Source organism: Garra rufa, chromosome 3 (genome assembly GCF_049309525.1).
Source record: "Garra rufa chromosome 3, GarRuf1.0, whole genome shotgun sequence".
NCBI classification, from domain to species: Eukaryota; Metazoa; Chordata; class Actinopteri; order Cypriniformes; family Cyprinidae; genus Garra; species Garra rufa.
The window spans coordinates 44123197-44195285 of NC_133363.1; the positions used below are offsets into that span (position 1 = coordinate 44123197).

At 36.2% G+C, this 72089-nt stretch overlaps 1 protein-coding gene across 1 annotated transcript; it reads right to left on the reverse strand.

Moving 5' to 3' along the window:
• Positions 1–3862: 3862 nt before the first annotated feature.
• On the reverse strand, positions 3863–56227 carry dok4 (docking protein 4). Its single transcript, XM_073837134.1, has 9 exons — positions 55982–56227; positions 25851–26162; positions 14682–14789; positions 14108–14222; positions 13770–13889; positions 12150–12339; positions 11596–11734; positions 10469–10586; positions 3863–7631 (listed from the first exon to the last, which is right to left on the reverse strand). The coding sequence occupies exons 2-9, from the start codon at positions 25914–25916 to the stop codon at positions 7489–7491; spliced, it is 999 nt and encodes a 332-aa protein (XP_073693235.1). The 5' UTR covers positions 25917–26162; positions 55982–56227; the 3' UTR covers positions 3863–7488.
• Between the last annotated feature and the right edge of the window lie 15862 nt (positions 56228–72089).

The following is a 72089-nucleotide window of genomic DNA, read 5'->3' on the forward strand; positions in this document are numbered from 1 at the left end:
ACTTGATTGTATGTTTAGGACAGATTGTGTAAATTATTGTGAACGTAGTCGCTCGGTGAAGGCTTTAAGACCTGGAAGAATCCTTTGCCGGCTGGTCACTACTTCACAGCGAACGGGACTCGCGCTGATAATACAGTCCGCGCTTAGTTTTCGGCAAATTAGTTTTGCCAAATGCAAAAAAAAATGTGATTATTGAGCATAAGCCCAACATCCAGCAAGCCAAGGGAAGACGTCTTTCACGTTTTGTGTATTCATAAACCCGGATCTCATTATTGAAGCTCAAATTCAAGCACCAAAAGCATGCGATTTCTGTTTAAAAATATGCTTTTTCATTCATCCAGACTATATGGCCGCATAACATTTTAGTTTACTTTAGTTTATTACATCACTTGTGCAGCCAGTCACAATTCACAATGGTACCATTTACTCGGGATGATGATTTGTGTGTGTGCCATTTTTGTATGACAAATAATTTTTAGGGTAATTGTACATAAATAGTTTTAGCAAAACAAATATGATTATTTTAAGAACCTTTTTTACATGTATATACTTTACTGCAGGCGTTGCAATGACGAACGCTATGTAGTACAATAGTTTAGCGTTTATTATTTAATTTTCATAATTCATTAAACACCGCATGTTCTAAAATGCCTTCAACTGTAAACACTCTTGCTCTTAAGCCTAATACACACTGAAACAAATAATTTACGGCATCTGGGTGTACTGTAAGTCACTATTCTCTGCATTAGCACTGTTTTGAACTTACTGTTTGAATGCATTCTCGTTTACTAAATCTTTTGACGTACGAGTTGATCGGTTCAAAATGTAATTAACTGATTCTTTTCATTTTAAGGCATTATTTTCGTTATCATCTACTTATTTACAATCTTAGTCAATAATTAATTATTATTGCACTACTCTTGTTGTGCCGAAAAAACACCCTGCTGTGAAAAGCACCTGCGTGAATGACACCGGTACACTAAAGGCTATATGCATACCGACCCACTTCAAGCACTGCTGAGATCGAATAAATCTGTAGTTAGGTTTTTTTCTGATGACTGTTGTTACAGCTAACAGAACAACATATCCCGGGCATATTGTATCCCTGTTGTGAACATTCTGGGAGTTTTGTTGATCTTCCTCTGGTAGCTGTGGCTGCTGTGACCATAGACTAAAACAGGTAGCGCGGACACAAAAATGGCGGCGATAAAGCACAGTGACGTCACATGGTCCCTATGAATAGTCTTTGTGGGTACTCACGTCACTGATAATGTTACGGAGTACATCAGATGACCACTTCTCCCCTCTCTCAATTTGGTGCACTAGTCATGGACTTTTACTGAGGGATGGTCAATCATTTAGATTTAATGTACACTGGATGTAACTGGTCGACTGATTTATCTGAAAGATTGGTCGGATATCTAACTTCCTACTGCATTATCAACACAAGGAAGACACAAGTTTAATAAAATACATTTTATTAACAAAAGATAGGCAAGAGTAATCAACAGTTACTAAATGACAACCACAAATGTAAAAGAAATAAAGTGCACAGGATGCATAAAATGCAAGTGATTAAGTTGGGTGTTGCTAATGCAGAGTTATTTTCCCTTATGAAAAGTTAAACTGAAACTAATAAGGTGAAGAACCTTATTATGCCTCAAACAAATAAATGAAAGATTAGAAAATCATATTCTGATGATAAACAATGATAAAAATCCACTACGAGCTCTTTGCATTTTCATCACGATCATGCAATCAGATTAATATTTGGCGTGCATTTCCTGAAATGTAATTATACTCACAGGGAATGACAGAAATTTTGTTACATTTTAAATGAGTAATGATGAGTACTTACTAAAGTGCTTAAGTGCAATAAATTGTTTCCTGTTCTGTGTTTGTTACTTCACACAAATGAAACTTCAATTATTTGTTAAAATGGAGGGCTTCTCAGTTGCGTATTTGTTGGTACGATTAGTATGGCAGTTGCTGAATTGAAGGGCTACACCTGATTTTCATGTAGCTTCTTACAACACGAACATCTAAACATGCTATTAGCATCTTTCCTTGTAAAAACATACAGCAAAGAGTCAGCCAGTGGATTTAAATACATCATGATTCCTGACACTGAATGTAAACTATCATAATAACCACTTATTCCATGCTTAAATGATATTGCAAAAATTATGTTTTGCACAATGCTTGGTAGGAACAACACAGTGTAATTGAAAAGTACAAGAGCCAGAATCATCAAAATCCTCTTTCTCTCATCAGGGGTGACTGCAACTGAATGCGACAGAGCCTTCTGTGATCCCACAAAGCAAAACACAACCAGTGGATAAGGTAAAAAAAACATTATTACATTTAGAAGAAATGCAAGTTCCATATCCACTTTAAGTGCAATAATCACATCAATCACCAAAAATCCACACAGTGTTGCCCAAACAAACAAGCATATCAGAACCAAATTCCTACACGAATGATGAAGTCGGTACCAAACAGGGTATTTGATCATTACGTATCTTTCCACCGATATACAGACCATGAAGCCGATGTTAACTATTATGCTCAGGATATAAACATGAAATACTAAAAAAAATACATTCTTTTGTACATTCAGTGAACAAAAATTCAAAACAGGCTTGACACAAATCTGGATGATATCACAAACAAATACATTTATGATGAATAAAGGGACACCGTGGTTCGACCGAAGCAGACAACACATTCCATAGAGTGCCAGACACATGACAACAAACTCAATGGAGAAAAGAATCCAGATAACCACAATATCAGATGAAGATGCACAGATAGCTGCCTTCACAGATGTCCAGTTAAATTTCTCCAGTAATCTATCTAAATAGTTTTCTTCCATGTTCATTGAGGCCATATGCTGTGAACTGGGTTTAGAATGTTCAAATCTGGTTTGGATTCAAAATTCAAATAGATTTATTCATGCATGCTTTATGTTGTAATGTAAGCTCATATATAACATATTGCATAAAAAAAATACTTTTACTAAATACTAGTACTTTTTTACAGGTTTTCTTAGAGAGTATAAATGTAATGTATTCACATTATTACAGCGTTTTATCTGGAAGTTATTACCTAATAATACCACCAAAAAACAAGAAAAGAATGAATGAACAGTGAATCACTTGGCAATTCAATATCTAACATTTATTATCATCCTATGCACATTAAAACACACATAAGCATACCTTAGCTATATGTTGTGATTTAGATTTTTGTCCGTCCGTTCAGTTTTCGTGTTACTCCTCGACCTGAAACACATGATAAGAATTTGCTTCATTGCTATTAGAATATAACACTAATAAGCACTAGAAAATACCTGAAATATTACAAGTTGTTGAATATGAATGGCTCTCTTCAATAATCAGTTCAATAAATTTAAAAATCCTGCTTTAAAAATCAAACCGTAAACATCTACTTGACAAATCTGCAATAGAATAGAATGAAAATAATATATTTTATGCATTTAACTTTACTAAAAAATATATAAAAATAAAGGTTAGATAATTTTCCAAACACAGACACAAACATCTAATATATGAACAAAGGAAAGTTTTACCTGAGTCAGAAGCTGTTGGCTGATTATGGCTGGCAGTAACTGATGAAGAAACAACATTACAGAGAAAGGGAGGAGTTCTTAATGCTTAATTTCATCCATCCTCCATGGGTTCTGCATTTTAGTTAATATGGGAGAGTACTAAGTGTAATAGTCGGCTATAATGTCCTGAAATGCAATTATGATAACTCTAGATTACAAAAAAGAATAATGGTAAGTGGCTGGTAAAATGGTTAACTTGGCTGTGTATGGAATTAGTATTTCAATACATAAATTACTTCTGTACAGTTTAAGACAAAGCAACAAAAGAAATCTTTAGGCTACATCTTAATTAAAAGGATCATTATTACATGCGATTTTATAAAAAAAACGTTTTATTGAAAAAAACTGCAAAATATTTTACCACAAATATTACAGAACACACGTCATTTAGCAATTAAAACTCATGCAAAGGGTTCCTATTCATGGTAACATGCTCAGAGGCCGATCTGAACTGCTGAAGAACTGGCAAAGCCCCCAAAACAGCATGTTTTACAGATAATACAGAGCAGTGTTTGTGTTTACTAAAACAACTTTTCAGCACTTCTTCATTCGTGACTATTATTTGAGTCTTCATGGTATAGACATGTCTGCACATATCGTATGTCAGCATTACCTTTCACTGCAGTGCAGCTGTCTTGTAAAGAGATGAAAAACATCCTCTGATAATTCAAACTGAGTGTTCTGTTAAGCACAATGTCAATAAGTGATACTTTCAGATCTAGAATTTCTCCAGGGACTTGCTGGCTGTTTATGTACAAATATATAACTCATTTTAGAGCGATTACATGAATGTTGAATTACTGTATTTCTTAGATCTCTTGCAAACCAATGAGTTGAGGATGGGGGAGAATAACAAATCACAGGGAATGATGTACTTTTTTGTGTGTATTACTGGTGCATGGTATTATTAGATGTTTAACTTGCAACAGCCTATAAAAATCCTGTTATTTATGTATCTTTTTAATGGATAGCACTGCAAAGCAATTGACAAAAACAAATGTGCAAACTGCAAAACGGGGACATAGAGGGAAATATCACTCCATAAATTACTATTCAAAAGTTTAGGGTTGGTGAGATTTAAGGTCTACAATTTAAATAGTATTTCTGTTTTCTATTTGGAGTTTCTGAAATGTAATTTATATTTATGTGATGGCAAAGCTGAATTTTTAGCTTCGCTGTCACATTAGGTCAGTTTAATAATTCCCCACTGAATATGAGTAATAGTTGATTAAAAACAGAAATATTCTGACCCCTAAACTTTTGAATTGTAGTGTACATTCATTTATGTGGCCATATTTCGGCTACATCACTGAGTGATTGAAAATTAGAAAAAAAAGAGTAAAGTTTAAATGAAAGATGCTTATCTTTGAAATGCTGTTTTTCACTCATTGCAAGGAAACCTGAAAAAAAAAACACTTTCTTTTTATCAATCATGACAATCAGATCAGCTCAAGCCCTTTTAATGATATATACACAAGGTGAGTTAATAAATCTCTGCAGTAAATGACTACGCACAGTTGAAGTCAAAAGTTTACATACACCTTGCAGAATCTATCTGCAAAATGTTAATTATTTTACCAAACTACGAGGGATCATACAAAATGCATGTTATTTTTTATTTAGTACTGACCTGAGTAAAATATTTCACATTAAAGATGTTTACATATAGTCCACAAGAGAAAATAATAGCTGAATTTATAAAAAATGACACTTGATTCTTAATACGGTGTTGTTACCTGAATTATCCACAGCTGTATTTTTTTTTGTTTGTTTAGTGATAGTTGTTCATGAGTCCATTGTTTGTCCTGAACAGTTAAACTGCCCGTTGTTCTTCGGACAAAATCTTTTGGTTTTTCAGCATTTTTGTGTATTTAAACCCATTCCAACATTGACCATACAATTTTGAGATCCATCTTTTCACACTGAGGACAACTGAGGGACTCATATGCAACGATTACAGAAGGTTCAAACTCTTACTGATTCTGCAGAAAACGTAATTATCACTAAACAATAACAACAATAACAAAAAGCTGTGGATCATTCAGATAACAACAGTATTAACAGTCAAGCGTATGTAAACTTCTGAACAGGGTCATTTTTTATAAATTCAACTATTACTTTCTCTTGTGGACTATATGTAAACATCTTTTATGTGAAATATCTTATTCAGGTTAGTACTTAATAAAAAATAACATGCATTTTGTATGATTTCTCTTATTTTTGTTAAATTATTAACATTTTGCAGATTCTGCAAGGTGTATGTAAACTTTTGGCATCAACTATATGTATAAAGTGAATGAAGCATCAAGTAGTCAAACCTTCAGGACTGTAGCTCAAATCGAAAGTACAACCAAATTAATTCTGTGCGAGACATATTAGAGTGTTTTTTTTTATTTTTGGCCTTTATGACTCTTGTATTTATATGGATAGTAGAGAAAGTACAGGGAGTGATGAACAAACAATTACGGTCCCCTTGGAAACGGTTAACCAGCAGGACTGTCTTGGTTAACCAGCTTTACCATGCTGGTCGATCAGACTGATCAAAGTACAATGAACAACCCAGCTTATTATGCACATGTGCACTAACTGTTCATACAGGGTCTTAAATTGACAGTTACAGCATGAAAAAGAAAACAAAAGAAAACAAAAATAAAAACAGGAACAGTGTAGCTGATTGAAAACACGATACAGCCACATAATATTAATGTCTGCTGAGAAATAAAAGCAATAACGATACCCTTAATTTCATGGAAATTACTGGAAATAGTTGACAAGCATGAAAAACAAGAAACATGTCTCGTGTGAGGCCTACCACCTTATTTAAGATGTTTTTCTCCTCTTTTACAGTGCTAGTATAAACCCTTTTACATACAGAATTGCTGAGCTGCTAAAGGAAACTTACTACTATACACTGCAGTTTGTCTTGTGCTTTGTTGGTAAACTTCAATAAATAAATAAATAATTCCTTAAACCACCTCAGCTGGGTATATTCATAATCTTTGTCTCCATCTCTGACCCTCATGACATCTTCCAGACAAAATGGTGGATCAGTCTCTCTGAAAAGATCAACAAGAACACACAAGTGAGTCACAAGTAACCCTCACCTCAGTTCAAATGGCTTTCTTCATTACATGACACAAAGACTGGACAGACAGTCTTATACATCAAAACTGTCCATTTAAGTCACTATAAAGAAAGGGAAAAGGAGAAACAAAACACACGATCATCAGAAAGTGCTCCTGGTTCCTCAAAGTCCTCTGGGCTTGGGAAGTCTGACAGACATGCCAATCAAATTATGATTAAAGCATCTGATCAAAACACGCTTTGGATTACTCGTACTGAAGAGCAGAAGTACTTAAGATGAAACTCTGACGGCCCTTCCTCCAGGCCGCTGTGGTTTGTTGGACACCCTCTTGTGTTGGGGCTTCTACAGGAGTCTGTTTACCTGTTTACCTTAGGGGACATGCATAGGGTTGAAGAGCGTGCATGAGATTAGACTTAGAATAAGAGATACTATTGAGAAGAACCTACAAGTCTCTACTTCCACAGAAACCCAGCAAGAGTGACCATATTGCACTGTAAAGGCGACTGAGCCAGTTTCAACATCTCTCATTTCTGTTTTAAGGGTCTGTGAGCCCCGCTCCAATCGAAGCGCTTCAAGCTTCACAGTGCATTCCCTCTTTCCACAGAAAGTGCCCTCAGCGTCGCTGGCAAGGCTCAGGGGGAACTGAGGCAGCATGGCAGCATGGATCTTCTCTTGCTGAAGAAGAGCTGATGGAAAAACTTAGGGCAGAGTGCAGTGTGGAGGGAGGTCAAGAGGTGAAAAACTGGAAGGTTTCATCGCTGCTCAAGAGCGCTCACTCGCTGGGGTATGTAGGGTAGTGTGTCGGGGGTTGGGGGCAGCTGTGGCCCACAGGAAGCGTGGAGCGTCGTTCTGGAGGAAGGCGTTTAGAGAAGAGGTCAGTGTCCACTCCTGGTTGAGTATCACCGTAGATGTCACCTGAATGAGGATCAGAGGTGGTAATGGTAGAGATGTAACGGTAACGTCAATATCGTGGTATTGAGATAGTAAAACTTGATATCATTGTGGACACATAACGATATGAAACAATAGGTCTTCCAGGCAAAAAAGTGTAGTTTTTTTAATATATTTAAACTTCTTATTCTAACATAAAAGGTTTTAAAGCTGTGTTTTAGGCCATTATGCTTTGGCACAGTATCTGTCAAGCCAACTAAAACTGAAAGCAAAATAAGGCTAAATCCCTTCATCAAGTCTGTTTTCACTGCGTTTCAAAGCAAAGTGCGCGCTTCGTTCAGGTGAGAAGCTCGTAATTCTGTGTTTTCCGTGCCTCTGAACGGCTCAGTTCACAGTGAATGTAGTGAACTCGTTTGTTGCATGTGCTGTGAGTTTACCGCGCATTTGGGAATGCAACGGCCAACAGATGATTACAGCATTTCGCATGTTTTTGTAAGCCTGTTTTTACTGAAACTAGACTTTTCTGTGGAAAAAAAACTCTACTGCTGTTTAGGTCAAAATGAAATCTTAAAAGTGCAGTATGAAATGTTGACAGCTAGCAGTTTAAAATACGTAACATTACTGAAGTCCAAATTCAAAATATCGCTTTTAAGTGTAAAAGTTAGGAAAGTAAGTAATTGTAATCTCCCTGCTATTTGCTACTGTAAAGCGAAAAATAATCTACTTAAGAAATATTCATTTTAATAAATAAATAAATAAATACATTTATTTTACAGAGCAATTGTTTTACAACATATGGCTTTTACTCTCCTAAAACACCAGTGTGAATGTACAGTATACCACAAATAAAAAAAGGTCCCCTTTAAAGTTCAGGTACAAGTCAATGCATCTACTTTTTTCTCATTTATGTTTTTTTTTAGTTAAAAACATGGGTTGGAGCTGTTAATTTTGAACTCTCAAAGTGCATTAGATAGAATAATTGAACTTTAAAATGTAGAAAAAAAATACTTTTTTCCAAGTCTTCATCTGTTTTTTTGTTTTTTTAAAATAGCGCAATAAATTGTATCGTCGACTTCATATCAAGATATGTATCGTATCGTGAGATTTTGATATCGATACATCCCTGGTTATTGGGAAGGTCTAAATAGCACAGTCTGTTTAACATTGCACACACAATCAGTAACAGGCTGTTTCTGTTGTTTAAAGCAAGAATAAAGTGATTTCTGGGATACTATAAATATTTTTTTCTTCTAGTAACACCAAAAATTGTAAAACGGTCATCAGAAGTTTTTGATTTCAGTATTTTTTTAATGTAATTTTTTCCCCTGTGTTGGCAATGCCGTATTTTCAGCAACAATCAGTCCAGTCTTTAGTGTCACATGATCGTTCATAAATCATTCTTATATGTGACCCTGGACCACAAAACCAGTCTTAAGTCGCTGGGGTATATTTGTAGCAATAGCCAAAAATACATTGTATGAGTCAAAATTATTGATTTTTCTTTTATGTCAAAAATCATTAGGAAATTAAGTAAAGATCATGTTACATTAAGATTTTTTGTAAAATTCCTACTGTAAACCTATCAAAATGTAATTTTTGATTAGTAATATGCATTGTTAAGATCCTAATTTGGACAACTTTAAAGGTGATTTTCTCAGTATTTAGATTTTTTTGCACCCGGAGATTTTTAGATTTTCAAATAGATCTCGGCCAAATATTGTCCTATCCTAACAAACTATACATCAATAGAAAGCTTATTTATTGAGCTTTCATATGATGTATATATCTCAGTTTTGTAAAATTTAACCTTATGACTGGTTTTGTGGTCCAGGGTCACATATGCTGATTTGATACTCAAGAAACATTTATTTTGATCAATTTTGAAAAACAGTTGACTGGCTCAATATTGTTGAAGAAACTGTGATACATGTTTTTTAGGATTATTTCACAAATAAAAATAAGATTTTTTAAAAATAGAAATCTTTTTAAACATTATAAATGTCTTTATTGTCACTTTTGATCAATTTAATGCATTTTTGCTGAATAAATGTATTAAAGTGCCCAATAAATCAAAATTAAAGTTTTTTAGCTTTTAGTATGAATATGTCAGCCTTAAGGTTTTCTATAAGCTAGTGTTTCAAAACAATGACAAAATTCGGATTTACAAGATAAGCATTGAAAACTTACAGTCTCTAACTTCCGCTAATGTGGATTAATGATTTCGATAACATCATCCTGCACTTCAGCTTCTCATCAAACTTTCTGTCCAATCAAATGCTCTCTAGAAACCAAAGCGTCCCGCCCTCTATACTATAAATAGACACTGAAGATGCAGCTGAAATTGGTCACTTGTTCACAGAATTTGTATTTTCTGTATGGTGAATGGCACATAGTGCACTATATAAGAGATCGGAAATGATTCACACAGTGTAAATATGCTTTCCATTGGGGTGAACAAAGTCTGGTTTCACTCAAACCACTGCAGTCGACCATAAAATGTATCCGACTAAATTGAATTCTACACAGAATGGTAAATTTTATAATAGTATGGATGAAATTGTGGCTTTCATACACTGTCAAATGCGGCTTTACTGAGCTCAGTGACATCCAAGTTGTAACAAAAATGAAACCCTATTGGCTATTAAAAAAAGGGAGCGGGACTGATTGATCTTGTTTCAGTTGAAATTACGTAAACATACACAATGAACGCTGCAGGTTTCAAAGCACTTGCAGCAACAACAACAGTTTTTGCAGCTATGTTTTTACTATGTGGCACAGGCTCCTATATTGTGAATACTGTAACTGGTTAATATGGCAAGTGAATTAAATACACCACACTTAAACACACAGTTCAAACTCACCATTGGCAGTGTCCACCCCAGCCTGTGATCCGGTGATGTGGTGCCAGAAAGCACTTCGTGGTAAGATTGCTGTCGGGGTGCAGGGGTAGGACGTCCCTTCTGAACCCTTAGATAAAAGCTGAGAGAAATGGGAAAAGAGAAAAGGGAGAGAATTTCAATTAGGTTGATAACACAAAATTACTGCTTTGGTTATGGTGTTTTGTAGGGTTACGACGATAAATCAAAGCGATTCGTGGATGGTTTCTGTTTCCCAAATGCATCGTAATTCTCTCTGGAATCAATTCTGAGCTTAGTTTTTAACAGCAGATGATGCTCTAATCTAGTTTTTAACCGGACACTCAAAGCTCAGAATCGATTCGAGAGAAAATCGCGATGCATTCGGAAAATTGTAGGATCATTTCTTTTTCCAGCCCTAGTGTTCTGAACTTTGTATAACAAAGAAATTCAGTTAATTTTCACTGCAATCTCCCCAGCTTTGTGGTTAGTAAGATTCTTTTTTTCTTTTTCAAATATGTATATTCAGGATGCATTAAATCGTTAAAAATGGATTGTTAGGGGAGTTTTACATAGCTACAAGTAATTTCTATTTTAAATAAATGCTGTTTAATTGAACTATTGATTTATTATAGAATCCAACAACAAAAAATACTGTTTCAAAAAAAATATTAAGCAGCACAGCTGTTTTCAACTGTGATAATATGAAATGTTACTTTCTGTTAAATGTTACTTAAAGGATCACGCAACACTGAAGACTAAAGTAATGGCTCCTGATAATTCAGCTTTGCCACCACATGAATAAATTACATTTTAAAATATATTATAATAGAAAACAGTTGTTTTAAATTGTAACAAATAAATAAAGGATATAAAAATACGAACTGTAGTGTATATTATCAGCATAAAAACTGCATAAAAAGCTGAACTGATTTGAGACTGTTGCAAAAATGTCTTTTGCACAAAGGAATTCACAAGGTCAGTGTTGCAAAATTGCTTATTATAGCGACCTAGAAAAAGAGCAGAGTATTTTTTGGTGAAATGCCTTAGTTTTTAAATGTGTCAGAATTTGTCTATTTTCTGTTTCAAATGAGTGTCCTCAGGCTTTTGAACCCAGCGCATGCTTTGGTTACCTTGCTGTTTTTTTCCATTTCCATTAGGACTCGCTTATGCTGCTCAGCTATAGCTAGAGTTGAAGAATGAACCCTTTGGTAGATCTGCTCTCCTTCCCGTGTCTGGAAAGTGTACAGGCCCTCACCGCTGTCACACATCCTAGCAAAAACAAAAACAAGATAGCAATACACAATTAAACAGAGCAAACATGATGAACTGCAAAGATGGTGTTAGATTATAATAGTCACTAGGGGGCAGTGTTACATCAGACTCGAACTTTTCTCTAAAACGCTCTCATCATCTCTCTCAAAGGGCATCCAGCTGGCGATGTGAATCTTCTTTTATTATTTGATCAAAGCAGTGAGGGAGATGAGAACACCTAATCTGCCACTGAACTCCTTGTAATCCACTCAATAAATCCTTTTAGGAGGTCCACAGATCAATGGCTCCCTCCTCTGCTTCCATGTTTCTCCTACATATACATGACCACACTAAACTCAAAAATATACACTCCACAAGATCTTGTGAAATGTCACATTAGCTTTAAATTAATGATATCTTAAACACGTTTTACCTGCCAGCCTCAAAGGTGAAGCGCGTAGCATCCCGTCCGTAGCGTCTAAGTGAGCAAAGCGGCCATGTTACTAGTTTGGTTCGAGGGTTGTGAATATCCCACAGGTAGATGTTTTCATGCGTGATCTGCATCATACACTCGCCGTAGATGTCAAGATTGGGGCAGGGCAACAGGAACACGTTGAAGCGTTCTGTAAACGGAAAAAAAGAGAGAAGAACTAGTTATTTGGTTAATAGTTTGGTTACAAGTTGCTTTATCATATATAGTAAAAAAAATATATGGTGAAAAACTAAATAGTTTAGTGTCACATTATATATAATTGTACTGTAAAATACTGTCAAATTTATTGTTTTTTCAGGTAAAAACAATGAATTACAGTATACACTACCAGTCAAAAGATTTTTAATGTTTTTTTTTTAAATTAAATTTAAATTTAATCTTCTCCTCACCAAGCCTGAATTTATTTGATCTAAAGTACAGCAAAAACATTTTTGCTATTTAAAATAACTCTTTTCTATTTGAATATATTTTAAAATGTAATTTATTCCTGTAATCAAAGCTACACTTTCAGCATCATTACTCCAGTCAGAAATCAATATGCTGATTAGCTGTTCAAGAAATATTTTTATTATAATTATTAATATTAATTAAAAATACTTTTTTTTAGGATTCTTTAATGAATAGAAAGATTCAAAGATCAGCATTTATCTGAAATACAAAACATTTTTTGGGGGGAAAGAAATTATAGAAATTAATACTTTTAATTAGCAAGGATGCTTTAAATTGATCAAAAGTGATGATAAAGACATTTATAATGTTACAAAATATTTTTACTCATCAAAGAAACCTAAAAAAACTATTCAGCTGTTTTTAACAATAATAATAATAAAATGTTTTTTTTGAGCAGGAAATCAGAATATTAGAATGATTTCTGAAGGATCGTGTGAGTGGAGTAATGATGGTAAAAATCAGCTTTGAAATCACAGGAATAAATGACACTTTAAAATATATTTGAATAGATAACAGTTATTTTAAATAGTGAAAATATTTCAAAATGTTACAGTTTTTGCTGTACTTTAGATTAAATAAATGCAGGCTTGGTGAGCAGAAGAGACTTCAAAAAACATTTAAGTCTTACTGTTCAAAAATCTTTGACTGGTAGTGTATATATTATATATATACACACTATAATAAAAAAAATTCACAATACATACATATGTATTTGTATCATTATATATACATAATAAAAATACACAGTATCACTTGTATGATTATGATGCTATTTGTGTTTATTTTCAGGTAAAAAGCAGATTTTGGATGTTCAAGCTGATCAGTACATTATATCACTTAATATATTTAACTGTTATAAGTAGTTAAATATAACAACCTCAGTTTTTCATTACATAATAGCTGAAAAATTGTCACCATATTTTAAAGCGAATTTCTAGCAACCACAGCTGCAGTTTTTTTATGTAAATTAAACAGGATATTTTTTGGACAGAGTAGATTAAAAGTGAAGTGTACAACAATTCTAAAGCCATATTTTCCATATACAACAACCTACAGGGATCCAGCTCATTAGTAAGCAACAGCACAAATGGCTTTAGTCTCTTACTGTACCTGTGTGTTCACACTGAACTCCAGCAGCCAGGAGGTCTGGTTCCCCAAGACTGATGTCATTAAGACGTGTCCCCAGGCACTCAATAGACAAGGTCTTAAACCACTCTTCAGCCTCCAGCTCTGTGAGAACAGAAAGATTCAATGATGTCAGTGAATGAACACATTCATTCAATGAAAATGTTCTATGAATAAAACATACATTAGGAGATGAGGTTTGTCATCGTCATCAGACCAAATGGTATAGACCCAAGTGCTAATATCAAGAATGAAATCCGCTTTAAGGGAAGCATTCTCTTCAGCCTCTGCAGCAAAACAAGCCTTAGTAAAAGACGATGTACCTGATTCACAGGTGAAGGTTCGAGAGGTGTCATCTGTAAAGACAATGGCCACGGCTTGCCGCTTTGTGTCACGAGGCAATCTTGTGATGTTCTTCACATTACTAATCTCTGTCACCTGTGTGGAAACAGAAAAACCAATGCAAACTCAGAAATAGAGACAGAGCCTAGTTATTCAGACATTTGCATCATTTGGAAAGGCACTTGTGCTCTTTTAATCATCTAATTTATCTCTCACCGTCTATAGCGGGTTGTGGGAGCAGCAGAGTGCAGTAAAGAAAAGCAAATGAGACTGATAAACACACAGAAACCGGAGGCCCGTGAGTCAGCAAAGTTAGAGCAAACCGTGAGAGTCTGTGCGTGGATACTTTCATTCAAGAAATTATCTGTTTACACACTGCCGGTCTCGTAATCTCGCCCGCCAGCTCTCGCAGTATGAATGCGCTCTACGTGGCTGTTAGGATAATTGGAGAACTGAAGTGACACTTGAATGTTTTCCTTGAATGTTTCATTTCTCCCGTGACATTTTCAAGGCATAGATTAGACCTCAACTGAACTGTTGCAGTGAGAAGTGTACCTTGGGACAGGCTCTGATGTAGGCTGACTTCTCATCAGGGTATTTTTCCAGTCTGCGAGGTCCTTTACTGGACGACTTCTTAAAAACCAGCCAGCAGCGCCGATAGATCTGAAACACACATGCGCATGATCACAAAAAGTCTGAAAATAACACTCACTATGTGCAAAAGACAAGTAGAAACTGGCCTTGTAAATCAATAGGTTAACTGTCATGTAGGAGTCGCAGTATGGCATAAAATAGGAATGAACTGATTTTAACATATCCTTATTTGTGACCCTGGAACACAAAACCAGTCTTAAGTAATGGGTACATTTGTAGAAATATTATATATTTTTTCTTTTATGCCAAAAATCATTAGGATATTAAGTAATGATGATGTTCCATGAAGACATTTTTTAAATTTCCTACCGTAAATATATCTAAACTTTATTTTTAATTAGTAATATGCATTGCTAAGAACTATATTTGGACAACTTTAAAGGTGATTTTTCTCAATATTTAGATTTTTTTGCACCTTCAGATTCCAGATTTTCAAATAGTTGTATCTCAGGTAAACCATACATCAATGGAAAGCTTATTATTCAGATGATGTATAAATCTCAATATAAAAAATATTACCCTTGTGACTGATTTTGTGGTCCAAGATCACATATTTATTAATATACATATATCATTTTATAATGGCAGAGACACAAAGAAATTAATATAATAATTAATACTGACACTGCTAATATCAAAATCATTTTATCTAAATAAGTAAATTAAAATCTAAAATCTAAATTAAGTAAATTTAAGCATCAAAGCATAATGTACAGAATGAAAATGGATATTCCTTAATATCCATTAAATGATCAGTGTTGTATAATATTAAATGTCAGCCAGTTAGATAAAGGCAAACATAAACTAATACAGATACAGTACTGTTTAAAATGTTGGTAAGTTGCATATTTAAAATAAAATAAAATAAAAATTAAATACCAGTCAAAAGTTTTTGAACAGTCAGATTTTTAAGAACTCTCTTGTGCTCACCAAGCCTGCATTTATTTGATCCAAAGTAGAGCAAAAACAATTTTTATTTAACATTTAAAACAACTGTTTTCTATTTGAATAGATTTTAAAATGTAAATTTATTCCTGTGATTTGAAAGCTGAATTTTTAGCATCATTACTTCAGTCACATGATCCTTCAGAAATCATGCTAATATTCTGATCTGCTGCTCAAAAAACATTATTATGTTGAAAACAGCTCAGTAGAATTTTTTTCAGGTTTCTTTGATGAATAGAAAGTTCATAAGAACAACATTTATCTGAAATAGAAATCTTTTGTAACATTATAAATGTATTAAATATTAATAATAATAATAATAATAATAATAATAAAATGTTTATTAAACAGCAAATCAGCATATTAAAATGATTTCTGAAGGATCATGTGACACTGAAGACTGGAGAGAATTGATGTTGAAAATTTAGCTTTGATCACAGCAATAAACTATATGATAAAATGTATTCAAATAGAAAGCAGTTATCTTATATAGTAAAAATATTTCAAAATGTCACTGTTTTTGCTTTGGATTAAATAAATGCAGGCTTGGTGAGCAGATGAGACTTAAAAAAAAACATTAAAAATCAATGTTATCAATATAATACAACAAGTGGCAGGACATTCTTAAATGTTTATTCTGGTTAAACCACCGAAACAAAGATTTGATTTTGTCATTGATTTGTAATTTTTGTGTTAGGTTGTGCTGCGCTGAGAGACTAGATAATGTGATGCCGTGTGTGGCACAGTGACCTATGCTTTATTGCAAATATACAAGGGTAAAAAAGAAAAATACCGGCTACATTTCTTTCCAAAGCTACAACAAGTCATTCTGCTGGATAAATGTGCTATTTACACGATATGAAAGCTTCTAATTAAACCTACAGCAGTTGTGATCTGTCTTTATCTTTTGTAAACACTCTCTCCCTCAATCGACCCCGCTGCCATAAAAGCTATTTTCTGTTTATACCTCTGATGTCCTTCAACGACAAATCCTACAGTTGCCACGGTAACCCCCTTCCATTTAGGCAAGTGCTCCAACCAGCCCAAGGCCAGTCCCACTCTCTATCATCAGTGGAAATTGTTCCTGAGCAACATTATTTCTATATCATCTATTCAGCAACCATTATAACCTTTATCAGAACAGCCTCATGTATACAGGTCCAGCAGTTCGGCTTTACACTTTCCTTTGTGTTGGAAGTGCTGGAAGATAACAGGAACGGCAATCGAAAAACCAAACATTTGAACTACATCGAGTTAACAAGGAAAAGGTGTATTTTTCTTACGGCAAAAGCAAGCTTAAGGGGGAAAAAAGGAAAAACTGTTTGTCTTTTTTGTCTCAACAACCCATTAGAGCGAATTAAAGTCAACGTGTTTTGACTCTGATCCAATTCCCTGGTGTTTAGACACCGTTTTTAAATAAAGTTGCATTCTGAGTCACACAGTCATAAACATTGCATTAGTCATCAGGCTTGTATAATGACAAGCCTGCATTGCACCTCAAATATGGCAGAGAGGCTTAACAAGCGAATCCACGCGCTTCTAACCATATTGTCCAAGAATGAACATATCAAAGGGGATTTGTACTAAAAGGAGTCCAAAGATAAAATCTTACCTTTGAAAGTTTCATGCGACTTACAGCGTGTCCAGTTTCCTGCCGAGATGATTGATAGAAAGCTGAACTGAGCTGATGAGCTTTTGTTTTTATCATCTAAGCTGACCTTAATGTCGTTGCCACTCAAATGCTTGGACCCCTCTTATGGAGAAATGGAGAAAGTTAGCTGCATGCTTTTCCATTCACAGCAGGTAAAAGATTGATCCCTTGTTTGCATCATATTGTCCCCTGAGGTTCCACTAATCCTCTGTAAACAGACTGTGCAACAGCATCAGCAGAGAGCGACTGAGTGTGTGTGTGTGTGTGTGTGGGTGAGACGTGCCCTTTTTCACTGCTGCTTTACTGTTTGTATATCTGTCTGAGCAACTTTAATACACAAGCGCAGATGCATATACACACACACAAACCAAATACTGTGTAATAAAGTACAGTGGTAACCATCATTTCCATTAAAATACTGTGGTTTCTACAGTTATATTAACAACATTTAACTTGGTATTAGCCACCACTGTCACCAAAAAGAAATTAAAAGAAAGTGAACCATTTTTACACCACGGTTCAAAAATTGGTCTATAAGAATGTTCATAAATTAATACTTTAATTCAGCAAGTATGTACTAAAATTATGAATACAGGGGTCGGTCATAGAAAGAACAGCATTTTTAAATGAAAATATTTTGTAGCATTATTAAACATTTTCAACACACTGCAAAAAATGGTTTTCTTACTTAGATTTTTTTGTCTTGTTTCCAGCCAAAATATCTAAACATTCTAAAATCAAGAAGGATTTTCTAGATGTGTAAAAATTATTGTCTTGTTTTCAGAAATTTTCTGTTTAAAATAAGATTTTCTTTGGTACCCCATTGGCAGATTATTTAAGACTTAATTTTGATTTTTTTTTTTTTCTCTTTTGGCTGGAAACAAGACAAAAAAAAATCTAAGAAAAACATTTTTTGCAGTTCAAAAATATATCACTTTTCCACAAAAATACTAAGCAGCAGAACTGTTACAATAATAATGAGAAGAAATGGTTCTTGAGCAGTAAATCAGCATATTAGAATGATTTCTGAAGGATCGTGTGACTGGAGTAATGATGCTAAAAATTCAGCTTTGAAATCACAGGAATAAATTACACTTAAAATATATTTAAATAGAAAATGAAGAATCATATATCAAAAGTAACAGTAAAGACTGCTGTTCCTGAACTTTCTCTTCATAGAATCCTTAAAGAAAATGGTAACTGTTTCCACAAAAATGTTAAGTAGCACAACTGTTTTTAACATTTATAATAAGAAATGTTTCTTAAGAAACCAAAACAGCTTATTAAAATGATATCTGAAGGGTCATGTTACACTGAAGACTGGAGTAATGATGCTGAAAATTCAGCTTTGACATCACAGAAAAAAATGACATTGTAAAGTATATTAAAATTCACTTTTCTAATTTATATTTCACAATATTACTGTTTTACTGTATTTTTGATCATATGGTGACCATAAGAGGTTAAAATGCAGTTTATACAATACTAGTCAAAAGTTTTTGAACAGTAAGATTTTAAATGTTTTTTAAAAATCACAGGAATAAAGTGCATTTTAAAATATATTCAAATAGAAAACAGTTATTTTAAATAGTACAAATATTTCCAAATTTTACTGTTTTTGCTGTACTTTGGAGGCTTGGCGAGCAGAAGAGACTTCTTTAAAAAACATTAAAAATCAAAAACTTTTGACTGGTAGTGTACAAAGTTTGTATGACTGTACTTATTTGTTGCAAATGCAATTCCAGTCCTGCTTTGGCTCTTTTGGATCTATTACTTTTAGATCTAATGTCAGAGGAAATACTAACAAACAGCCATGGTAATTGACATATTGCTTTTAGCTGCTGCATGAAAGCAATAAAACTCTCAAGCATACCACATTACTGAATATCGACACGACTACAATAACAGTGCGATTTTAAAATGTTATTTGGCTTAATTATGCTTTACAGCGGTAACAGAAACTTAAGTAAACATGGTATTTTTTGGCAGAATCCATGGTAACCATGCTAATTTTGTTTCAGGGTCAAACTTCTCACACTATATTGGTCTTATATGAAAACACGCTGAAACCCTCAAACCTCACCATGGAGAATAAATCATCATGGCAGTCAAAGCAAATGTGTAACAAACATGGGGGAATAATGCATGGAGGAATCCACAACACTTATCTCAAGTGCATACTGTAGCTTAATATAAGAAAAGAGGAAAGGAAGAAGAGAAGGAAACAATAACAGCTTATGGAGGCACAGGGAAAATTCAGAGTTTGAACAGAAGCAGTTAGTTATTGCAAGATAAAACAGAGGCAGAATGTGCCAACATTTCACAAGATAATAAGCCTATAATGAGTCTGTTTGCCCCTGGTATGAATCCATTTCTGCATTTTTGTCAGCTGTTCATCTCTCATCTGCTCTTCCTCTGAGATCTGACAGAACTCAGCTTGGCATCCTAGGATGGTCAAAGGAATAATGACACCATTGTAACAACAGTTGCTATGCTTAAAGCTAAAATTAAACCACTTCCCCTCAGGCAAGACTAAATTTAAAATGGCAGCTTCCTGACTGTGTCCACTGTGTCCATCGACCAACACTCTCCCCATCTAATGTCTGGGGTTGTTTCATAATTGCGATGCCTGGTGTTGGGCCGCTTACGGTTGCAAATGCACTCAAAGGGGCTGGCAGTGGCTGAGGAGCAATTAGGGTAATTCCAGCATGGCAGCGAGGCCGGCGGTACGGGGCTGCCGGAACCAGAGCAGAATGCTAAACAGCGCTCTGATTAGTCTGATTGGGGCTCTTGGTCCCTAAGTGGACCGCAGAGATAGACAGTGAGAAAGGGAGGGAGAGATAGAGAGGCATACAGTCTGGCTAATTAGCATCCCTAGAGGTGCACAGGGAGCTTGGCGAGGGAGGTGAAGAAGAGATCGTAAAGAGGAAGCGAGGGGGAAGGGACATCGAGACAGTGGTCCGGAACGGTGTGACGAAAGGCTGACGAGACTCGCCCAGCTGCTTGATGGCAACATGTATGAAGGCAAAGAAAGCAGGTGGCAACACAGCGTACAATTAACCGTGATGCAACAACAATAGAATTCTATCTGATAAGTCGATAATTACATTTTCATGCATGCATTTGACAAATGCTTTTATCCATAGTGACTTGCATTGTATTCAGGGTGTGTTTTATTAACTGGGAAACACACCAAGACCTTGGCCTCGTTAGCACTATGTTCTACTGTTTGAGCTACAGGAATGTCTATATAAAATGTGACCCTGGACCACAAAACCAGTCTTAAGTAGCACGGGTTTATTTATAGCAATAGCCAAAAATACATTGTATGTGTCACAATTATCAATTTTTTTTTAATGGCAAAAATCATTAGGATATTAAGTAATGACATTTTTGTAAATTTCCTACCATAAATATATCAAAACTTAATTTTTAATTAGTAATATGCAGTACTAAGAATTTCATTCGGACAACTTTAAAAGCGATTTTCTCAATATTTTGAATCTTTTGCACCCTCAGATTACAGATTTTCAAATATTTGTATCTCAGCCAAAAAGCTTATTTATTCAGCTTCCAGATGATGTATAAATCTCAATCTCCAAAATGTACCCTTACGCACTGATATAAAAAAATATCTTAGTATTTTTGTCTTGTTTAGTAAAAATATCTAAAGATTCTTAAATTATCATTCATTTACTAGATAAGCAAAATTACATATTTAGGCTTGTTTTAGGCAAAATGTACTTAATTTAGTTTCCCCCTCCCCCCCGGAAACAATTAAAATGATCTGCCAGTGGGGTAAGTAAAATATTCTCAAAACAAGAGTATTTTACTTACCCCACTGGCAGATAATTTTATTTATTTTAAGCAAACTGCACTTAATTTAGGTTTTTCCCCTGGAAACAAGACTAAATATATTATGTCATTATGCTTATCTAGTAAATGAATTTTAATTTTCTTTTTGAACAATTGCTTCAATTTAATATATTTTTAATGTAATTTATTCCTGTCTTTATTTATTCCAGTCTTCAGTGTCTGCTTAATATTTTTGTCAAACTATACAAAGCATTAGAATGACATCAGTAAGTAAGTACTAACAAGATTTTCATTTTTTGTGTAAACTATCACTTTAAAAATGCATGGATGTGAGTGAGTGCACTTTATTAAATGTATTAAAGGGATAGTTCACCCAAACATGATTATTACTCACCTACCCATGATTTAAAAATAAATACGATGAGTTATATAAAAAAATGTCCGGGTTCTTCAAAGTTTTATATTTTGAAGCCAAATAAAGTATGTGGCATTCCAACAGATGATGTAGGACGTAGGCAGGTAACTTTGGAAATGTAATAGGTTTTTTTTGCCTCAACATTTTTTCTAAACTGGTAATCATTTAAAGTAGGCAGGGTTAACCTTACAGTAGTACACAACACTGATTACTGTCAATTTTTTTAAATCCCTCATCACATGAAGATTATAATAATTTAACTTTAAAGCACAGCCACCACAAAATCAGACTTTAGCACCTCTTTTTACTTTGAGATCATTCTAAGATTAAATACCTGATTTAAAATCATAAGATATAGTTTAATAGCTATGACACTGTTTTTGAAATCCAATCTTTGCACAGCTATGACAGGAAACCCTGGCATCTACAAAATGCCATAGAAAAAAAACAGTCATTCTTGAAAAATAAAGCATATATGTGACCCTGGACAAAACCAGTCATAAGGATAAATTTTACAAAAATGAGATGTATACATCATATGAAAGCTCAATAAATAAGCTTTCTATTGATGTATGGTTTGTTAGGATAGGACAATATTTGGCAATAGATACATCTATTTGAAAATCTGGAATCTGATGGTTTAAAAAATCAAAATACTGAGAAAATCACCTTTAAAGTTCTCCCAATTAAGTTCTTAATGCATATTACTAATCAAAAATTACATTTTGATATATTAATAGCAGGAATTTTACAAAAAATCTTCACGGAACATGATCTTTTCTTAATTTCCTAATGATTTTTGGCATAAAATAAAAATCTATAATTTTGACCCATACAATGTATTTTTGGCTATTGCTACAAACATACCCCAGCGACTTAAGACTGGTTTTGTGGTCCAGGGTCACATATGTAAACCCAAATAGGATGAACGAGTGGAAATATTCAGATGTAACTCCTCTTTGTAATCGTTAACATTTTCATAACTGTAATTTATTTACACATTTTTTTTTTTTCATTAACTGTAACAGATTACGGTAACATTTATTTTGTAATTAAATTACATAATTCCATTACATGTAACTAGTTACATGCAAGTCCTCAAACCTTGAACGTAAGCGTAGCATGAGCTCTTGTGAGAATATGCTAGTCTCGCAAGAACCATGTTTTGTTTACAGCAAACGAAAACCAGTGTCGTCTTGACTTTTATCAAAACTTACTTTTTTCTTTACAGATCCTCGTTTTTTTTACTTCTAATTCATGACTGGTGTTTTGTTTTGCTCTCTCCATCACCACGTTCACCTAAGTCCTACGTAATACGCTGGAACATGACTTTCTCATGAACACATGTACAGCAGTTAGCAGAAGCTAGAGATTCCAGTTTCTAAAGTTTAAAATATATATATTCTTCTTACAAAAATGCATCAATTCACTTCAGAAGGCCTTTGTTAACCTTGTGGAGCCATGTGGAGCACTTTTTATGATGAATGGATGCACTTTATTTTGCTTCAAAAATTTCAACACCCATTCACTGCCATTATAAAGCTTGGAAGAGCCGGGAAATTTTTAATATAACTCTGATTGCATTTGTCTGAAAGAAGAAAGTCATATACACCAAGGATAGTGTGAAGGTGAACTATCCCTTTAATGCATATGTGTACAGAATCCAGAAGCATCAGAGAGAAAGCTATACAACCAAAGTCAAATAGGACTAAGAACTCACTGACCAAACCCCTTCTTTAACAAACACAGCAACGACTAAATAAACCTGGGTGGTCAAAGTCCCACAAGATATTTACCATCCGCAGTCAATACAACTCTCAGATGGACAATACAGTGAAAATACTGTAATGTGGGAGCTTTTAGCCAATAAAAATGGATTAGTTAGAACACAATCTTTCCTCCAATCTGTGAAGGCTAGTTCCTCTACAGCCAGAAAAAAGCAAGAGAGAGAGAGAGAAGGATAGGGCTTTGTCACAGTTCAGACACAAATGCAAATGCCGCCACGCACTCACTGCTGCTGCCAAATGAGAGCAGAGGCAGCAGCATGGATGTAAATAGTATTAGCTGTGCATAAGCAGGGATTTACGATATTGTGCTTGCATTACGTGCACTAGCATAATATTAAATAGACGAAGAAAATTGACTTACAATTAGGGAAGCCATTTGTTAAACAATGACAGAGGAACGACGCCCGTTTTGAGTTTGCACAGCACAGGAGAGCAAAATTGAGAGACAAAGACAAGCACACATACTGACACAAGATGTGTACGGGTGGATGGAACAAGAAGAAAGAGAAATGAGAGAATCAAGAGAGAGGAGGAATAAAGGGTAACAAAAAAAAAGAAGGAAAACGGGAGAAAATATAAACTCCTCTTAGATTATTTAGCACTGCGTTCCCCAGGGGGACCATGTGTCACAACCCCGCTGCTGCCACGGTAACCACAATCCTGCTGACTGCATAATTCAGCCATCGACCTGTGCATGAGCTCGAGAGGCACTCAGAAAGTCACTAGACACGGTAATGCTGGAACTTCTTAGACATTTTGAAACATCAATGCAGCCGGGGGATCCAGATTGATTTCAGCAGTGAAATAGTTTAAAAGCATATGCTTGTAATCATAAAAGCATATGCGGAGCAGGAAAACACGTAATGGAAAGTGATTGTAATGCAAATAAAGCAAAGACAAACACGCTAATGAAAAATGACAAGAATAATGACAAAGAAAATAAAGAAAAGAATACGTTTTTTTTTTTTTTTTACAAAGGCAAAAAAAACCAAACATATTTAAGTATAATTGGGACAGCAGAGGAGATGCTTTCAGACCCGGTGAGACTGGAGCTCCTGTCAGAGGAAGATTGTAAAGCTGTAATGAGGTCTCTGGGCCAGAGATGAGGTTAAATTAGTAGTATGAATGTAGTCCCCCCACGTCCCGCACCATTATTGCTTCAGGAGCCTCTTCCAAGGGAACAATTTGCTCGATCTCTTCAAAAACATACAATTATCCAGTAAAACGGAGGCAATATGTTGTGTAAGATGTCTAGTCTGATCTGGATGAAATGTTAAACAACATGAAGAATACTTGGACGTTCTTCTGATGCCACATAAAGCAATGCTGTCAATTATCTCGTAAAGTTAATGCTAACCAGCACAAACTGATATAATGCTTGGCTTCAGTATTATTAACTATAATACTATTTAAAGGATTAGTTTACTTCCAGAATAACATTTTTCTGATAATTTACTCATCTCAATGTCATCCAAGATGTTCACATCTTTCTGTCTTCAGTCACGAAGAAGTTATGGTTTTTGAGGAAAAAAAGTCCATATAGTGGACTTCAATGGGGGCCAATGGGTTGAAGGTCCAAATTGCAGTTCAGTGGAATAAGGGTGTTATCTAGATCGGTTGATCTAGAAATGATTGGTCATTTTCTAAAATAAATAAACATTTATATACTTTGTAACCACAAATCCTGTTATTGCGATAGTTCTGCGATGCACATCTGTGACTTTACGCATTACATAATCACATTGGAAAGTTCAAGTACAGTTAGTTCTTCGTCTGTGCACTCCGGTTCAAAAAGGTTTCTCATTTTCTCCTCCAACTTGTCCGACATTGTTGTTTTACCTTTTTTTGTTTGACTTTCTTTTCATGTTTCACTTTGTAAACACTGGGTCGGTACTTCAGCCTAAGCCACGTGTGACCTTATTCCTTAGCTGGGATCGTGTAGAGGCCTGCACCGAAACTGCAGTTTGGCCCTTTAACCCACTGAAGTCCACTATATTGAGAAAAATCCTGGAATGTTTTCCTCAAAAACCTTAATTTCTTTTCGACTGAAGAAAGACAGACATGAACATCTTGGATGACAATGGGGTGAGTAAATTATCAGGACATTTTTTTTTTCTGGAAGTGAACTAATCCTTTGAAATTAATTTACTAAATGCCACAAGATTCAGACTATGCTAAAAATGTTATGCCACTTAAATTTGAATGCCATACTTAGGGGAAAAAAAGGTTGTGAACTAAAATAACATAACCTAAAAATAAAATAACCTAAACTAGAATATAAATATAAAAATGACCATTAACAAAATTAAATAAAAAATGACCAACGGAAAACTATGAAAAGTTGGAAAAAAATAAAAACCAAAAGCACGAACTGTAGTCTCAATGATAATACAGGTTAACCAGCATCAGACCAAGCCGCCCATCAAGTGCACTAAAAGCTACCAATTACTACTCACCCCCAGTTTCCTGCTCCGCATACGGACATAGCCCTGCTTGACAATGTCATTGAAGTTGGAGGCCATCTCTGAGGAACCTGGGAACTTCTAGAATGAATAGAGGCTCGCATCCAGCCCTTCGGTTTCCCCCTTCACACAGTCCAACCAACTCCTTCCCTCCTTTCTTCGTTCACTTCTTCGCTTGTCTTCCAGTCTTCTTTGATCTCGTCTGCGCTGCAACTTTTGTGGAATTTCACATCCAGAAGATCATGTAGATCCTCAGACCAGGTTCACCAACAGGATTCTTGGTATCTCCTCAATCCTGCATGATCACTAAGAAAAAGAGAAAAAGGGCATATATTTCATTCATATATGAGAATGGCGATTGCTTGTTGGGTAATAAATCATTAATCAATGCATCTTGGGTGAAATGTACCCACCCTTCCATGAGAATACACTTTCAATTTTTTTCTGGACATTTTACTGTAAAATTCCACTCCTGAACTTGAGCAAGTGAGAGTTAAATAAACACTGAAGTTCTATATGACATATTTCTACCCAGCGGCTGCTTCAAATGTCATAATGGCCTAAATTAAAATCCACACTGACTGCAAACATTATTTCCGCACTAAATAGCTCAAGCCTCATTTTGTGCAGAATGAGAAAGATTAAACATGAGAGTAGCAGACTTTAAACTGTTAGGATAGACATTCCTTAAAGTAAAAGGAGTTTGCATTAAATGAAATTCATGATGCAATGTTGTTTAGATTGCATTAATTGTATGAGCAAACAGCTGAAGGAGTTTTCAAAATATAATTCTTGTTTTTCCCAGAGGAAAGAAACTCATACAGGTTTGGAACAAACAGAGAGATTGAATTATGACTGGATTTAAATTTTTTGGTGAACCATCCCAAAACATTAGGCTGAGAAATCTTACCCACACATGCAATCTTGTAAACCCACAATTTAAAAGCAAAACAAAGAAGAACCGCTGACTTATAAGAAGTAATAAAGGCATAATGTGCTAAACACACAGTTAGAGATGAAAAGTTTCTTGGCTTCTAAGTATTCATAATAATCCTCTGAGCTCCGGCCCTCAGGCCAAAGAACTGGGACATGGTTGTAAGTGCAAAACTAACAGCATCATCAGCATGCTCTGGAACAACACCCCAACGTGGCACACTTCCCCAGAAGAGAGCCGGAGCCGGCGCTTAAAATTCTTGACTGCAGTGGAACACAGACATTAAACTTTAACAAGGAGCTCATTAGCCAGGACAGAGCCAGGCTAATCGTCGTTGGCGCTGTTGGTTTTAAAAAGTGGCTCGCTCAGGGAAGGAGGGGCCATTTGCTCCACTAGAAGATCAGTGAATCATAATGCCATTATTATGTGCTCTCATGACCCAGCTTCAAAAGCCCTTGTCAGAAGAGTGAATGGAGAAATAAAGATAAAAGGGAGAACAAGATCAGTTGAAGGAGGATATGAACGATGAAAAAAGCAGTTTGGAGAGGACCTCAACGGAACGGCATAATGAAAGATCAAAACAAGTCTCAACAGCTTGAAAATCAAGACTTTAAGAGTCAGCTGAGCCTCTTCAGATAGCAGTAATAAAGAGTCAAATCCTTTAGACAAAAGTAGAATTCCTTAATGATTCTGTTGTTTTGATGTACTTTTTTACTTGATTTACACTGGCCAATACTTTAATCAACGCATCAGAATGCAATGGAAAGACCACCATGCTTAAATCTGAATTTACATTTTGATAGCAGATGTTTTTACACTGTGACTTGTATATATGTGCATGTAGTATATCATTATTACTGCTGTTCAGCAGGAGGGAACAGATACAAAATCAAGCGCAACGTTAAAGCTATAAACATAAGAGCTGCTAAGAGCCTTCTGCTGTATGATGAATGGGTATATGATTGTATAGCCATATGCTGAATTGTTAAGTATTAGGTCAAGTGCAGTAAATAGGCATGAAATGATTTTCAGGTCTTATAAACATTCCAATGGCCAAAAAACCCATGACAAACCATAGAATAAAACTCGCAAGCAATTCAGAATTGTTTTAATCATAATAGAATGATTTCTAAAGGATCATGCGACACTAAAAAATTCAGCTTTATCACATTTTAAACACAGCAACCACATTTTAAAATACATTCAAATTGAATTTTTATTTAAATTGTAATATTTCAAAATATTTTTTTTTAATTTAAAAACATAATTTTACTGACCACAAACTTTAGAATGGTGGTGTATTTACACACACATAAGCTATTAACTTTAATCAAAAAACTAAAATACTAAAGAAATTAATTTATTTTAATAATACATAATCTTTAAGTTAGAGACACACAATCATAGCCAGTGAGTAGGCAACTGTAACTGTGTTTAGAGTGTTAATTACAAGTAATCTCAGGCTTGGACGAACTTGAGGTCTCTTCTATTTGGCAATCTTTGCCAATCACTTCTATCTTGAGATTGCCAAGACCGAAATTAGCCGAGAAGCCCTGTCGTTGCCGGAGCTGAAGCTTTGCTTCTCCTCTCTTGTTTGTCGCAGGGAGAAACAGTGGTGACTAAGGATTCCAGGTGTGAACAAGACTCAGAGGCAGCTAATGAATACAGACACCAGAATATCCCACCCAGCCCCCTGCAGCACAAGCGACAAACAGCTTGTTAAGACGCAGGTGACACTCAACGTGGGAGGAGGAATGGAAGAAGAACATCTGTTTTCACCGTTAAGTGCGGGTATTGACAGAGAGCAGAGAGCACGCGGCAGACAGACACGTCTCTGTCGAACGACTGTCTAATGATAGGCCTGCGATGCCTTGTCGCCAAGTCTTGGTAATCCCTGAGAATTGGCCAGTTATGGGTTTAAGTCGATTTAGAAATATGCAGTTAAGTTTTACAAACACATCTTTTTTGAAGGAGTATTGTGCTTTTATTCAATGTAACCATGACAACAATAACTTCCTACACAGCAGATCCAATATTGTTTAGTTTGGATAAGACGACGAATCGTACAATTGAGCAAAATGTGCCTTCAGTGATGAGGGTGACAACTGCATAATAATGCAAATGGCACAATAACAATCTGCTTTTATTGTTACAAAAAATACATAAAAGCATTACTGAGATTTGTGAACCACTCATTGTTGTATGGGTGATTTCTACTCGTACAATTTTATTTCTTATTTCTTTATCACTTATATCATCGTTTATGTCTTACTATAGTGTATGAAAGTCCACAATTTTTTTTAGAGGATGGAATAAAATTATTTAGTGCTCTTTCATCACAATAGTTTAAAATGCCAATCTTTTTTTGTCAATATCACTTTCTATCCTCTCAACATTCCTTCAACAAAAAAATAAATGATTCAAATCTAGTTATATAGTTACATTAATTATTGAAAACTAAGCAATGACTAACTTTCCATCCAGCTAGACACCCTGTTAATTGTCTTACCATTGTGAAAATAATTGGTATAATAAGTATGTCTAAGTGCCTGACTAGACACAAACACATATCACTTTTAATAGTTACAAAATTTATAGGTACTGCATAGCAGGCATGAGTCATATTCTTGGAAAAATAAAATGCAGTTAAAATGGACAACATACTATCAATTTGCACTTATGTTCAATCTTGATATAACCAGCGATTTTGGGAGCGTCAGGAATAATAATGAGAGATTTTCAGAAGAAAATTAGAGTGTAAAGTCCTGGTCTGGGGCCGGTTACATAAACTGGTTAGACTAAATCTTAAAAAGTTAAGTCATCTAATTTTTTTTCTTAAGACTAGTCATAACTTTTTAAAGTCAGTTATAAAAAGGGAGAATGGTTTAGTTTAGATCCAATAAGTAAGTCTCATGGCCTCTTAGCTCATTACTAGTTGGTCAAACTAGTTCTTAAAGGGATAATTCACCCAAAATTTGATGTTTATCTGCTCACCCCCACCAGGGCATCCAAGATGTAGATGACTTTGTTTCTTCAGTAGAACACAAACAAAGATTTTAACTCAAAACATTGCAGTCTGACAGTCATATATCAGCAGTCAATGGGACCAACAGCTTTGGGAGTCAAAAAAAACATACACAGGCAAAACCAAATTAAACCACGAGGCTTGTGATGATACATTGAGGTCTTAACATGTAAAAATCGGTCTGTGCAAGAAACTGAACAGTATTTATTTTATTTTTTTTACTTCTGATGCACCGCAATGTCCAACTGTCCTGAGCGCGTTCACAACAGTGGGTGCGTGACGAAGAACAAGCAACCATAATTTCAGTCGATCAGGCTCAAAAGTTGGGAGTCGGCTAAAAGTCAACACTCCTAGATGAGTTTGTGCAAGCAAATGTAATCTTTTAGTTTTTAATTGGTTGCAACAATCAGGATAAGCACAGGTAATTACCATTTTGAGTAGTGATGTATACGTGCGACAGATCTCTTCTGTGTATGCGTCAACTATGCCAGAGCTGTTTTGAACGTGAACAATTGACTGATTGACAGAAACATGACAGATCTCAATGTATCATCATGAGCTGCAGGATTTAATTTGGTTTTGTTTGTGTATGTTTTTTTGACTGTCAAAGCTGTGGGTCCCATTGACTGCCATTATATGACTGACAGACTGAAACAGTTTAAGTTAAAAATCTTTGTTTGTGCTCTACTGAAGAAACAAAGTCACCTACATCTTGGATGCCCTGGGGGTAAGCAGATAAACATCACATTTTCATTTTGGGGTGAACTATCCCTTTAACATAGCTTTGTTTATGCAACTGGCTCCTGGTCATATTTCTATCAGCAAGGGATGAAGCTTTTCAAGACTATCAATACAAGCTGAGAGCTGCTCATTTAATTCTAAGTACTATGATACTGCCATAACACTGTCTCCTAACCAGCCGTGAAGTGATAAAGCGTCAAGCAATAAAAGTTATCTCTTCCATGTAAATCTGATTTTTGTCCTACCCAGCCACGACAGGAAATTTTGTCTGTTATTGGTCTTTTTTGCAGCTTCAAAAAGGAAGCTTCACACCTCCCGTTGGTCCAAAACTCTACTCTACACAGCTTAATATTTAACATCTAATATGTTCTAATAGCCTGTGATTATTTAGTTCAACATTTAGTGCAAACAAACAAACTACACTAAAATCTGAAGGACTGTAGATATAGTTAGATAGTGTTATATTACCACTACCCAATAGCATTAATAAAGCTTCATAGAAGTATAGCTAAAATGTACATAATTCATGCCCTTTCAATAAATAAGATGTAAATTTATTTCTCTTAACTTTAAATTAGTTTTAATTTTCAAAACCTCATGCCTTAAAGGATTAGTTTACTTTCAGAACAAAAAAATGACAGATAATTTACTCTCCCCCTTGAGATCCAAGATGACAAGTTCATGTCTTTCTTTCTTCGGTCGTGAAGAAATTATGTTTTTTGAGGAAAAAATAATCTCTGTTTAGTGGACTTCTATGGTGCCTGCAAGTTTTAACTTCCAAAATGCAGTTTAAATGCAGCTACAAATGGCTCTAAATTATCCCAGCAAAGGAAGAAGGGACTTATCTAGCAAAAAAAAGTTCAATTTATACACTTTTTACCCACTGATGCTTGTTTTGTCTAGCTCTGCCATGCACCTGCGTACTCTGTGTATTCTGGTTCAAGACAGGGTATATCAAAAAACTTGCATCTCATTTTATATATATATATATATATATATATATATATATATATTAGTGGTGGGCCATTATCGGCGTTAACGTGCTGCGTTAACGTGAGACTCTTATCGGGCGATAAAAAAAATATTGCCGTTAATCTATTCTCAAAATTGGGTTGGGAGCTGGGTCTATACTACGCAAGCTATGATGACTTTCACCTTCATATTTTAGCGCGGATGTATACCTAGCCGAATTGCACTGTAGGGGGCGAGAACGAGTCTCCGAACCTGTGTGTATGCCTACTGTGAAATTACCACATCAAACGAGACGTGCTAACATGGATTCAGCTATGAAGCCGCCGGGTTTGCTTCAGGGCAGGGGCGTTGCTAGACCCTTTTTACTGGGGCACGTGCCCCAGTGAAAATCTTCTGTGCCCCAGTAAAATCTCAAGTTTGAGTTATAATTTACTTTGATAATCCCGAAATAAAGACATTAAACTATATGCAACAACTGAATTGACGCTTCCAAAAAAGACATTAAACTATATGCAACAACTGAATTGACGCTTCCAAAAGCAACGCAGTTTAACCGAAGACTATGCACGCAGATATCCATGCACGTCGTGCAGCCTTTTACGCAGAAGTACATGCAGTGTAGGAATAGTTGGTTACACAAGTTTGTATAGTTAATTGTGTTGTAAATGCAATTGTCAAGCAGTTTGTGATGCATTTTGGAAACAGGAGATGAGCCCCTGGTCTAATGCGCCACCTGGCTTGAGAAACCCGTTCTCAAAGACTTACTTTTAGTCATTATTTGGGTAGCACACATATTCTGAATGCCTTCGGCAGAATTTAAATTAGCCATTTTAATCCAGATTAATCTAGATTAATTCCAAGATTACAGTGAGATTAATCTAGATTAAAAAAATTAATTTATGCCCACCACTTATATATATATATATTTTAGAAAATAACCAATTTTTTTTGGCTAGATAAGACCATTCTTCCTCGACTGGGGTCATTTAAAGCCCTTTGAAGCTGCATTTAAACTACATTTTGGAAGTTCAAACTTGTGGACACCACAAAAGTCCACTATATGGAAAAAAATTCCTGAAATATTTTCTTTAAAAAGCATTATTTCTTTATGACTGAAGAAAGAAAGACATGAACATCTTAGATGACAAGGGGGTGAGTAAATTATCTGTAAATTTTTGTCATGGAAGTGAACTAATCCGTTATTGCTTTGGGTGCACCTAACATTTGCCTTTGACTATAAAAAGGCTTTGTGGGTGGTTAATTTCATGGTTGTGGTCATAGTTGGCAAAACTTCACCAGGAGTAGTAGTAGTAATTAAAAAGAAAGTGAACTAGAGGCGCAGAGATGTGTTGATTGTCAGTTTTGATGAATCCTCACAGCCGGAGTCCATAAGAGGAGAAAGTGAACTGAAAATTGAAAGAGTGCTGCAGTGACTCACACAGGTGAGAAGGCCAGTAGAGTGGACAGTGAAATACTAAGTGTGCTTGAGGGAAAGACAGAGAGATTGAGCAACAGAAAGAAAGGTCACTGGTTGCAATTGTGTGTATTTTAGTGGTCACCTATATTGGCCAGAGATCGAATGCAAGAACAAAAACGGCATTCACACAAACAGACAGATTTTCAGAGAACAAAGACAACCGAGCATTGATCCATTTTCCATGGCAAAATTCTAAAGGTTTAGTGCATTTTCTCAGATAAAATCTTTGAATCCAAACTATCAGGCTATTCGCACAAGGGCAAAGGATTCTTTCATACTGTTTTCTCCATGGTTTCTTGTATTTGTTGCATTTATTAAAATAAAGCTGATTGTTTTTTCCCTGTATCTTATTCAAAGGTCCACTGAAACATGCAGCATTATTCTATGTGTTGACATAATTTCAAATAAAACAGGAAGATGTGGCGGGACATGTTTTTTTGAGATACATAAATGTCCTTCCCTATAGACACTTGTGGCACTTTGGACCACGACCGTGCACAGTGATTTTCATGTTGATAGGCATTTTTAAGGTTTTTCCCTCTAATAGCACCACCAAGTGCACAAGCTCTGCAATTACTTCCCGGTGACTTCGGATTGAGCTCTTACATAGGTGTTCTGAGTTTGGCGAAGATATCTCATTCCGTTCAGGAGTTATAGGCATTTTACTAAAAGTGGCCCTGCCCCTTTCGAACGTTTTGGCGTCCCTTTTGTGGCAGTGACCCTTTTTTTGGATAATTATTGATATTCACTCTCCAGAGAATCTTTCTGCACTAGTTTGGTTACAATCGGGTGAAAAACCTTGGACTAGTTTGCAAAAGTAGGTTTTTCAAAAAATTTTGATATCACTATTGACACGATTGCATGTGTTTTGTACGGCGTGAGCCAAGGATTCCAATGACATTAGACACTTCCCAGCAAGCAATAGTCGTCATTTCACCATCTGGGTTAACTATAAACTCGATATAGTCCGGCTATGTGTAACCCACTTCCAGCCCAAATAATCTAGAATTTGGTTGCATGCCATTTTTTGGCAAAATAACTAGTTAGATGTATGATATTCCATCCTGTAAGCAAACTCAGCAGCGTTTACAAGGTTTTATGGTTTAATTTTTGTAATTTTAATTTGTCATTTTAAAATTGATGACTAGTCTAATACTGGGATATTTGTAGACGTCTATTAAATTTTCACTGACAGCCCAAATACAAACTTGTTTTAGCCTAGACGTCTGGGCTGTGTTTTCACGGCTAATAGACGTCTTTTAGACCAAAAAATGCTTGCTGGGTTGAGTCTTCGCCTGACGGTTTAAGAGTTTTGAGCGATTTCATACTTTCGACCGCTGTAGCGCCCCCTACAGACTGATTAGGGTGAGCCTTGATGTCGCTGTTTGCGGTGTGAGTACTACCATCCTTCCAAGTTTCATGTCTCTAACGGCTTACGGTTTGATCTGCACAATCAGTTTTACATGGAGATTACTGACCTTTGGCCATATTAACTATTACAATAAGGTTTTAGTACTACATGCTTGAACCCCTAAAATATATGTTGAACTTGTTTAAAATATATGTATATCAAATAGAGTGTAAAGTGTCACTTTTATTAAGTAACAGTCCAGTGGCCACATAAGCAGATGAAGTTTCAGAGGAAGGCAGCATCCTCATTTTACCTCCCTTGAGATCATCGTGGTTTCACAGAGGTTGTATAAAGTGATGTGAATGTGACTAGGGGCAACAGCAAAGTACGGATGAAAAGACACAGTTAACTGCAAATAAATTCAAAATGGAACTGAGACATGGGTTTATACAGAAAAAAAAAAAAAACACAAACCAGAGAGGGGCATCCACACACCACTGGTCTAAAACAATTCTTGTTATTCTTTAACCTTTCGTCCTCCTATTCTATCATGCTATCACATAATATCCCTTGCTGACAGGGAGGCATCCCATTCTCATAAGGTTCCAGTGAAGAGGCATATTTTCTGAAAAGCATTAACACAGTAAGAAGGTTGTCGGAAAGCCCAATAGGACACGCCGGTACTTTTCTGCCTCCCAAGGGCAGACAGCTGAACAGAAAACCTAGGGTAACCAGCAGCCGACAAGCAATACATGAATAGAGAAAAGAGCAAAATGATGCAAACCACAATGTCCCACAGTGCATTATAACAGCCAACAATACGGCACAACAATGGGCCCTAGTTCAGTTTAATCACTCCCTGGAAGTGCATGTGCAATAAGATGTTTATAATCGGTCATGCTTGGAGTCTTGACAGGCTTAAGACAACAACAATACACTCAAAATGATATTCCTTCATAGTTAAACCTGCCATACTTCATACAGTGTTTGAAAAAGCATAACTTTTATCATTTCTAACAGCACAACTCCTCAAACCTTATAGCTTAATTAAACATTTAAATGGTAGAAAGACTAATTAGCGAAAAAGGAATGAGAAAATGTGCCAGTGACACTTACTTTTTTTTATTTTTTTTATTCAATCATCAAATATTCAACAGTATAATAGAAGCAGCTCATTTGGTCTTTTTGCGGGTCTGGAAAAAACAACATCGTATAAATGATTTAGTGATGCAAATTGCCAAAATAAAATAAGAATTGAATCTACACTGCTTGCTTGCATCAAAACCATTATAAGCATGTTGCATGCCTTTCTCTGCAAACAAGGGCATAATAAAATCAATTCAAACCAGTACAAAAGGGTCAGCCAGGACTTAATGACTGGACCAGCACTAAAACAGCAAAGCAAAGATTGTTACTGACATTGACCCTCACTCTCTATTGCTAATTAAAAGAATTGATCAGGAATTAATCGAAAGCACTCTTAAAGGTCCCATATTGTCAAAATCGAAATTTCCTGGCTTTTTTCATGATAACTGAGGTCTAGGGGTTATGTAACTACCATATAAGTTTCAAAACAGTCAGTCCACAGTAAACTGCACACAGCCTGCTTAAAGTAGCTGTTCATTTTCACGAGCCACTGTGACTTCCGTAAAAATATGACGTCCGATCTACTCAGTCACCGCCTTCAGTCACCACCCCAGCACCAATCACGTCCCACCCTCCTTTTGTCAAACCTCGACAACTTCGCGTCCATGCCATTGCTAAGCAACAACAACACGAAAACAAGTGGAGAAAACCCTGTTCAGTCGATAGATGTCAAGCTACATCATTGCACAGGCTTCCGAACAACGTTAATATAAGAGACCAGTGGCACGTCAACTTCAGCCTCTTTCACACAGCGATTCCGGTAAATACACGGATAATGTGTCCCATGATTTGTTCCGGAATTGCTTAATTAGGTTCATTCACAGTTGTTTTCCGGAATCTGTGCGTGCTTTACACACAACCCATTAAGACATGTGACGTTTGGATGTGAGATGTAATGCGACGTGTACGTTTCACTAAACTGAAACTAACCTGATTTTCAGCGCTGATAGTGAGGGGCTGCCTGATCGCTGATTCATTCCACTTGCACGTATTTTTTCCGTCGTGAAGAGTCGCAGGGTAAAGTGCATCACTACGACACTGCCTTAATGGCATTTGGTTCTGGCTTTTGTTCACACAGCGCTCGTTCCCGTAATTTTCCGGAATCAGCGCGCATTGTGAAAGGGGCTTTACTAAAGCAACAGTAGTTATGTAGCTTACTGCATTCAGTGTTTGAAAAAAAAAAACATTAATGATCATTCTGAAATATCCTGTTGAGTATCACCAAGCCACAGCAGGCTAGGCTCTAGGCTACAGCATACATGACCGTAGTTAACTGTGGTTGGCTTGGATGTGCGTCACTCAGAAAACAACAGGCCAATCAGAAGAGAGGCTCATGAATATTAATTATATGGGCCAAAATCGACCTGTTCTTGACAGAGCTCCTAAAAAAGGAGCTGTAAAAATATATTGAGATGGATTTTGGCACTTATACCGCAGATATATATTCTTAAGGACATCAACAACTAAAATAAACCTCCAGAAATGTGTACAATATGGGACCTTTAAAAAACAAACAATGTAGACTGGTGAATGCAAGCCAAGCACATTAAAAGGTAATAAATAAGTTTCCACTATTTTAATCTTTCAAAACATAATTTAACAACACTGTTAAATCCAATCATCAGCAAATCTCAAAATAAATAATGTTTTCGTTTAGTGTTTTATTTTTACATGAATTAAAAAAGTACAGGCTTGTAGTCATAATATTGTCCACTAATTATTGCATGTATTGGTATTGCCCACATTTTTAATATCAGGTTTTTCAACACTCCACTTTGCAATACTCCACTAGAAAGATAAAGGAAGAAATGAAGAAAGTGAAAAAGGAGAGAGAGTTGAAATTGTCTCATTTCACTAAAGATAATATCGCTTCTGCTGCCTCTTGTAATAAGTCACTTCACACATGATACAAGGGCTCTATAATCATGTCACGCTAAGAGAACGTCAAGAGCCAGAGAACAACACAGTTGGAAATATATTTCAAGAAACCGAATTTAACAAGAGCAAAAATGAGGGTAGAGGAAAAATGGCTGAGCGAGATAAAGAGTCGTATTCAAGAAAGGTAGAGAGTTTTCTGTCTTTTGTGGAGCTCGTCATTCATTTATCGTTCAAGGACGATGGATCGCTCTTGAATGGACTTTTTTTTGTTGGTTCGGCTCTTTTTCGTCCACATTGTCAGCACAGTCAGAGTTACCCAGTGCCTGTGACTTGACCCCTATCACCAGGTAAAGGAAAAAGAGGAGAAAGGAAGAAGGTGTGGGAGGGATGGGGCTGAGGTGACGGCAGGACACAGTGGGGGCTCAGCTGGCTTCGTGATTGGCCGATTGAATTTCCTCTCCTGCGGTGCTGCAACTGTGCAAACGCCTCCACACAGATCTCTCCTGACTGTCTGCATGTGTGCGGGTCAGCTTTTGTCTGCCAAATGTCCCCACAAGGATAGTAAAACCTGAAATCACCTACATCATGGAGACCCGCCAACAGGTCCCATGAGGAAAATGGCTTAATAAATATACTAAATAACATCTTAATGAAAATGTAAATGAAAATGGATTGAGAATATCATTAGCTCAGTATAAGAACAACAGAAGTCAATGGCAAACCCCTGCTGTGATAGAAAATGTGAGTACATTCTAATGAGGGATATAAAATTCACTGCATACATGCGGTACGTCTACACTCGAACCCAATTTCACACTGAATTAAAGGGCTTTGTTGTCATCTGACTGCTTTAGGAGGGTGCAAGGACATGTCCTGGTCTCCCTCCACTTCTGTCTTACCATCATTCTGTCCTTCTTATCCCCTTAATCCAGCTGTCGTATCTCGCACGAAACCTGCCATACAATTCACACATCACATCCAATTATGGGCCCATGGTGTCCTTTCAGGCTCTGCCACAAAGACATGCAAAATTACCTTCAGTTAAGGGGGGGAATGAAAATGAGGAAAAATGAAAAGTGATTCTTACTGCATTTTATACTCATTCACTATCATGGGACTTCCTGGCTGAGCAATGTGAGATCGGTGAAGCTTTATAGCCAATCATCTGCAGCTTGAATCAATGCCTGAGGCTCAAGCAGCCCCACTGGGTCCAGATGAGGTCAAAGGGCAGCTTTAATTAATACACTACACACTGCACTAGAGGCGATCTGACCCTATATCCACTACGAACACAGGTAATTATCAACGGGCAGCTGGGAGAGAGAGCGGAAGATACGGCATCTTTCACAGATACAACTTGTCATGCTCTAGCAAAAATTTTAATATAAGTACACTATACTAAATCTGTAGAGCTACTTCTTTTTTCCCCCATTTAGCCGTTTGATGTTGTAATGCATTTTCTTGTACATATTAAAGTGCCCAGAAACCAGAGTTTATGATCTCCATAGCTCCATAAAGCTCTATCAGATTCTAAAACTCAAAAAAGCCTATTTTTCTTTTTTTCTTGCTTAGTTTAACGCTTCCTCTAGGAATGCCAAAAAAGCACAAAATGATTAACAATTTCAGGACCAACAAAGCTAAACACACTACCCACACACAAGTGTTAATACACACTGCCACATATAGAAGTAAATGAGAGCATTTAAGGATGACATGACCATTCATTTATATGACTGTGGGTGGTCTCTTGGTTTCCCAGGGTCCACACTGTGTCCGACATTTCAGCCAGGCCTTATGATTACTAGCACTGAATATAAACTTTCCAATTTAATTAAATAAAAAGAAATGCACAACATATCATGAAAATTATTGCCATGTAACGTCCATTGAGTGCCACTATAACTATAATCCTCTGTGACGTTTTAAAATAACGTACCATCTGCACTAGACCAAAACCTACATGATAGTATGAACAATAGGGATAGAATGATAAAACGATTCGTGGATCGATTCCGAATGCATTGCGATTCTCTTTGTGATCGATTGTGAGCTTAGATTTTAACAGCAGATGGTGCTCTAATGTAGTTTTTACCTACACACTCATGTAATTCCACCCTGGCTCAAAATGCTTTTATGATGCAAGATTAATGTAAACACAGCCCACTGTGAACACCCTTGAAAATTTGCTTTGCATTTTTCGAATTGTATGAATGATTATTTTAGGTTCAAGTGCTTGTAAGGACGCAGAGCACGGCTGTTTCTAAAACTAAGCTTTTCATCATGAGTTATGTTTTTCACGGGATTCGTACCCAAGAATTCCGCATCCTAAGTCCACCTCCGTGTCGACTAAGCTACCCGCAAGCTTGTTACATATGGAAAGTGAAACACATGGAGCTGTAATCATAAATATGTACGAAAACTATTATGCTCATGGTTTTACTACCTCTAGTGTTCATTTCTGTTGGAAACTGCAGTTATATGTACTTCCTGGTATGTATTTTGCATCTTGCAAAAAAATTCCCACAGGTATGTTTTCGTCATGAGATCAGGTAGACTAAAGCACAGGTTTAAAATGCAGATTTTTTTTAGGGGCACTTTTTCTTGAAAGCACTTTTCATTATTTTCAGCAATTACAGTATTCATCTCAAATTTACCCCATATTTTTTCCATATCCCAAAACTGTTTTAAATTCATTTTAGTATTTTTTGTGTGTTAATTTAAATGTAACAATTTTGTAAACATCTTGTTTGCTTTTTCACCTTTTTTTCTCTTTACATTTTACATATTTTTTTCTTATGAGTTTTAATTTCCAAACATTAATTCAGCTTGTTTTGCTTGCTTGCTTGTTTTTATGTGTTGTTCCAAACCCGTAAGACTGTTGTTCATCTTCGGAACACATATTAAGATATTTTTGATAAAATCAAAGAGCAGCAAGGGTACTGCCATGTTCAAGGCCCAGAAAGGTACCAAGAACATCAACAAAATAGTCCAAGTGACATCAGTGGTTTAATTGTAATTTTATGAAGCTATGAGAATACTTTGTGTCCAAAGAAAACAAAAATATTCTGGAGAGCATCACAATGCATGTACTGCTGACGTAGAACACATCTGCGCCACGGTTTGAACCACTGATGTCACATGGACTATTTTGTCAATGTTCTTGGTACCTTGGAGGGTCAGAGAGCTCTTGGATTTAATCAAAAATATCTTAATTTGTGTTCCGAAGATGAACAAAGGTTTTACGTGTTTGAAACAACATGAGGGTGAGTAATTAATGACAGAATTTTCCCTTTAATTGTAATAACCCAGAGACATTAGTATGCATTTTTTTTTTACTTTTGCACAGTACTTTATATTGCCATTATATCAGCTCTCAAAATTATACCACTGGAAAAAAAACACTTAAAAAAAAATCTATTTTTTACCATTTAGTAACCTCCGTCAACAGAGAAACCAGAGAGACATCACAGCACTCAGAGAAACATCATCATCGTACCGCTATTCAGTGAAATGAGATGGAAGAAACAGCCTTTCTGAAATGACGTTGAGTAGAGCCACTCTTCTTCAGAAGAGGCAGGAAAGGGCCAAACAATACACAAAAATGGTTTGAATGGGGATGAAACAAGACAAGTCAAAAAACAGATGAATAAGAAAAGGAAAAAGGGAATAGACAGCTGGAGGAACGGAACGAAGACGCCTCACTCTAGTTTATATGCCCTGATTTTGACCTCCTGTGGAAAAATTCCAGGCTTTACTCCACACAGTCCTAACAACAGTCCTACACACACAGATACACGCATATACACACAGACCCCCAGAACTAGAAAGCACAGGCAGATGAGACATGATGTCTGCAAGCCTCTATCTATCAAAGATAACAGAGCAGCTATAAACACAGACACACACAGACAACTGGTTTCAGCACCCCTCCTACAACCATGACGCGACACTTTGTCTCCAGTCCTTTTTACCAGATTGACAGAGATAAAGCAAACAAAACACACAAGTATGCAAATACACGCTGCTAAAAGCAAAGAAGATTTATTACATGCAGACACCCATTTTTGTTCATGCACTTGTTTCTGACAAGACAATAATCGGAATTTGATGAAAGAATTACTATTAAATATTACAGAATAATAAAGAATTATTTTTAAAATCATTTCTCTTGTTTAGGTATATGAAAAATATGTAAATTTAGGTTTAAGTGGATTTTCAGCTTTGAAAGGTTTCCAGTCATAAACACAGCCAAACTTTTGCATGATTGATAAGTATAGTGTTATATTTGAAGGATCAGTCTCAGCCGCTCTGTTACAGTTTTATTGCCTCATCTCATTTCAATCAGCGCTGTCCATTTAATGCATTAATTTAGTGTGATTACTATTATTCAAAAAAAAAAATAATAATAATAATGCCATAAAAATGTAATTAATTATGCCTCATGGCTCATACGTAAGTTCTGTTTTAAAGAATTTTCCTACATTGGAGCCATTCAAGCTTGAAGCGTCACCTTCATGTATTTGTGAATCCAATTACCACACATTAAACAAGAGGCCGTTCACCAAGGACACATTTTTCTATTTAACTAGATGGTCAGCATATAAAAAGGCACAGAATTCAGGGGTCTCCAGATATGTGACTCACTATTACACTACATTTAACTTAAAACAATGTGTGCAAAGTCTGACTCAGACAGATTGACAAATGTAACTGCAAATAGATTGCTGTTGACTATAGGCCAATGACTGGCTTCACTGATATAACATAAAATATGTGACCCTGGACCACAAAATCAGTCATAAGGGTCAATTTTTTTGAAATTGAGATGTAAGTACAAGTATTTGAAAATCTGAGGGTGCAAAAAAAATCAAAATATTGAGAAAGTCACCTTTAAAGTTGTCCAAATGAAGTTCTTAGCAATGCATATTTCGAATCAAAAACTTAGTTTTGATATATTTACAGTAGGAAATTTACTAAATATCTTGATGGAATGTGATCTTTACTTAATATCCTAATGATTTTTGGCATAAAAGAAAAAAAAAATGATACAACAAATATACTTGTGCTACTTAAGACTGTTTTTGTTTTTTAAGGCCAAATTTTACATTATATTTGGCAACAGCAATGCATTTAAACATTTTCTTAATTGTCTCTGACATACTTTTGATTAACTGTTACTAATTTTACTTGTATGCATTTGGCAGCTGCTTTTCTCCAATGTGACTTACACTGCAATCTGTAAAAAAAAAACGAATAAAATAAAATAAATAAACAAATTGTGACAGAAATATTACTATTGTACTGTAGAATCTACTTCTAAGGACCCCTAAAAATTGTATTCCTTATTAAACTATAAATTTTTCATTACACATGCTATTTGATTACTAAAATGTAAAATGCAACTATTATAGAATCCACAAAAATAAAGTGAAAAGAATACTAGCCACAGAGTACACTCTTAAAAATAAAGGTGCTTCACGGTGCCATAGAAGAACCTTTTTGTCTAAGTGGTTCCATAAAGAACTGTTAATATCTGAAGAGCCTTACTGTTTCACAAAAGGTTCTTTGTGGCGAATGAAAGTTCTTCAGATTATAAAAAGGTAAGAAAAAGATGGTTCTTTAATGAACCTTTGACTGAATGCTCTTTGTGGAACCAAAAATGGTTCTTCTAGGGCATCGCACCTTTATTTTTAGGAGTGTAGCACCATGCTTTTACTGTTTGAGCAACAGGAACACCGTATTTGAATGCTAATGTGATTAATTATATGCTCATTTGATCAAGTATAATCAAATTTAAATGCTCATTTGATTAATGAATCAACATATCATGTATTTAATGACAATGTATAGCATTTTATATTATCAGTCGGTCTAATTTAAGTTGGATTATTTTCTTGAGTTCATGAGAGGCAAGAAAAAAAAAAGAAGAAGAGAGACCTTCAGAAAGAAAGTGAAGTTTCTGAATCTCATTGAGTTGAATTCCACTTATTGAGTGAGAATGAAAAGGCTCACATGGCAGCGTCTATCTTGAGTGGCTGTCTGGTTTCCGACACTCTGCAGAGCCACTCTATGAGCCCAAAGCCCATCTGACTTCAAGTATCTCTCTTGTCCTAGACAGCCTCCAATAAATGGGACAAACACACACACCCTTACACGTACACATACTTCCGAATCTCCCTAATGCTGCTCCAGAACAACAACAAATAAAAACATTTATAATTCATAAAAATTCCCTCAGGCATGAAAAGAGAGGAAAAGACGTAGTTCGCTATCATCTGAGAGACATTTATTAGATTTTAACTTTATGGGGCTTTTTTGTGCCTGGGAACCATTAACCACATTTAAACATTTTTAATTCTGCTGAGCAGAGAGACATTTCAATAAGGTGTAGGCCGGTCCCTGTCTTCCTACCCTCCTTAACAACACTCCAGTGTATACACATTAGAGGTAAATAGTGAGAGATGAGAAAGTGTAAAAGCAGCCGCTGTGTTTTGTAAGAACAGAACATTATGACAGATCTCGTTTGGCCATCTAACCTGACTTTAATCATTTCTGCTTTACGCCAACCTCCACACATCAATTTTTCTGTTTCGTAGTACAAATTGCTACCAAACCACAGCAAAAGTAATCCTAGTGCCACAGTAAAACAAACATGGAGGTGTATACAGGCTTACACGTGAGTGTTTTGAGGCTTCGTAACTTCGCAAATGTGGGAAGAGTTGTTTATACAGTATATGGGCATTAATATCGGAGCTTCCTGTAATCGGAAAGCAACTACTTGAACACTTTACCACTAAATTAAGCTACAACACGTGAAAAGAAAAAAATCATTATAGATGAAAAACGAGAAAGAGAACAACACTACACAATGCTTAAAACACTTCACAATTTCCCCATTTGCTGTTAGTCAATCTTTTATCTTCGCTCATTTTTTAATCTCACTCCCATGACTGCATTTCTGACACAAAGCAAGCAATTTTGACAGAAGCCATCTCCACTTCCTTCTGTTTGGCCTATTCTTATTGGAAAAAACTAATGAAGGGGCAAATGAAGGTGTTATGACAGCCTAGAATTTATCACGTCATCTCACAAACAGCATGAGATGAATGAACAAAGAGGTGACAGCGAAAAAACAGACCTGGGCTTGCAGAGAAACAGAGAGAGAGGGAAAGCATATTTCAGACGGATCCAAGTCCCCAGCATGGTTGTCACACAAAGCAGGCATTTGGCTAGGCCATCGGCTTCGTCTAGCTCCTGTGGAGCCGAGGTAGTCTGTCTGAAGTCTCTCTGTCGCTTCCTTTTCTCATCTCTGGTGAGCATTTGCTTTGACAGCTGAGACACAACTGAGTCTAAGCAAGTACTTTCATTAAAATTGCCTTGTACACAAATCCGCCTCCACTAGTTGTGTATTTATTATCAAGCTATGAATAAGTCAGGAAAACTGAGGCAGTCCAGCTCAGCTAGCAAATTCCAAGGGACATTTTAGTTAACTATGCCTAAAGGTAGAGTTATCCTAATTTGTCAGCTCTATAGGGAGGAAGAGCGAAGGCAGAGGTTTGTAGGGCACATTGTGAGACTGCAGAGACGCAGCTGATGAGTCAACGGCTGGTTTCACTCTCACAAAGTATCAGCCAAACGCCTTAAAAGACACCTATAACAACTTTTTCCTCGGTGCAGTTCAACAGTCAAATTTTCAAACTTTTCTTCTGCCGGTTCTTGGCAGCATGGCATCATGTTCAACTGCTGCCAAACTAGAACTTGGCAAAGTATGTCAACTTGTTTTTTTTAATGATAACTTTCTTTTATGAATGAAGAGTTTGTATCATTGGAAATCATAAACACTGTGTATACACAGTAAAAAGTTTTCACCAGTTTCAACTTAAAAACTTTTAAGCTTTTAAGTTTAGCAGCTACCTTAAATATTAAGTTAAATCAACTTAAGTCCTTTCAACTCGCAAGTTAAATCAACTAATTTTGATTGTAATACGTTAAAACGACTTGTAGTTTTAAGCTGATTTAACTTAAAAACTTAAGGCAGCTGCTGAGGTTTTTAAGTTGAATCTGGTGAAAACTTTTTACAGTGTATATATAAAACAATATTATACGATTATACAACAAGACTTTCAATGTTTTTAAATAAGTCTCTTATGCTTATCAAAGTTCCATTTTTTAAATCATAAATAAAGAAATAAAAGCAATATTATAAACATTATTGCAATATTGTTTTAATACACTAAAATATAATTTATTTTTGTGATGCAAAGATGATTCAGCATCATTACTCTTCAGTTTCACACGATTCATCAGAAATAATTCTAATATGATAATTGATCATTATTATCAATGTTGGAAATGGTTCTGCTGCTTAATAAATGTTTCTTTAATAAATGATTCTTAATAATGATTAATAAAAAGTAAAAAAAAGAACAGCGTTTATTCAAAATAGAAAAGTTGTGTTACAATATACACTACTATTCAAACGCTTAGGGTCAGTACATTTTTTCTTTTTTTTAAGTAATTAATACTTTTATTTAGCAGGGATATGTTAAATGGATAAAAAGTGATAGTAAAGACTTTTCGATTTTGAATAAATGCTGTCCTTTTTCATTTTAAATTCAACAAAGAATCAAAGAAAAAAGTATCACAGAAGCCCAAAAAAATATTAAGCAGCACAACTGTTTCAACACTGATACTAAATCAGCATATTAGAATGATTTCTGAATAATCATAACACTGAAGACTTGAGTGATGACTGATGAAAATTCAGCACTGCGTCACAGAAATAAATTATATTTTGACATATATAAAAATAGGAAACCAATATTAGAAATTGCATTAATATTTCAAAATTTTACAGTTTTTTTCTGTATTTTTGATCAGAAACCATTCTAATTTTGATCTTACGGTCATCTCTCAAATATGCGTAGGTGTCATTCATAGAATGAACGTACATACAGAAAATACAAATAAGCGTCTCTTTCAGATGTGAAATCTATGAATCGCAAATGATCTTAAACTTGCGCGGAACTGTATGGTTTTAGCTCTCTGCCTTGTAAATGACTCCTAATAAAGATCACCATCATCATCATCCAAATCCTTTAATTTAGAACAGCAAGCTGCAAGAACAGTTTCCATTTTCAAAAATTAGTTTTTACAGATATGAGCGCTGACGTGGATTTAAGCGTACGCTCACTCTAAGATCAAACTGAGAGTATGCACGCTTTAGAAACGAGGCCCCAAATGTCTAAAAACATGGAATTATCATCTCCAGACAACCAACTGGTGCTTCTTTGTAAATGGTTTAATAGCTTTACGAAATGGTTGCTGATGTTCTCCAGAAGTGACAATCTGTTTCTCTTTTTGAGGTAGCTCTGATGAGTTTGGCAACAAATTAGTAATGTTTTCCAAGAAACTCTTACTCAAACTGTGTTTCTTTCTTTCCTTCTTGTTCGCTGTCTGTCTCACACAGATGTGCCCTGACAGCCTCGCACGACTGAGGGTGAACAGAGAAAGAGATGGCGAAGATGAAGGTAGCAGAAATGAGACACAGACAGATCGCGAGATACAGAAACAGGGGCTGAGGGAGGATGTCAGAACTTGGGAGATTGTTCACGTCAGCATTCTGGCGCTTTTGGCTTTGAAGTTTCTCCCTTACGGCAAACTGAAGTGACAGACACACCTCGTGCAGGAAAACGTTTAAGCCACAATGATGCATTACACTTTGTTACAAATCAAAGTGTCAAAAAATGAGGGAAAGATGCAGAGAATGAAAGGAGGAAATTTTACATGCTCACCATTTAGCTTTGTTTGTAAAGCAGGTTTCAAATCTGCATCTATTTCTTCACAGCAGCCTATGAGTAATGGTAACACCTCAGCATTTTGCTGTATCTGAACCTGCAGCTGTCACGTACAAACAGGAGCAGGATTCATATTGAATACTCACAATATACGGCATTTGTGCTGATGATATAAAATTAAGAAACACTGCTAACTTCTTCTTGCTTGAAATCTTGCTCTTTAAAATTAAGTAGCAAAATCCCATAAACGTGCAAATAGTCATCAGATTCAACAATTTGCTACCCGCAAAAATGTACATATTAAAATGTGTAAAAATATAGCGAACATTTCTGTTTATTACATTCTATTTTTAGATTTAAGCATTTAAATTAAATAAGTATTATTTTTCCTCCATTTAGTTATTGTTAGTAAACTACTTAAAAGAATGCCTTGATTTTTTTACTTACATTACATATTTATTTTTAAAATCTGAAAAAATAAATACTGTAATATCATCTTAAAAAAAAAAAAATTCCAATCAAACGTTTTTGAACGGTAAGATTTTTAAAAACAGTACAATTTTGAAATATTTTTACTATTAAAAATAACAGTTTTTTATTTGAATAGATTTTAAAATGTAATTTATTCCTGTGATTTCAAAGCTGAATTTTTAGCATCATTACTCCAGTCGCACGATCCTTCAGAAATTATTCTAACAGTCTGATTTGCTGCTCAAGAAAATGTATTATTATTATTATTACTTTGAAAACAGATAAATAGATTTTTGTCAGGTTTCTTTGATGAATAGAAAGTTCAGAACAGCATTTATCTGAAATAGAAGTCTTTCATAACATTAAACATGTCTTTATCATCACTTTTGATCAATTTAAAAAGCATCCTTGCTAAATAAAAGTATTAATTTCTATAATTTCTTTGGATCTTTCCATTCATCAAAAAATCCATGTACTCAACATGTACTCAACAATTTTAAATACAGATAATAATAATAATAATAATAATACAAAATTTTAATTATGAACTGCAAATCAGCATATTAGAATGACTTCTGAAGGATCATGTGACACAAGACTTTAAAAAATATATTCAAATAGAAAGCAGTTGTTTTAAATAGTAAAATATTTCACAATATTACTGCTTTTGCTGTATTTTGGATCGAATAAATGCGTGTTTGGTGAGCAGAAGGGATTTCTTAAAAAAAAAAACATTAAAAATCTTGCTGTTCAAAAACTTTTGACTGGTAGTGTATACATAAAAATTAAATAAAAATAAAAATAATAACACACCAGGGTTGCCCACATAAGCAGATGAAATGAAACGTATGCTAAATAGTAAAGCATATTTTAGGATTATTTTACTGTTCAAATAAAATACAGCAAAGTAGACCTTTTGACTGAGAGCCTTTATAAGCATCCTCTGACAGTGCATTGTCAAGCCTGCTTTTATTTGTACAGCACTTTGCACAATACATTGTACGTCAAAGCATCTCAAGAGAAAATTGAAGGGAACATGCACTCTGGGAACAACAACAACAAAAAACGATGTTTAGCTAAAAGATGGAGAACCATAGTCATCTTAAGATCAGAAAAGAGATCAAGAAAACAGGGGCAAAACCATAAACTAATACCCAACCTGTTGCCGGAGGTCTACCGTGGAACATAATTACTTCAGTTGAATAAAGTTAAAAACTTGACAAAAAGAGAGCCTAATGTCATATTCTGGTCTCATAACTTCCCAGCTGATTTATGGGACGCGGCAGAACAGGGAGCACGAGGGGAAAGACAGAAAGACACAGAGGGAAAGACAGCAGGAGGAAATGCGTTCACTATTCATTTGTTACAGAGGGAGCGCACGAGGGCACAACTTAGACACAAAAACAAGCCGCAAGCCGCATCTCTATCTCTGTCATAAATTATGGATGTTGTCTGATGTCTCCTAACTGCTGTGGGGCTCTCAGGAGGCTTTCTCAGCAGCAGGCCTGGCAGAAGAGCTGAACTTATAATGTACAGCCTTCCCCTCTCAATGTCAGCTCCAGCATGGGGAGTGCTTCACTAAAGCATGGGTCATGGACTTGTGCGCCATGGTAAAACACATTACTGTAAGATCGGCTCACTTTATGCACTGCATGCTTTTGGTATGCTTAAAATGACAATTAGCCGTCCTTGCCATGGTAAACCTCACTAGAACTATTGCACTTTGGGACATTGGTGATATCTCAAATCATAAGGTTTGTTGAGAGTGTGCTTACTTTATAAAAGAAATCTAACTAACAATTTTCACCTGGCAGACAAAAAAAAACCCCACAGACTAAAGGTCTGGTGTGAATCTTGGCAGGCGAAACCCAGTCATTTCGATGAGAATCCACACGATTGGGAAAGCAGACTTTAATGACTTCTTCAGACATCACTGTTTATCATTAGCCAGGCCTTTATACATTAACTAACCAAACAGCAAGATGTAACTTGTACCACAGGAAGAACTGACATAAACAGGAAACTGCAGATCGGCAAATCCTCTTCAGCAGAGTCAGCTGATGAGACCATAGAGAAATAACAATATGAAAGCTTTATAGAAGCACTATACTCAGATGGAAAATATAGACATGTACTATAGAGGCACTATATTTAGATGGATATACAGTATATACAACCACTACAGAAGCACTATATAATGTACAGTATAGCTGGATGTATAGAGAAGCACTATATGCTATTCAATATATAAATACACACTTTAACCAGTTACTCTTGAGTCAGAAACTTTTTTTGGCATGAAATAATTCACCCCATTTATTTTCTAAATGAATGTTATTTATCTTATTGTGAACCATTAATCTGTCCATGTGCCTCTATTCTTGACCTCGTATTTATTAATCAAAATGTCTAAAATCAATCTTCCAGTGAAACGGCAGACTGTTCGGTGACTTCTGTCTGATTAAATCCCACCCCTTTTCAATCGACTGCAAGCTCGCATTCAGATCTGCCTCCATCCAATCAACATACTCCAAGCTGTTTATTTTTCCAATCATCGGTTTCGCTCAGATGTGCGTCACAACACGGAAGAAAAGTTCTGATGCTACTTCTGTTTCACCGTGACTTTAAACTAGTACTATTAATCTACCAATATCAGCATATGGCATTAAACAGAAGGAGAGGGGAGGAGACAGCACTTGTCCTGTATGGTGTGCTGTACTCAGACAGGCACAAAAACACAAACCTATACTTTATCTCTCTCTCTCTCACACACACACACACACATACACACACAAACACATATACAATGTCACAAAGCTCATTTGGTCCCTCAGCTGGGTCCTCTGTCAGGGTCACAGCCATTTACTCGGTCCCATCCATCAGCACAGACTACACATGATCGTTACCTACACACCCACCCACACTAACACGCAGTTCTCAGCCTTGGATATATTTTTACAAACACCAAAACTGAAGTCTATACTTTACTTTAAAAACACATTCACTCTTAAAGGTGACATCAGATGCCAATTGTCCACAAATTGGTATGATTCTTTCGGGTCTTCATGAAATGTCTGCAAAATACTTTGGTTACAAATTACAATTGCTCAATGGTTGTGTAAATCTAACCTTTTTGCCTTGTCAAAAACAGCTCTGTTCACAGTGACCTGTTTTGGTGCATGTCTCTTTAAATGTTAATGTGCTTTGTTCACCCCATCCCTTTCTTCCACTTTTTTGTGTATTCAATGATGCGTTGCCATCAATAACAAAACTAATCCACTGCATCCTCAGTGGCTCTGATGTCAGGAGAAAATTAAGACTCTTATGGTCACTTCTACGTCCAACAACAAAACACCTGCATTGCTTCGAGACATTGTTGACTCCACAACTGCTCGAACGTGGATAAAATAGCGGACAGCGTACAACTGGCTGAGGGCAGAAATATGCTAATACAGAGCAGTCCTTCAGCGGCAGTGGGCGGGGCCTGACCAGTATGACATCATACTGCTTAGAAAATCAAAACGGCTTGATAATCTGGATTGTTAAGGTTTTTTAGGGATAATAAAAAAGGAGTGAATGGATTTTTATAATTGTAAGGTGGTTATGTCCCCACACTAAGCCACATTTATATACAAACACTAGGGATGTAACAATAGCAAAATCTCATGATAATATCACAATACGAAGTCCACAATAAAATATTATTGCAATATTTGACAAAAAAAAAAAAATGTGTACACTTTAAAGTTAAATGATTCTATCTAATGTACTTCAAGTGTTTAAAATTAAGAGCCCCAACTCATGTTCTTAACTAAGAAAACTTCTTCACTAAAAAAGTCAGTGAATTGACTTGTACCTGAACTTTAAAGCCCTCTTTTTATTATTACATTCACAGTGGTGTTTTACGAAGCCAAACAAATTAGAATATAATAATAACAATTTTATATTATTGTTATTCCTATGATAGTAATAGCTATGTATTGTAAAACAACTGCAGTGTAAAATAATTGAATATGAATATTTCATAGGTATACTATTTTTGTGTCATAATACAGTATGGAAATTACACAATTTGTTTCCTAATTTCTACATCTGAAAGAGATATTCTGAATTTGGACTGCAGTAACGTTACCCCCCTAAACCACTAGCTGTCAACATTTCATACTGCACTTTTAAGCTTTTATTTTGACGGAAACTGCAATAGAACTTTTATTTTGATGGAAAACTTCAGCTTCAGTGAAAACAGGCTTACAAAAATGCATCTCACTACATATCATCTACTGTGAGTGTTGCAATGCGTTTGGGAATGCAATGCCCATGCAATAAAAGTACATGCAATAAAAGAGTTCACTGCCTTCACTGTGAACTGAGCCGTTCAGGGGCGCAGAAAACACCGGATCATGAGCTGATCGCCTGAACCAAGTGTGCGTTTTACTTTGAACAGATGTACTTTGCTTTCGGTTGTAGTATATTTGACAAATGCTGTGCAAAAGCATAAGGGCCCAAAACACATTTTAAAGACCTTTTATGTTAGAAAAAGATGTTTTAATATATTTTAAAAACTAAACTTTTTGCTTGGAAGACCATAACGTTGTGTGACCACAACAATATCGACACAGTTTTGCTACCGCAATACCACGATAATGATTATACCGTTACATCCCTAACATACACCATGCAAAAGTGAATTTTGCATCCAATGTCCCATTTAATTTTATACCTAATATGCCAAAAACATCTTTGGTAATATTTGTCTCATCCCATTTAATTATGAATTACAAAAAAAGTAGTGCATCATTGGATATTATTGTTGGTCATTTAACAGTTCTATAGTAAAACATCTGTCAAATAATAAACGATTAGCTGCTTACATCTGATGACTTTTAACAGCATCTATGGAATTTTTTTTATAAAATAACAGAGTATAGCAGAGCAGCATCAAGCACATCTAATACTGGTAGGTCAATATGACCATATCTGATTACTGGGGGAGGGGGTGTTTGTCCTCAACGTCTGTGTTGGTTACAGCCCTGTCTAAGCTCTGAGCAAAGACCTCTTTGCAGTCTCAAAGCTCAGTAGCACATTTTGACACCTTTACACACACACAATCCCTGTTAAACCCCTCAAAACAAAGCATATTTTCAAATCCCACTGCTTCAACCCCTAATTCGAAAAAGCCCTTGTGTTATGGAAATGCTGTGCATTTCAGTGTACGTGCAGTTCGATAAACACCGAACTCTTTAAATATGCCGCTCAGACATGACAGACAGCAGTGTAGGGAGTCTGTGGCGCGTATGCACGCCAAAGCTCTGGGGAGGGGTGCAGAAATCCAAACAAATCAATGCAGGCCGAGCCCCGGAGAGACACAGCATCCACCACCGCCAATTACTGCAGCGCAGAAACAAACACAGTGGAAGTGAACTGGAAGAGAAGGCAAAGTCTGTTGCTAGCAGGTAAAGCCGTAGTTTTGCGTGCGCGTGAGGCCAAGGGGGGGGGAAAGAGGGGGGTCTGGATACACTCACACAGGCAGGTTTGCTGGGTCTGGCAGTGCAGGCAGGCCACTCTGTAATTTACAGAGGTGGAATGCAGCATGCAGCCGCGGGTGCTAATTACAGGGCGCTCATCTCTCTCTCTCTCTCTTTCAGACTGTGAGCCAGCCGACCAAAACCAGCCGACTCCCACACTGCTCCGCTGTCAACTGCAACCTTCAGACAAAATGCAGAAGTGCACACACACACACACACACACACACACACACACACACACACACACACATACACCAGGACAGCTGTTTGGATAACATCTATGACTCAGGTGACTATACACGCTACAAAACCCACAAAAAGGTTTACAAGTATTGTAATAGACCCCATTACAAAACCACTGGAAATTGACTGCCAGTACTTCTAAGGCTATTCATCTCTCTTGACTGGAATCTTGTGCTGTTATGGCTTTTTTAGCAGCTTCTGGTCAGGTCATATAGCATGTTCTCTCGGATGGCGCCGATCTCTCAGTCATGGCATGTGTATTGATGCCTGTGCATAGAGACGGAATTCTTTGAAAGCCATGAACGAAGTGAAAGTGGAAATGCACTTATGCATACACACTCACACTGCCAAAGAAGCAAACCCACACAAAAGTATTAAATTCCTCCACATATACAGTGTATGTGTGTGTATGCACCTCCACAGCAACAGTGTCCGTTCTGCCCACTAATCATATTGTGTTTAATTACATGAGTTGGATTATACTGGAGAAAGCCTAGGTCAGCAGGACAGGAGCCCAGACTTACTTAGAGAAAACATCCACCCCCTTCAACGCTAAAATTCAACGTTACAGCTTTTTGGATGTGAACGAAACACTGTTTTAGCTAAAACGAAGTGCTTGACAGGCTGAACGTCCAACTCATCATGTCAGATTTGCTATGGGGTTCTGCCAGACCTAATACTTGCTGTCTTTTGCAAACATGGTTTGACTACTTACTAATGTCATTTCTAAATACGATTATAGCATATTAATGCGTCTGTTGCAAAATGTTAGACCAAAAATACTGCAAACAAAGGCTTCAGCTGACTCAAATGACTACACTGACATTTATCTAATAGGTTTCATTCAGTCTCTATCAAGCATTAAATCACCAGAGTCGGGTTCAGTGTAAGGGGGTTACAGGTTAATAGGTGTTTATCCACCTTAATCTTTATTGTGCTCGAAAGCAGTTTACCTATGATAACACCATCACGGTAATAAGCTATCACGTTGACCGATAAGATGTTTTTTTTTTTACTTTCTATGTTCTCTACAGCCGTGGAGGATTTGCAGAATAATTTATTATGAGCTTTAGTGAAGCTGTTTATGCTCAGAGAGATAAGGCTCAGATTAAACGGCGTCCTTTATCAGCATGCAGCACATTCAAAAGACACTGTTTCAATTTAATTAATTGCCCACAAGACAAGGTGCAAGGCAATTATTTTCCATACTTAGACATTCGTGTGAAAATATGGACAATAAGGAGAGTAAGTGGGAACATATCCAGGAACAGAGGTCTTTGTTTTGCCTCTGGTTACGTCTCAAAAATCTACTGATCTGTCTGCCTAGACTTTTTTTATTAGGCATCAGATGAGTCAGCTGAGACAACCTGGAACACGCCTCTGAAATCCAAAATACAACTCTCTAGATTGCATGACATAAGCTGTGTCCGAAATCATTCAGTCATTTCTAATCTCCATAGTGTATAATGGCTGAGTGAGGATGAGTCTACTTGATTATGACCCTAGTAAATATTTAATGAATGCCTATCTATGGCTTGTCAAAGAAAATTACCCATTACAACATATAAAACAATTAGCCTAGCAAAAAGAACCAACACTGCCACAATAATAATGAATATGTTATGAATCTTCAGTTGACATTATTTCTTATACGGACTGGTTAGCCAACATATTTTAGGTTTTCTGTCAAAGCTTTTTTTTTTAACCTTGATGATGCCTTGTTTTCATTTTCATCTGGACTTCTGAGCTTCTTCATTTTTTTGGCATAAATTAATTGTTCTAACTTATGTTTTGATGTTGTGACATGAAAATAATGGCAGCATATAGCTATGAGTAACGTGTTAGTTGGTTATACTTTATTGTCATTTTTTTAAGGAAATTGGTCTGACAGTGGAATACAATAATTAAAATCATAACAGCAGACGATGACAAATCATTATCCAACATTATCATAAATCTGATATCTGGTATGAAAAACTTTTTGTACCGATTACATTTACACAACAGTACTCTATAACACTTCTCTGACGGCAGGGAATATAAAACATGCTTGTAAATATTTGACTGCTTAATGACGCATTGACCAATTAGAAATAAGTCATCTAGAGCCGTGGAAAAAAAGTAATATATTAATACCTATGATAATAAAGTAAATGCATAACATACACTCAGAATTTTAATTTAAAGACCAGAGCATAATCTCATGTAAACGTCAAGAGCTTGTCATATGAGCTGCTGAATTAACACATACAGCGCACAATACCAGCTTAATTAGCTATACTGGGTCTGAAGATGCATTTCTCAACTAAACTATAGCCTCTCCTTCACTTCACACACACTCACATCAGTAGACGCAGCTGGTTAAATAACCATAACGTGTGGGATGCTGCTGCACAAAAAGTTGGAGTAAATGATGTACCTAATTCAGTCACAATTTGCGGAGAAAAACTAAGCGCGCATTTAAACACCATTCTGAATGACCTCTTTCATTCTCTAGCATTTTGTTGGCGTGACAGGAGTAATGGTCATAGCCTGGATACAGCACATGAACTTTCATAAACCTACCTGGATGATGTTCAGCTGAAGGTGCGGCCCCTTCCGAGAAGACTGCTGCTTTTAAAAAGGTGAAAATGCGATGTTTTTGCCTGTGCCCTAACAGAGAAAATAACACCAGCAAGTATTCTTGAGGGGAAAAAATGTGTTCGGGCTTTAGCCCTGCCGACAGTAATCCAAGTGACTCTTCTTGGTTGTCGTCTTGGGTTTCGGGACGAGACGCCGTGCAGCGCGTCTGAATTTCAAGCACCAAACACACACGGCTGTTTCACTCTCAGCTGTCTGTCTCCAGCTCCAGCAGACAACAAAAGTCCACCCTTTACCGTACTACGTCAAAGAAAAGCGCACCAAAATAACGTGAGGGCTTAGTATGCGTGTTTTTTGTTTATCGACACTGACGTCAGGAAGTTGTCTTCACCAGAAACATTTATTAATTTCCTATGATTTATTAGTCTTTAAATTATAGCGCTAAGCTTTAAGCTTTGGTTAAATTTATTAACTCTACTTCATAAAGTTTATTGTTATCATAAAATGTTGAGGGAGTAGGCTACTGTGATATCTTTATTGTGTTAAATTTCCAAGGTGTTTTTTTAGTATAAGAGGGTTTTCACGATGCGTCATTGATCGGCCTTATTGGCGGGAATGAACGTAAACAATGCCACTGAATTGAAGGGAAATCGCAAATTTAGCAGATTATTGCTGCAGAAAAGAACATTTGGGGGACTATAGTCTGCCAAAAGTCAAACAAATCAACAAGAAGACTGCAAAAAATATACTGAGGAACAAAATGTTTGTGGTTGGCCAAACTGAACCAGGATTTTCAGGACAACAATTCTTGACCACATTTGTGTTGGTTCTTACTACCCGTCCCTTAAAATACGGAATCGTCCCGTATTTGAGAATGAAATTGCACGTCCCGTTTTGAATCAATACGGGACGGGTTTTGTCCCATATTTTTTTATAATTTTTTTAAAGCAGCGTCTCATGCAAATCATCCCACGCGCATTTTATGAAGATGCCTCCTTTCCTACTTTTGATTGGGTAATACTTGATGTCATTGTTAGTTTGATTGGTCTTTTTAAGACTTGTCCAGTGAGGAGGGCGGGTCTTTTAAGCAGAGTCTGCCAAGTCTAAAAGGGGCGTTGCTAGACCCTTTTTACTGGGGCACGTGCCCCAGTAAAAATCTGCTGTGCCCCAGTAAAATCTCAAATTTGAGTTAGAATTTACTTTGATAATCCTAAAATAAAGACATTAAACTATATGCAACAACTGAATTAACGCTTCTAAAAGCAACACAGTTTAACCGAAGACTATGCACGCAGATATCCATGCCCGTTAATTGTGTTGTAAATGCAACTGGCTTTCAAAAAAGAAAAGTGATATGAGTTCTGGGGGGCATGTGCCCCAGTTTTGTGACAATCAGATTAGAGTTTACTAGACTGAAATAGTGTATTACAGTTTTATGTGCAAGATGCATCTGATGGTCAGTGAAAGGTCAGACTGAGGCTGAGACTACCACCATTGTGTCCTTGAGCAAGGCACATAAACCCAAATTACTTGAGAGGGAAGCTATGGACTGATGCGTCAACAAAAATCTTAAATATACTAATCAATTTGCTAGTAAAAGCAATTAATATGACTCACTGAATGACATTATACTGCTTTTACTAGCATGCAAATGATCAGTGGAAGCATTCTGGGTATCAAAATATTATGTGGATATTAATTTGAAATATGGATGTGTTGTGTGCATTCTCACACATTGCAGTAGAGGTGTTGGGGTGGTGCATAGGGCCCAAGAGAGCCACTCACTTGCAGGGTAAATGATGGATTTTTGGTTGGAGCATTCGAGTGAGTCTGCTATTGCTGATGTTGGAGTTTCTCCGCTAGATACGTCATCATCATCACTCACAATGAATGCTGATCAGTGTTTTTAAAAATGAGTTATGAACATTTGAGAAAAGTCTGAACACCAAGGATTTTTTTGGTGAAGTTGAAACTCACAGTTCTTAGTCATTAAGAAGACGCATGAAACATTTAGTCTCTAATCTACTGTCATATTAAGTTTTGATGTCAAAATTGATTGCCCCCAGCTGGTTTGAAGTGGGACACGCATATGGACCACTTGGGGATATCTCAGAATAATGACAGCAAAAAATTTCAGCTCTGTCTTCCGTTCTCATGGTAACAGAGGCAGGAAAAGTGATGCACAGCAAAGCGGTAGAGAAGAATGACAGCGGAGGATTACGCGCCAGTATGAGGCATAAACCGCTATTATAGCAACTAGCAAAAGAGTCAGGTTGTCAACTTACATTTCTTGGCTTGTCACCCTGGCAAACAGTCGTTATTAAAGAAAAAATTGCACAAGCACTTTTATAATGTTAGTCACATATCAGACTCATCTTAGAACTTTGCATTACTCAGGTCTGGAGCTCATAATATTGCTTTCTCCAGTGAAAAATCATCTAGTCTGAATCAAGAGAGAAATCAAGCACTGTTTACAAGCAAAAACAGTTTTAAACTAATATTTCAGTGGATTTTAATATGAGAGAACAACATGGTATGGACTTTTTCACTGATGGAAGCATTATTATGGATTATGGACTCCATAATATGAATATTTTAGTCAGGAGCAACTATTTGCAGTTTAAAACATCTTAATGATGGACTTATTTATAACAAACACACAGCTTTTCACAAGATGTTATTTGACGGACTGGAGTCATGTGGATTACTTGTGGATTATTGTGCTGTTTTTATCCGCTGTTTGGACTCTCATTCTGACGGCACCCATTCACTGCAAAGGATCCATTAGTGAGCAGTGATGTAATTCTAAATCTGGATGCTTATCCAAATCTGTTGTGTGATCTGATGAAGTAACAATCTTGGATGGCCTGAGAGTAAGATTTACGATGACTGATTACAGATTTTTAGTATTTTATCTGTAATTTACAAATTAGGAAAGAATTTAAATATTGGCCATTTATCGATTATCAACTGTGAAATAACATAAAATAATTACTGTCTTATCATATTAGCCAGAAATGTAATACGACTGCATAAGAATGTATAAAACTCATACATTGCTTATTCTATTTCAGAGGAAAGGCAAGTAAATGAGAGGTGATTGAGAATGCAGGAGCATGAATGGGGGAGGAGCAGGAGGGCCGGAATTTGTTCAGAAAAATGGTGCCGCCACACCGATAAGAGTGTGTGATAACGTTGACAGAGGGAGACAGCAGGGGACAAGAGGCAGACATGAGGGCAAGTGATGACAAGCAGCGGCTCATGCCCGCATACGCTTGCATTTATTCACACACACAGAGACAAAGTGCAGATACCATTTGTGCAACTATATTTAAAGTCTGAAGACATGTAGGTTATTTTCTTCAGTTCAAACATAATGCTAATGTTCAAAGGTTTAGAGTTTTATACTCTCACTATATTGATTTTTTTTATGAAATAAAGAAAGTTATGAAAATATACAGTAATAATGGTTTATGTTTCTTATTATGGCAGGGTTACATAACTATGCATGCACCAGTGGAAATGCTACGAATTCTAGGCCTATTGCACAGAATTTGCTATGGGGCCCTTAAATTCATAATCCCCCAGATTGTGACCAGTGTTGGGGAAAGTTACTTTTAAAAGTAATGCATTACAATACTGAGTTACTCCCTAAAAAAGTAACTAATTACGTTAGTTACTTTTTATGAAATGTAATGCTTTACGTTACTTTTGCGTTACTTTTTCAATCTGGGCAGGGCTTGCTTGTTTGTTTGTTTTTAATATAAAAAGTTATATTTTTGGCAAATTTAAAAGCCTTTTTACACCAAAAGAAATTCACAGCAAATTCGTAGCACAGCTTTATTTGTAGCAAAAGCCAAAAATACTTTTCAATACTTTTCATAGGTCAAAATGATTTTTGATGAATTTTTTTTCCTTTTTATGCCAAAAATCATTAGGATATTAAGTAAAGATCATGTTCCATGAAGATATTTTGTAAATTTTGCACCGTAAATATATCAAAACTCAATTTTTGATTAGTAATATGCATTGCCATGAACTTCATTTGGACAACTTTAAAAGGCAATTTTCTCAGTGTTTAGATTTTTTTTGCACACTTAGATTCCAGATTTTCAAATAGTTGTATCTCAGTCAAATATTGTCATATCCTAACAAACCATACATCAATGGAAAGCTTATTTATTCACAAAATGTATACAAAAAGAACCCTTATGACTGGTTTTGTGGTCCAGGGTCACAATTGTAAAAAAACATACACATGGTTGAATAAAAAAAATTGGGGGACATTTTCATATCATACAGACAGATGTCAAAAGCAGAAATATGACTTAATGTGTCTTTAGAAAATTCTGTAAGGTAAATTCTGTATGGTTGTTAAAAAATAAATGGATATTAAGATGATTCACTGGGTTGTCTAACTAGCCATGCCCTAGAAGCCAATACAGTAAATGTCATCATACTCTGTTAACAATAAATTTGTATTGTCAGAGTTGCTACAGAGATTGGCTGTAAATATACAGCCTTTTTACATAATAATATGTTTTTACATAACCCCACACGCCTCTCAGTTTTTCTGTCTCTCTCTCTCTCTGTATTGAACAAACTCACATACACAGCCCTCTCTAGTTTAATTGAGTGCAGAGGACAAACACTTAGGAGACACAGCAGCAGTCTAAAAGCATCCAGTGTGAGACGTTTCATAAATGAGTGTAATCGTGGCCATATGGCAGCTTCTGAGAGCCTGAACCACATGTCTGGAAAAAAATATCACTGACTCCTCATTTCACACAGCTCTGGCAGCCCAGCTCTCCTGAATCCATTTAATACCTGTTTTTCTGCACATCACAGTATGCCTGATGTGTATGTGAATTCAGACTACATGAATTTGTAATTTTATTTTATTTAAATAAAATACATTCTGTACATTGCTAGAACTGAAGTGGGGATGCAGATGAGATTGTGGGAAGATGAGCACTGTAAAAAAATCCACCTACATTTTCCATAAACATCGAACAAATTGGTTTTGATTGAAGAACCGGAGCTCTTTTGATATGGCTGACCAAAGCTAGCCGCGTTTAAGAAAAAAAAATCAATGCCCTGATCTCTGGAGATCTTCCTATAATCATATCTTGTCCGCATCATGTCTTCAAGCCTCTGACACCAATTCCACATAATCTTTATCTAGCTCTGTATTGTTCTCCAAATAGCTATTTTACCACATCAAATTTCTCTTTTCATTGCCTTTAGCATGTCGTAATTTTTACAACCTTTTATAGGACTGCTATAGATGCAGTCAGTCATAAATTTTCATGTCACTGCTAATTATGCCATCAGTCACAGCAGTCCTAATGTACTGTTTACTGGTCCAAGCCCAATGTTTTCGCAAGCCTCGCAACTTGCAGCCTTCTATTTCAGTACTCGACGTTATCAAGTAGAAAATAAAACCTGAATGCAGGCGTACAAAATTGAAATAATAATCACCATAAAGCGGAGCGGCTTGCAATTTATGACCTCATTAAAAAACAGAGGCACATCAGGGGAGTGATTTTTATAAGAAATTTTCTTTAGTCCATAGTTGTGAACAAAAGAAGCTGTTCAGCTCAGAGAGCAGCAACAACAGCAGGATATCTTCATTTAAGTCTTTTCTACCATCACCCTGTTACTGTAGAGGGAGAACAGAGGCAATAGAAAGCAACAGAGTGAAAATAATAAAAAATAATGACTTTAGTTAACAATTTCTTCTCTTCTGTGCATCTTTGACGCATGTGTGGTACAGTCGTGAATGCATGTAAAAGACAGGGAAGAGAAGAAATCATTAAATAAAGTCATTTTTGTTTAGTTTTTTTTTTTTTTGACGCACAAAAAGGATTCTTGTGGCTTGATTAAATTAAGGTTGAACCACTAATGTCACAAACTATTTTAACAAGCTCCTTACTACCTTTCTGGGCATTGCTGTCTATGCAGGGTCAGAAAGCTCTTGGATTTCATCAAAAATATCGTAATTTGTGTTCTGAAGATGAATGAAGGTCTTATGGGTTTGGAACAACATGAGGATGAGTAATTAATTACAGAATTTTTTGGGTGAACTATCCCTTTAGGAACTGGCTCCCTTGATTTCATCATTGTAAATTTGAATGGAATTGGTTAGAAAATGCATTTTCAGTTTTTTTCCCGTTCTTTTTTAAAGGGGTTATCGGATGCAAAACTCACTTTTACATGTTGTTTGAACATAAATGTGTGTTGGCTAAGCTGAGCTGTTTTGTTGCTGGATGTAATAATAATCATAGCAGTCGTCATTTCCTCTCGACAGCTGAGTCGCTGAAGACTGCAGAGGATTAACATTACTTTCGCTTTTGAAAGGAATGCACCCTCTGATCTACCTAAATTAGTCTATGTTCGCACAAATCGATCGTGACCTACAATAGAAGTGAGTATAAGGGTTTTAAATGAATCTTTGCAAATCGTCTTTTCCAATAATGTGCTAGTTAGCAAGTTTTGCGGCTTAATGTGGCTAAAGTAAACAGGACGGCTCGTCACCCCAAAGAAGAGAGGGGCAGGGTGAGCAGAGCTCATTAGCATTTAAAGGGACATGCAACAAAACGGGATGCTGTGAAAAGAGCTGATTTTGACAAGGTAAAAGGGTGTTGTTTTACACTACCATTGAAAAGTTTTAACCAAAGTATGTTAGACTTTTCATCAAGACCCTAAAGAATCATATCAACTTGTCCAACCATCCGACGATGCCTTTAAAAGCTTTGTCACGCCAACATTCAACATTCTGTCTTGACAAACTTTTTTCTAGTTTAAAAATCACAATCATATGAATTTTTTTTTTACTTCTACTTCCTTACATTCTAATTGCAACACTGCTTCCTGTTTGCTACCTCAAATTCAAGAACTGAGCTGATTTTAAAGCCCTTCTCAATTCCGTAACTCAACCAACCTGTTTCAAATAGAGATCCTTTGTCTTATTCTGCTGCACCTGAAATACTTTGACATGTTTTTCTCTTCCATCAAGCCTCACAAACTCTATACTACGCCATACGTCTCCAGCAACCTGCCATAAACTTCTTCCTTACTATCTGTCCCCAGATTCTTCACACAACACTCTGTTTCAATATTTCCCCTGATGTCACTGCATCTTAGATGAAGCTTCCGCAGAGAGAGGTGCTGTTTGGAGCTGAGTGCAAATTAAATTAAAATTAATTTGCAAGTGGGCTAAATATTAAGCGGGGACATAAGCTGCATGTTGCATGTAATGCTAATGTGTTAATTGCATTCTAAACATGTTTTATTGCTGTTGTGTTATGGAATGAAGAGTTTAGAATGTTACAGGCAGTGAGAATGAATTCTAAAGAAGAAACAGATAAACAAACAACACAGAGACAGCATACCCACATCCAAAATTCAAAGGAACAAAATACACATGCCAGTTTTTCCCGGATTCACAATCAATAAATGTGAACTCAGAAAAGCAGGTGCCCGCTAGCAAAATTCAAGCATTTATGCACGGAGATGGGATATTTTTGGATATATATTAATGATAATTCAAAAGATTTGAGGATGTTTTTCGCACGCATTAATTGCTGGAATAATTCTCCTAAATTACCCTTCAGAGTTGAGGGAGAAAACATTGCAAACAGCTCCAATGCAAATGAAGGAAGAATACAAGTGGATCAATGGGGAGAAAAACATCCCCGCTGCTTGATAAATTAGGTGAGAATTCTTTCCTCATTTATCGCCAGATGGTTAATGTTGCCATATCAGTTGGCGTGCTGTTCAGAAATGATGGGATGAGGTGCACCTAAAGCCAGCCGAGCGATATGCAAACTGTCTCGAGAAGCGAGCTCAAATTGGATATTTATGATGTATTTATTGTATCTTGGCATTGTCTCGGTGAGGTAATCTTGTAGCGAGATAGCACATTTCACAGTGATAATAAGAGCATCTATTATCTGTGCGCATGATGGATGGAAGTAGTAAAACTGAAAGCAACTCCTGTAGCTGAATGAATTAGAGTAAAGCCCTTTTGGCTGCCATGCAAGATCCTGGCACTGAATCTTCCTCTTCCTTTCTCGTCCTTCTCCCTCTCATTAAAAGCAAACTGCTGTTCTCCACAAAGAGACCAACATTCACATACAGATTCAAATTCACACTTTCACATGCATGCAGAGAGGTGCACATTATTATTTTACAAGCAGAAAATTAGGTTCTGGCCACGGTTTGTTTTCTTAACACCTCTCACCACAGGCTGCCCTGTCTGGAGAAAATTACACATGGTAAGAGGTGAACAGAAGTCTCCAGCTTTCTATATCCAGTAGACTTTTTTGTAACCTTTTCTAATTAAAAACATTATAAAAGGGCACATTTGCAATATGTGATCTGACTTGCTTTAAAAATACTTTAATGTTAATTTATACATTTCCAAATGAAGTACAATTTCCATCCATCCTTTTGTAATGTTCAGCTTTAAATATGATAATGGAAAGTCGTTTTTGTACAGTGCATTTTTTACACTTCATTAATCTTGAGGAGTGTAAGTGCGAAACAGTAAATCTGTTTTCTGCAGTGAAGTTTTGGAAATAATGTAATTGCCTCTCTACATGTGTTCTGTCATCGCTGCGCCGTTCCCTTTGCTCCATCTCCACTGTCCAAAATAATGATTCCACCGCAGATCATTATTACTCCCTCCCGGCTGTCTCTGTCCCCTACTGCATGGACACAATCCAACAGTGTGTCCACCAATCACCAGCTGTCCCCTTCTCTGAATCTGGATAGAAGATGCCTTGTCATGTTGAGCCCGACCCATCTTCTCCCTGCCAGAACCTTTTAAAACCCCGCAAAACCAAACCGAGATCGATGAAAACTTCTTCTTTACACCCAAATGGCTAAACCATTGCAGATGAATGTCCTGCACCGGTGGCAACTCTCATTCATCTCCCTGTACCCTCCTATCGGCGTGCCGACACTCTGGCTTCTTCTGCTGATTTCTATTATTATTCGAAACAGACAGCCTTCATATCTCTGCTACATGAGCCAGGGGAGTGCATCAGCCTGTCATCTACTCGCTCTCGCTCCTTCTCTCTCCCTCTTTCGCTTTCTCTCAATCTCTGTCAGTGATTGGCAACTTGCTGTGGGGTTGTGTCAGGCCGGGTAGAGCACAGCACCGGGTGCTGTTGTGTGGATAGAATAACTGCACCCCAGGCACAGAAGGTGATTAATATGAAACAAAGCCTGTGTGCTGTGGCTCCCGAACATCAGCCTTTACGCAGTTCGGGCCTGGTTAACAGGTCCCCTGTGATGCAGGGAGGGAGTAAGACTGAGGGAGAAGACAGAGGATTGCTGTCATGATGAAGGTCAGCGGACTAACAGGGGCATCAGTCACACATAAAAAACACAAACTGAAATAGAACTGCACCTGAAAACTTTTATGCAGATTTTGGACTTCAGATAAAGGCCAGCTTAATACATGCCACTTGATTCTGATTGGTGATTTTTTTGCAATTCTGTGTCACTGTACTCCAATTGGAGTAGTAAGTGGATCTGAGCAGGCGTTTTGAATTCATTCAGGAAGTGGATTGTGGGATTCACAGCAGATTGTGGTTGAGAGCATATAAGGTTGAGAAAAACTCAACTTTATGCAAATGGCAGGCCAAGAAACGTCAGGCGGCAGAAGCCAATGACTATGGGATGCTGACTGGCATGCTCCAGAGATGACGTATTTTTCAACACCCAGGTCTCCTTGACAAAAACCCAAGAGGATTTTTTTCATTGGCTTTTGGATTTTTGCAGAAAATAAGCTCTGTGACCAACAAACGTTTATGATTTTTACGTTAACACAATGTCACAATGTTTATGAATTTCGAAGCCTAAATACAATCGGCAGAAGTAAAAAGCTAAACGTAGTGCTAAAATTCTAACAAATTTTCCGGGTTCAGGTTTACAAAAATAAGCCATCCCTGTTGCACTCTATTGTGGTGAGTTTATATATGTATATAATATTGTTTACATATTACTGTTTTACCATATTTCATTCAGATTTCAAATTTGCAGTTTGGACACTTTCAATGCGACTAGACCAACTGGCTTAAAGGAATAGTTCACCCAAAAAATGAAAATTCTGTCATTATTACTCACCCTCATGTTATTCCAAACCCGAACATTGTTCATTGGAACACAAATTAAGAACTCCGGCTCCTCCGTCAGCAGCACCATACAATAAATTAGAATGTTGTGTTCAATGTTCATTTATTTCAGTAATTCAACTCAAATTGTGAAACTCGTGTATTGAATAAATTCAATGCACACAGACTAAAGTAGTTTAAGTCTTTGGTTCTTTTAATTGTGATGATTATGGCTCACATTTAACAAAAACCCACCAATTCACTATCTCAACAAATTACAATATGGTGAAATGCCAATCAGCTAATCAACTCAAAACACCTGCAAAGGTTTTCTGAGCCTTCAAAATGGTCTCTCAGTTCTGTTTCATTCCTACTGACCACCAGAGGCAGTATGAATACTTTAGATTATCGCAGCGCCAGCCAGATAGGTCGAGAGATTATACCAACAAAGTCACGTAGTGACGTATGCTGAGCTCTGGGGAGTTATAAGCCACAGTAACTCAGCACTCCACCTCTTTCGCTTTCTCGCCTGATTGAGATAGGTCTTTCTTAGTTAAGTGATTCGCGCTGTCAAGTGCAGCTTACAAGAACCGCGAGATATCGTCCTCACAAGCTGTGTCAGCGCGCTTCTAAGCATTTTCAAAGGATTTGGAATTCTTCAGCAGCACTTTGTGAGTTTTTTATTATTTTTCTGTTTGTTTTGTCGGTAACACCCTGTGTCTCTCGGTGCAATCCAGTGACTGGTGTTATCCGCGCCTATAAGTTAGCGGTCTACCGTTAACATAATCATTATATATTCCATTGTTTCGAGTGTTTTTCCTTGGATTTGAGTTTTTTTGTTGGCATTACCTTTCAGTTTTATCTGGAGGAATCATTTTTTTCTTGAGCTTTCAGTCTAACTTAGTTGTGTGATTACCATCTCTCCGCTTGACCTTACGGTGCTATCCGAGGGTGTTAATAGTACACTGTAAAAAAAAATCTCGTAAAAAAAACGGTCAAATGACTGGCAGCTACGGCTGCCAAACAAAAACCGTAATATTACAGTAAAATATCTTAATTGAAATAAAGTGCAAAAACAATAATTTTACAGAAATTTTCATTAAAGCTTTTACAGAAAAAAAACATTATTTTACAGATTTTTCCTTGTTTCAATTACGATAATTTACTTTAATTTTACGGTTTTTGTTTGGCAGCCATAGCTGCCAGTCATTTGACCGTTTTTTTACAGGACCTTTTTTACAGTGTAAAATAGGGATGCTCATTTCGGTTAATTTTCCTGACCGACAACCGCTGCTCGTTATCCGAACATTAACCGTTAACTGATAAAATTAGAATAATAAATTAGTTTAAAATAAAAATAGAATGCACGAGTATCTGTGATGATACATTAAAAATACAAGCAAATGTTTTATTTTAACGTGCAAACAGCAGCATACAGAGCAACAACAAAAACTGTATTGACATATACTTAAATTATCACGCATCAGCAGCGGTTCTGAGAACAGAGAAAATCTGAATTAAAAAAAAAAGAATAATATAAATAGGCCTACACTAAATATGTATAAATTAAATAACTACCTAATTAAGATGACAAAACTAAAACACACTGAATCCTTTTATGCGCTTTGAAGAACTGTACCGGTCTTATTCTTCTCGTCGGACATAAAAATATAGCAGGCCAGCCAATACCTCAGTGTGCCTAGTTTTTAACATGTCCTCATGCTGTACGGATAGGCAGGACCGCTGCCTGTTAACTCTTAGATCCGCGAAAAAAACACCATCACAAAAACCCTTTCAATTTGCGGTTCGGGACTTCCATCCACTGTCATATGCGTGTGGAGAAGCGCTTGTTTTACAGCGTTCAGCAATAGCAAATCACAGACATGTATGTTGATTTGATTATCACTGTGGCCAATCAGAGGAGGCTATGTTACAATCCACTCACCAACCAAAGTGCCGGTTTCAGTTTTGCTGATTTCTAAACTTTCGCGAACTCTTTTATTAAAACAAAGAAAGTGTTGGCATTATATAAATAAGAGATTAATTGTGCAGTGTAAAGGTTATTTTATTACTTTTTAATAACTTTATGAGATTGCGATGAACTACTCCAGGATGAGTGATAGCTTTCCAGTGATTGTAACGGGAGCGCCTATTGCGCACTTTCTAGACTATAATTCATTCAGAATTTGAATACATTCACTCACGGATTCACTCTCTGATAACCCAATAACGCCACTTGCCATTGAGTTGCATATACTACATCTGTTAACTAAGTAAAGGTGAAGCGAAATATGTCTGTACAGCCACACTGCACGTGTCGACACGCGCGCGTGAGTAAACAGATAACTTACAAATAGCATTATTTCTTTCACCATGCAGCAAACGTAAAAAAAAAAAATAATAGAAAAAAACCCTTTTAAACCGTTTAACTGATAGTAATAATCGGTTAAAATTCTTACTGTCGGTTAACGGTTAAACGGTCAATATGAGCATCCCTAGTGTAAAACCCTTATTTTAATGATTTTTCCTTGTTTCAATTAGGATATTTTACTTTAATTTTACGGTTTTTGTTTGGCAGCCGTAGCTGCCAGTCATTTGACCGTTTTTTTACGGGACCTCTTTTACAGTGTAAAACCCTTATTTTACAGACTTTCCCCTTTTTTGGTTACAATATTTTACTTTAACTTTATGGTTTTTGTTTGGCAGCCGTAGCTGCCAGTCGTTTGACCATTTTTTTACAGTGTAAAACCCTTATTTGACAAACTTTACCTAGATTATTACAATGAAAGCACTAAATGTTCTACAGAGAAACACTGTTATTTTACAAATCATTACAATAAAAAACCTTCAATAAAGTGTCAAAGCATGCTCAAGGTGGAAAATTAACAGTTTTATTTAAAAGACAAAAAACAGTCTGCAGCACAAAGTCTGTGCAAATGCCATATAAAATTAATTTTACATTTCAGCAATTTTTTAAATAAATACAGCACAATTACATTAAAAGAACATGGGACAGTTTCATCAAAACGTTTAATTAAATATATATTTAACTTAAAACTATTAGAAAATATTTCCTGATAATTCACTCTTCCACATGTAATCCAAGATGTTCATATCTTTCTTTCTTGAAGTCGAAAAGAAATTAAAGTTTTTGAGGAAAAGATTTCAGGATTTTTCTCCATATAGTGGACTTCAGTGGGATTAAGGTCAAGGATAAAGGTTTCAAAAGTTCAATACAGCTTTCAAAGGGCTTTACAAGTTCCCAGTGACCCTTATTCCTTGGATGGGATGATGTAGAGCCCTTTGAAGCTGCATTGACAATTAATTTTTAATTAATTTTGGACCTTCAACCCGTTGGCTCCCATCGAAATATGGAGAAAAATCCTGGAATGTTTTCCTCAAAAACCTTTTCGACAGAAAAAGAGACAGACAAGAGCATCTTAAATGACACAGGGGTGAGTAAATTATCAGCAGGAAATATTTGTATCAGAATTGAACTAGTCCTTTAGAACTGAATAAATACAAAACCAGTACATCTACAAAATTGTCAAGATTAACAATTTTATTAGTTTCAGATCAAAATTTAGATTACTGAATTTTTCATAACCAGTTATTCAGAGCTCCAAGGAGAAACTGAACTAAAAATGCATTTCTATCTCATCCACATCATTTTATCTTAATTCATGGGCATCATATACAGTGGTGTCCAAAATTATTAGAACACTAGTATTTTTACCAGCTAAAAATGATTTTAATTCAGTCATGTCTATCTTTTGCTGTAGTGTTTCAATTGGTAATTTTATTTTATATTTCTAAACATTAATTTTGCCATTAAATGTAATAATCCAGTAAGATTTTTGTTTGACAACAGCCAGTGCTCCAGAGATCTGATCTTATCATCATCCATTCTGCACAGAATGGCATGAAGAAACAGAACAAACTGAGACAGATTAAATCTAGAAGAACTGTGGCAACATCTCCAAGATGCTTCAAGAGACCCACCTGCAAACCTGAAAAACTATCCGCAAGTGCACCTTGTGCAAAAGCTGCTTTAAACACAAGATGATGGTCAAAAGAAGTTAATTGATGAAGAAAACATAACATTTATGATATTTATCAACATTCTCATTTTACAGAATTTGTACACAAGTGCTTAAAACTTTTAACAGTACTGCTTTGCTGGTAGGTTTCTTTAAGCATCTTGGAGATGTTGCCACAGTTCTTCTGGATTTAGATGATGAGATTAGACCTCTGTGTGAAGCACTGTCTGTTTTCATACTCCTTGTGTCACTGATTATTATAATTAATGGCAAAATGAACACTTGAAAATGTAGACATATTTCATACTGACACACTATAGCAAATGATAGAAATAGTTAAGTTTAAACCATTAGTTAAGGCACTAGTTAGTTAGTTAAAATACTAGTGTTCTAATAATTTTTGGCACCACTGTAGCTCTGATAATTAATGTAGTGTGAGAATAAGTAAAACCAAAACATACAACAAAAGGTCCATGACTCTGCACCAGAAGTGACAGACACACCAGATGAAGAGCAGTCCTCCTCCAAATGGTCAGTAATCAGCTGGGGGTAAAAAACCAAACAAAACAAATTGAAAAAAGATAAAAATAAAATAAAATTAAAAAACAGAAGAAAAATAATATGAACATTTCTAATGTTAGTGTGTCTTAATGTTAAGAATGACATCTTAATGTAGAATCTTAATGTTAGAAATGAATACTTACTTCCTCTGAAGATCATGTAGAAGATTTTCATTCCCAAAACTTCAGGATCATAAGGGGGAAACACACACACAAGCAATCAATTACATTAAAATTTATTTGTTTGATAAAACACTATCTACTTACTGACAGACATGGGCTTGCAAAAATGTACTCACCAGCTCCAAACCAAATCTGCACAGCTGATCCAAAATCCTGGTTTACATCTAGTATTCTTCTCCATGGAGTCCAATGATCATGCTTTCACTCAGGTCCTCTCTCTGTCAGATGAGTTCACATAACAGTGTTCTCAGGTTACTCATTTTGAAGTTCTGTCACATTTTGTGAGTTTGATCTTAAAACTAGCATGGCTGCACGATATGACCATATTATTTCACAATAGTAATACATTACAGTATAGTTATTTATTATATTGTATTTCATTCAACATGCGATCAAAGTAGCAAATTAACGTTACAAACAATAGGACTAATACAAAGGCAAGTTAAGTACATTGAATGATTTTCTCTTTAGTGTTTGATTATAATTAAGAACGACTGCTGGTAACGTTAGGCTTAATTATACTGCTGTAACTTTAAGAACAAAATGTACAGATCCAGTAACTGACACCAACCGGGTTTGTTAATCTGGACTCAAAACATTAGCGACTGTATTTAGGTCAATTACATCTTAAGTAAACTGTCTGTATTTGACTATTCAAGTGAGGTGCAGATTTCTTTTACTTCATATATTCAGCAAGACATAAACATAATGTTATGTTACCGCCTAGCCGCAGCTAACAGTATTAGCTCATACTAACAAAACACAGTAACACACACTGGTAGGATACTAAGATATGTAATCGCGATTAGTATATCACTTCAGTAAACTGTATCTTAATATAACTAACGTTACAGTCTATAGAACTTTATATAATAGTAAAGGGTACTTACCTTTTGCAGTTTGCATGATCTTTAGCTGCTGGAAAAAGTCCATATTCGCGTTTGTTTGTTCTCAATCTTCATTCCACAACCAAAACTCGCTCAAAATATGAATTAAACAGTCAGACGTAAAATAATCCACGTGAAAGCCGTTGCTTGAGGAGCGACCGAAGCAGACTGTCACTGTACAAGAAGCCGATCAGCAGCATATTCAAATTTGACCGGGAAACGGCTCCCTACTAGTCATTGGCCAGAATAATTAATGGCAGCGATAATCAAACGCTCATTGGCTGTCGCCGGTACCGTCA

Excerpts from the sequence above, each read along its gene's own strand:
- dok4 (XM_073837134.1), bottom strand. The coding sequence starts at position 25,916 with ATGGCCTCCAACTTCAATGACATTGTCAAGCAGGGCTATGTCCGTATG. Across the intron at positions 14,790-25,850 it reads TGCGGAGCAGGAAACTGGGG|ATCTATCGGCGCTGCTGGCT; the intron begins GTGAGTAGTAAT and ends TGTGTGTTTCAG. Across the intron at positions 11,735-12,149 it reads TTCACCTTTGAGGCTGGCAG|GATGTGTGACAGCGGTGAGG; the intron begins GTAAAACGTGTT and ends TGTTTTTGCTAG.